Source organism: Benincasa hispida, chromosome 8 (assembly GCF_027475165.1).
Source record: "Benincasa hispida cultivar pf3 chromosome 8, pf3_genome.v1.1, whole genome shotgun sequence".
Lineage (NCBI taxonomy): Eukaryota > Viridiplantae > Streptophyta > Magnoliopsida > Cucurbitales > Cucurbitaceae > Benincasa > Benincasa hispida.
In genome coordinates, this window is record NC_143485.1 from 59162099 (window position 1) to 59234187 (window position 72089).

The 72089-nt window shown below is 38.2% G+C and overlaps 1 protein-coding gene across 1 annotated transcript; it reads left to right on the top strand.

Moving 5' to 3' along the window:
- The first annotated feature begins 1177 nt into the window (after positions 1 to 1177).
- On the top strand, positions 1178 to 31923 carry LOC120083082 (extra-large guanine nucleotide-binding protein 3-like). Its single transcript, XM_039038621.2, has 8 exons — positions 1178 to 2463; positions 2540 to 2677; positions 11314 to 11418; positions 11502 to 11678; positions 12105 to 12297; positions 30047 to 30291; positions 30807 to 30976; positions 31063 to 31923. The coding sequence occupies exons 1-8, from the start codon at positions 1450 to 1452 to the stop codon at positions 31646 to 31648; spliced, it is 2628 nt and encodes an 875-aa protein (XP_038894549.1). The 5' UTR covers positions 1178 to 1449; the 3' UTR covers positions 31649 to 31923.
- The last annotated feature ends 40166 nt before the right edge of the window (positions 31924 to 72089 follow it).

Sequence of the window (72089 nt, forward strand, 5' to 3'; positions counted from 1 at the left end):
TTTTTATTTTTGAAAATTAAGTCTGTTTCCTTCCCATTTCTTACAATGACTTGCATCTTTCTTAAGTACAATGGTTGAATTATTAGTCAAAATTTGACTTGGTTTTTTAGACCATTGGTAACAGGTAGGTAACAAAAAAAAAAAAAAAAAGAAATTTGGAGGTACAAGTTGTGTCTATAGACTTAATTTAAAAAAAAAAAAATCAAATGGTTACAAAATAGGGCCTAAGTAATTTCTGATTATCATTTGATTGTCATCTGATTATCATCGGATTACTTTCCAGTTTTTTATCATCTGTTAATTACTTTCTTTTTGATAGAGTACTTTTTTTTTTATTGTCATCGGATTTCTATCTGATACTAAGTAGTTTGCGATCGATATCTAATACTTATTGCTATTTTTTTTTTCCATTTTACTGCAATGAAATGAGAAAAATAGGAAGAATAAGGAAAAGGCAAAAAGTAAAAAAGAGAACGATAAATTTCAAGGCAAAAGGAAAAAAACAAAAAGAAAAGAAAACAAAAGGAACAAGGAAAGCATGGAGTAAGTAGTACTGCTAGATTGATTGCTGTTTCACTCATATTTTAGTTTATGTATGTAGTGATTCATGGTGTGATACACTCATTACTTCAAAAATAATTGAGGTATTGTACATGTTGATTACTGTTAGATAGACCCTTGATTCACTCATGTTTTACTTTATGTATTTAGGCATTGATATTTGATACACTTGTTTCTTAAATCTAACATAGTATTGATATACTTTAACAGAATATTTAACAAAAATCATATGACAATCACAGAATACAAGAGTAATCATATGACAATTATAAATCAAATAACAATCGGATGACAATCACAAAGTAAGTTACACTCCTCATCTTCAGCCAAGATATGAATTAAACAAAGCCCAAATCATATCCATATTGACAAATCTATACTCCTCAATCTCTTCGGATCTCAAATAGAATGATTGGTCATGGCCTAAACCAAATTGAACGAGGAAAACTTTTAGTTATAACAAAAAGTTTGCCGATGGAATCGATACAAGGGCAATTCAGAAATAGAGAGGAAACAGAATTTGATATTTGAAAAGTTTGCCGCATCTACAAAATGACTATACGGAAGGCAGGCCTATGAAATTATATTTTAAAATTACCACCTACTGCAAATTCCCAAACAAAAAGGTTATAAAACAGACTGTAAATTTTACTTCTCCAATCAACGGTGGGGGCGCGACCAATTTAAGGCCAGGGAAAAGCGGTGGCGCTCGTGCCAGCCAGTCTGCGTTAACGAATTCCGTTAATTCTCTCTCGTCTACTTCTTCTGCCAACTACCACGAGCTCAACTCCTTCTGTCCTCGAAGATTATCCCCCCAGTCTGCTTCTTCCCCTTTTCCCTCGGTTGTCTGGAGTACAAGCTTACTTTTCTACTCGTTGAAATCCTCTCATGGCTTCAGATGCCGATGAGGAGAATGCTTGGCAAGAGGCTCTACGGAGGATGCTGCCTGCTGGTGCACCGTTACCAGACGAAGAACACCTTGATTACTCAATCGCAGTTGAGTATCGAGGCCCTCCCGTGGCTCACGAGCTACCGAAGATCGATCCACTGGATTTGGAGTCACTTTCTATCCTCTCTCCTTCCGTTGTTCCGATCTCCGACATCTCTTCGATTCCGATTGTTTATCCTATTGCTCCCAGGGTTTCCAGGTTCAATCAGTTAAGAAATGGAGCAGTTCCCCGTAGTCCTGTGGAGAGTCAGAGATCGTCTTCAGTTCCAAAAGTTCAGCTGGAATCACATAATGGCGAACACTCAAAGTTTGGAAATGGTACAGACGAGGCGTTCAGTTCAGAATTGTCTGTTCAGCACTTAAATTCAGAGTCTGCACCTGCTATTGTTGAAGGTAAGCGTGCAAACACTGTTGTAACGTTTGTTACACCGAGAGATTCGGAAGACGACGACGAAGATGTATTTTCCTCTCCCAGGTCGTGTACGACCGATGTGATGACATCCCCGGCCTTATCCCATTCCCGAGAAAAACAATCAAAAAAGAAAGGAATTTGTAGTAGATGTGGGAGAGGGAATCGGTTGAAAGAGAGGGAAGCTTGTTTGGTCTGTGATGCTCAATACTGCAGTAATTGTTTACTTAAGGCAATGGGATCAATGCCAGAGGGTCGGAAGTGCGTGGGCTGTATTGGACGACCGATTGACGAGTTGAAGAGGGCTATATTGGGCAAGTGTTCCAGGATTTTATCAAGAGTGTGTAGCCCTTTGGAGATTAAGCAGATAATGAAAGCTGAGAAGGAATGCCCGGCGAATCAGCTTCGGCCCGAGCAGCTAATTGTGAATGGAAGGCAATTACGTCCGGATGAGTTGGCCGAGATTTTGGGCTGCGCGATCCCTCCGCACAAGTTGAAACCGGGAAGGTATTGGTACGACAAGGACTCGGGGCTTTGGGGAAAGGTGAAAAAAAAACCAATCCATGTTCACCAATTGTCTATCTTCTATTCATCTTCTATTTACTTTTCGTTTGATTTAGGAAGGAGAGAAGCCTGACAGGATAATTAGTTCAAAACTGAATGTTGGAGGTAAGCTTCGGGCGGATGCAAGCAAAGGGAGCACAAAAGTTTTTATAAATGGGCGTGAAATCACAAAGGTTGAGCTTAGAGTACTGAAGGTATCAACTATCACGTGCACGTTAAATTTTCATCAATCACCGCAATAGGAGAGAAAAAAGAAGCAGAGAAAGCATTCCTTAATTTTTTGACTGACAGAGTGTTAAGAAACTAATGTGGGCATGATATACTATTACTCTCTTGTTAAATTTTTCCATAAAAAGAGGAAGAAAATAAGATAAAGGATATATTAGATGAATTAAGAATACTGTCAACCATATCGGCAGAGGATATCCGATCCATGTCATGATACTTGACTAATAATTTATGTTATAACACTGAGACAATATCACTATACTGCATTGGTAATAGAACCTTTAATGGTTTAAGATTTCTCATAGCCTATTGGAAAACCTTTTTGAAATCATCTAAATAGGTCTCATTTTGTAATTTCATTAAATCAATGAAATTTATTGTTTCTTCTCGAAAAGAAAAAAACCCTTTAATGTAAATCCATAAATATGTTATTAACCATTATCATTTGTTGTCAGATGAATTGTGTTTTAATGTTATATGCATATTTTGATTTGTTGTTCGACTATTTCCACAAGGTAATAGACAGGTAAACTAAAGATACAAAAGACAAAAGAAATTTCTTCAACAATAAACAAGATTACAATCAAGTAAAAGACCCAAAAAACCAAACGAAAGTCAAGGAACATCCAAGAATAGCTGAGGATGTCCCACATCAAAGGATTGGGTTGTAGACACCGTGAACAATCAACCCAAAAACCCTAAGTTGATGCTTATGATAAATTTAATTTTATCAATACTTCAACACTCTCCCTCACTTGGGAATTTGGACATTGTAGAAAGTCCAACAAGTAAAAATTAATGTTAATTGGGGAGGAAATAAGAGATTAAGCAAGTAAGAGACTTGGAAAATCACCTAGTCAACCTAAGTTGAAGTACCTTTTTGTTAATCCATTTGGGCTCTACTAAGTAAAAATTCTTATTTTCGGTTATTTGGCAGTTGTATTACATGGCTATTTTTACATTCTTGCATTAATGAATGACACAAATTTATTTACCCTCACTCTTTAACATGATATCAGATATAATTTTTTTCTCTTTGGAGTTTCCTATGCATCCCTCAATACAATTTCATGGCTTCTTCTGAAACTCCAAACCTTAGTAATTCTTCTTCATCTTCCACGATTCAACCTCTAAATCAATCCATTGAATATGGTTCTCGTTTTTTATTTACTCAGAGAGTTGAATTACACTAGTTGGAGTCGTGCGATGTAACGACCCGACTTTTCTAACCTTTACTAAAGGGTCACTACTACATGTATGCATAAACTTGAAAGCAAACCTTTGCAACTTATGCAATAGAATCAAACCTTTTTTTTCTTTTATAAAATAAAGAATTTCAACAAGATAAATGTTCAGAAACCTCAAAACCTTTGCTCGGGATACCCTAACACCAGTTCAAAATAAACAAAATAAATAAATGAATAAAAACAATCAAAGAGTTCAATCGTTTGACTGCTAAAACTAGAACATGAAAGACATGGGAAAAACATATGTGGAAGCGTTGGTCTAGTCCCTTAGGCACGGTCACAGATTCTTCTTGTCATTTGCCGATCTATCCTTGCCTTTACTTGAAAAACATAACATAGGAAAGGATGAGTATAAAATACTCAGTAAGTAACCTCACTACCATGGTCAGGCTATGCATGTATGTCTAATAGATGCAACATACTAGTGGGACTTGCATGCAATCAACTAATCCTGGGTGGCCATCCAGTGAGCGATTTAACCCATCCTAACACGATTAACAAGATGTAAACACAATATCATCACTAGTAAACACAATATCATCAACATATATGACTAACAAGATGGCACCATCCTCAGATATCTTAAAAAAGACTGAATGATCTAACATGCTCTTCCGCATTCCAAAGCTTTCAATCACATGACTAAATTTACCAAACCAAGCCCGTGGACTTTGCTTTAATCTATACAAAAATTTACGAAGGCGACACACCGTTCTATTCTCCCCTTGAGCAACAAATCCTGGTGGTTGCTCCATATACACTTCTTCTTAAAGATCACCATGAAGAAATGTATTTTTAATATCAAGCTGATGTTAAGGCCAACGATTGATTGAAGCTAATGAAATAAACAACCTCACAGATGCTATTTTTGCTATTGGAAAAAATGTATCATCATAGTCAACGCCATAAGTTTGTGCATAGCCTTTCGCTACAAGGAGTGCTTTTAACCGAGCAACAGAACTATTAGGATTGACTTTAACCGCAAATATCCATTTGCAACCGATAGCCTTCTTTCTTGCAGGAAGAGAAACTAAATCCCAAGTACAATTATTATCTAAGGCAGTCATCTCCTCCACCATTGTGGCACACCAACCAGGATGAGACAAAGCTTCATGAACAGTTCTAGGGATGGATACACCCTAAGGATGCAATGAATGAACATGTGGAAGACGACCAATGGACTCTAAAGATGCAATGAATGAACATGCGGAAGACGGCCAATGGTTATATGAAACAAAAGAGGAATGTTAAAAAACTGTGATATTAGGAGAGATGAGATATTTATTTAGACTAGGACAATAACACCGATACCCCTTTTGAACACGGGAATAACCATGGAAACTACATTTTAAGGACTTTGGATCTAGCTTGGTATGTTGAGGCCGAACATCCTGAACAAAGTAGTCACAACCAAAGATTGTGGAATGGGAAACAAATGTTGTTTGGGGCATAAAGTACGAAAAGGTATCTCACCCTTATAAATGGAAAAGGGCATGCAATTTATTAAGAAACAAGCTGTGGAAACAACATACATGCATTTGAAACATCAAAGCTCTGGCTGTCTTAAGGAGATGGCGATTCTTTCATTCTACAACCCCATTTTGAGATGGAGTATCGACACAGATGAAGAATGCCATGGGCATCTAAATAAGACTCGGGTGCATGAGAGAAATATTCCTTAACATTATCACTCCGTAAGATTTTAAGAGCACCACTAAACTGAGTTCGAATTTCAGCATGGAAGTTATGAAAATGAGAAAGTAACTCAGAACGATTTTTCATTAAATATAACCACGTCACACGAGAATAGTCATCGAAAAATGTAACAAAATACCGAAAATCTCTTTTGGACTCTATAGGACATGGACCCCAAACATCAGAATGGACTAATTCAAATGGAACACTAGTTCGTTTATTGACTTAAGGATACAAACTCAAATGATAAAGTTTTGCAAACTGACATGACTCACAATCTAAAGAAGACAAATGTTGAAGCTGGGGACGAAGACTCTTCAACATGGAGATAGACGGATGACCCAAACGACAATGTTCTTCAAAGGGAGACGACACATTGGAGCATGTGATGGCTATAGGTATTTGTGGTTCAAAGATGTAAAGACTTCCAAATTCACGCCCTTTACCAATAGTTTGCTTCATCGTATAATCATGAAATAAACAATAAACAGGAAAAAAGGAGACACAACAATGAAGATCACGAGTGAGTTTACTGACCGAAATTAAATTAAAAGAGAAATGTGGTAAATTTAAAATTGATGACAAAGAAATTGATTCAATAAGATGGACGGTTTCTGATCCTAAAATAGGAGTGGAGGTTCCATTAGCTATAGTAACATTAGGTGAAGAGGTAGATGTACAAAGGTTAGAGAATAAATTGGGGTTACTTGTTGTATGGTCTGTAGCGCCAGAGTCAATGACCCATTTCAAAGTGGAGGAAAGAAGATATGTTACTTGTTTTTGTGATGGCCATAATAGGAGTAGAAGGTGATGCTGTCAATGACTCTTGATACTGTTGAAATTTAGCAAACTTCTGTGTAGAAATTGTAATTGACTTGTCAAGATTATCAGGAGTAGAAGTGACAAGTGTAGATGGCACCCTCTGACCCTTATTCATTAATCTTTTGCATTCACATTTCATATGGCCAGGTTTATGATAGTAATAGCAAACAACACCTCCTAAATTTGATTGTTGGTTATTAGGATGACCTTTGGAGCTGCTATTTGATTCAACCCCTTATTACCTTTATAATTATTTGTGCACCCAATCAAAGCGTTGCTTGAATCAGATGACATAATTGCTCGTGGTTTCTATGTATGGAGTATTCAAGTATAAGCTTCTTCCAAAGATGAGATGTTTGAGCTTGACAACACTGGATCTTTGACCGTCTCATATTTAGGTGCAAGACCAACTAAAAAACTCATGATAAAAAACTTTTCACATTGAGCCATTAGAACTTTTGAACCCGTGCTAATTGGCATCAAGGCATTGAATTCCGCACATGTATTTTTGACCTCCATAAAGTAGCTTGTAAAGGATTTCTCTTCTTGATCAGATTGGTATAGAATCTTACAGACGTCAAATACCTTATTAATATTCCAATAGTTCCTTGACCGATTCGTAGTGTTTGACTAATTCAACGATTTCACTGTTTATAGAATTCTTGATTTGTAGAAGCATTCTTGAATCGTCCCAATACCAAATCTTTTTAGTAGCATTAGTTGGTGGCTCTTCCACGATGTGATCATCCATTTCAATGCTCTTAATAAAGTGACAAAGATTTGATCTCCATGAATAGTAATTATATCCATTCAACTTGTGTTCAGTTACTTTTGACACCATAGGAACCATCACATGATTATTGGTTTCTTATCATACATTACCTAAAAAAACAAAGAAACAATGGAGAGAAGTGAAGCAAACCCTAATTTACTGAAGAGATGTTTTTTTCCTTCAATGAACCACAAACAGTGAGTATGTAGCCCAAGCAAACACACCACCAAGGAGAGTCAACAAAACCGAGGAAACCCACAGAAGACGAACCGGGACTGGCGGGCACTTGTCTACACGCGTCGATGCATGGATCGATGGCAGAAGGAAAAGGCGATGTGTGAGGCCCACGTGCTGGTCAGATGGATGTTGGACTTTGGGGTTCAGTAAATCAGAGATTGGGCTCCTCGATGGACTGGGCGGACGACCCTCCCTCTATCCGACGGCGGTAACGACTGACTACGAACAAACCAAAGACGGTGGTGATAAGCAAAAGTATAAACTCACTTCTCCACAAAACCTTAGATGAACACAAATGGGTTCTAAATTCTCAAACCCTAAGGCTCACAAAACCTTATTTCTTTTTTTTTTTTCTTTTTTGTTTAGAACGCTCTGATACCATGTAAAACTCTTAGGTTTGAGAGAATTAGAATACATAATTCCATTCACTAAAGATATGAATATATAGAAGTGTACAAGAGTGACCAAAGAAGGAAAGCATAAAAAAGGAAAATATAACAAGATATTTACAATAATGGAAGACCCTAACAATAGAACTATAACGGTTTGGAATTAACTTGTTGCTGTAAAGGCATTCTATTGTCTTAGACACGTTATGTTCTTCAGCTTCTCGAGGATACCAGTCTTTTGTCTTTCAAGCCAGCTTCTCTACTAATGGATCCAAATCTCAAGCTTTAGTCTGATATAGGCTTTTATTAGAGAATCCTTCTGTTTATTGCGACTCATTGGGTGCCTTTTATACTTAACTATATCGAGGCCAGACATTCCTTTTGCAGTACACAAGTTAAGCCAGTTTGTTGCTAATTCTCAACAAACCCCATTTTTCTACTACTTAGTTTGCATTATCTAAATGGGACTTTTGGATAGGCTATTTTTCTGTCAACTTCCTCTTCTTTTCAGGCGAATGCCTTTGTTGATGCAAATTGGGCATCTTGTTTTAATACACGCAAGGGTACTTCAGGTTTTTGTATCTTTTTGGATGAGTCCCTTGTCTCATGAAAAGCCAAAAAGCAAACCACGGTAATAAGGACTCAAGTTCAGGAGGGGTACATGATTGAACGATATCACATCTGAATAAGAGGGATCCTGAAAACATGAAAGTGTAGTTAAGAAAGATTTAAAAGAACTAAAAGATACTACATATACCTATAAGATGCACCTTCCTTTTTGGTGGCTCAATTATAAGAACTGCAAAGTTAAACGTGCTTAGTTTGGAGCAATCCTATGTTGGGTACCCTCTTGAGATATTTCCTAGGATGCATGCGAGTGAAGACAAAGTATGCTGAAAGGACCAGTGTTGGTTTGGGGGGACAACTTTCACTTCTAAAAAGCATTCAAGGCAAGTGAGGATGACGTAGCTAGGTCGCAGGAGAATGTCGGGGCCATCAGGGACCAAATCTGGATTTCGAATCTTGGTATGAATCCTGGTCCTGGGGCATTACAGATAGTATCAGAGAGGAACCTCTCCCAGTAAGATGTGGTTCGAGAACGAACCAAGCGGAAGTTGGTGGGCATATAACGACCCGAGTTCAGGAGGGGTACATGATTAAACCGATATCACATCCAAATGAGAGGGATCCTGAGGACACGAAAGTATAGTTAAGAAAGGTTTAAAAGAATTAAAAGTTACTACCTATACCAATAAGATGCACCTTCCTTTTCGGTGACTCAATCATAAGAACTCCAAACTTAAGCGTGCTTAGTTTGGAGCAAGCCTATGTTGGCTGACCTCCTGGGATATTTCCTAGGATGCATGTGAGTGAGGACAAAGCATGCTGAAAAGACCATTGTTGGTTTGTGGGGACAACTTTCACTTCTAAAAAGCATCAAAGCAAGTGAGGATGACGTAGTCAGGTCGTAGGGGATGCAGGGGAATGTCGGGGTCATCAGGGGCCGAATTCGGATGCCAAATCCTGGGCCTGGGGCGTTACATCGATTTCGAGATCTTCATTAGAGGCTCAATACCGAGCTGGTGATTGGCTGCCATCATTGGTGAAATTATTTGGTGTCATGGGATTTGAATGTTGAAGTATTGTCACCTACTTTGATCTATTGTGACAATCAATTGGCTATTCACATTGCCTCTAATCCAGTTTTCCATAAATGGACAAAACATATTGAGCTCGGTAGTCACTTTGTTTGCGATCGCATTGTTTTTTTTTTTTTGGTCTTTTTTAACAAGAAACAAAACCTCTTCATTAAGATAATGAAATGAGGCTAATGTTCAAAGTACAAAAACTGAGGATCAGCAGATGCACTCAGACATTTCATCTCAACTAGGTTGACACCCTCTTAGCGCCTTTATCATTTCCAAAAAGAAACTAGTACAAATCCACTAGGCTCAAGGAACAGCTCAGCCAAAAGTGACACAAATATAAGGGAAAGTAAAACTTACGAGAGTTCTTGAAAGATCAATATAATAATAGACCCGAATCCTTTCCAGCACAACATAATACTCGAACAACCCATAACCAAAAACAAAACAAAATAAAATAAAGCAGTAGATCTGAGAAACTGATGCATTTGTCTTCAAACTCCTAGCTAGAGGTGTGGATGAAAGCAAGCCAATTCAAGCTAATCTTGTGCGAAGTACTTTGAGAGAGAGCACCACAATGAAGCATTAAGCCGTGTTGACTCAAAACGAACAAAACAAGGAGTTTCCTTGTCATGGAACACTCTTTGGTTTCTTTCAAACCATAATTCAACAATCCGACGAACTGGATCAATACGACACCAATGATGATATGGATTTTGTCAACAATGAGGAGGCGCTTTCACTCCATTATTCCACAAAAGATTTGGAATTTTCTTTAAATTTGGCCCTACTAGAATCTGCTGCACATTCTCTCTGAAGTCATTACCAAAAACCCAGCAAATATTAAAGCACTTGAAGAGGGATCTCCAACAGTTACTTGCATAGGTGCAGTCAAAGAATAAATGCTGAAGAACCTCCCCTTCAGCTTTGCATAAGGCACACCAATTAGGAGATAAACTGTGAGAAGGCAGTTTCTCTTGTAGAGCAGAAGAGCAATTGAGCAGCCCAAACAGCATGATCCAAACTATAATATTCACTCTCCGAGGACTCCTGGACTTCCATAAAGCTTTCTTTATACTATTTTCAAGAGGGGAAGCCAAAGAAAGGTGCTTAACTAGTGATTTAACTGAAAAATAACCATTAGCTTCAAGAGACAATGAACAAATATCTTGGCAATTCCCTTACCTTCTTCTTAGAGACAATGCTCAACACATTTTGAAACTCTATAATCTCTTCTTTCTTTTAAAAGTCCTGAAAGTGATGGACCAAGAGGAAGTGGAATGATGAAGTCAAGCTGTTGCCCATTTAGTTTCCATTGGAGACATTTTTGCAAGGCCTTACCCCTTTCTACTTTTAGTTCTCTTTTATCCTAGATGGGTGTTCTAAATGTGTTTGACCCATCTTGAGAGGTAGCATTAAGTAAAAATGTTATTGCTTTACTTTCTTACTTTCCATTGTTTGACAGTTGTATCACGTGGCTATTTATACAGCCTTGCATTAATGAATGAGTATGCAAGTTTATTAACTCTCACTCTTAACAGGCTCTCCTACTTTAACTTTAACAGGCTCTCAATCACAATTTCATTATCAATGAAATTATGATTGAAAATTTCTCACTAAAAAAAAAAAAAACTTAACAGGCTCTCCTACTTTAGCTTTTCATCCTTGGTAGTGAAAAAGAGATTGCATTTTTGTATTGGGTTTATCTGTGAGTATGGGGGAGGAGCGGACATTATTGTGCTTTTTCTGTTGAAAATGTCCGTTCTTTGCTCTTACTGTCTCTTTTTCTTTCAGTTGGCTAATGTGCAGTGTCCTCGAGATACTCATTTCTGGGTGTACGATGATGGATCTTATGAGGAAGAGGGTCAAAATAATATTAAAGGAAACATATGGGGAAAGGTTCTATCATTTGCATCGACCTTTTGGTTTTAATTGCAGTAAAGACTTATCATGCTGATTATATAATGACTATTGGTAGGCAGGCATCGACCCGCTTGCTGTGTTCGTTATTTTCACTTCCAGTACCTCCCGGCAATCTCCATGGAGCCAAAGAAGATCCAACCACCATATCTGGCAGGTCTGGTTTGGAGCATGGGAGAATTGATAAGCTTCTCTTGTTTGGGATTGAAGGATCTGGAACTAGCACTTTGTTTAAGCAGGCACGTGCCACATTATTTCTTTTTACCCTCAATTAAGCATTACTTTAGTTTCCAGAATTGCTCCCATTTCATTTCATTTCCGATTCTGATGCCATCTTCAGCGGCACAGAAACTTATTATGATTTGATCTTGATGTGAAGTGCATATAAGCTGACCCTAGACACATAAGGTTGTAGAAAATAGTACTAATAAAAAATATTGATGATTTGTTTGTTTTGCTTAATCATCGAGTCAACTTTTCATGGTAAATTTCATACATCAATAAAATTTGTTTCTTATCATAAAAAAAGAATTTTTCATGGTAAATTATGATTTGGACGTCCTCTAATTCAGTGAAAGTCCATTCTTTCTTGGTATTTTTTATTTGGAATTTCATAGCATCTTTTTAATACTCAAGGTATCTTCTGCCCCGTTTCTATGGAACAGGCCAAATTTTTATACGGGAACAAGTTCACTCCAGAAGAGCTTCAGAATATAAAGCTTATGATCCAAAGCAATATATATAAGTATCTTAGTACTTTGCTCGAAGGCCGGGAGCGGTTTGAAGAAGAAGCTATTATTGAGAAGGAAACTGGAGCGGCTGTAGAAGAGAAATTGGATGCTGAAAAGGATGCTGCAGGTCTGGGATTGCTTATAAATTTCCGTTTGTTAATTAGAAGCCTTTCAGTTTCCACATTGAAAAGAATTTAACTCCCTTTTCTGTCACTATAATAAAAAGAGACCCACAATTTTTTTTTTTTAATTAAAAAAAAGGAAACTGACACTTTTCATTAAGTAAATGAAAAGAGTCTAATGCTCAAGATACAATAAATTCTAAGCAAAAAGATAAATCAAACCTTAGAGACATAAAAGCTCCAAAAACATAGCCAAAACAACATAACAGAGAAAACAAACAACCACTTATAAGCAGGACCTAGCTAGATCAACCGTGATGCGTGACGGTACTAGACGATTGGCATTTATATTTTTTGGTTAGTGATAAACCATTTATAGCACGTTCCCTACAAATAAAATATGTTGAATGGATTTATTCATGATAGTGCTATTCGATGGTTTTATTTTTAATTAACCCCAGAATTGCAGAGTAGAATTTGTTGATTTATCTCTAAAATTTCTTGTGGGATGATACTTCATTATTCTGCAAAGACATCATGGATCCAGCAGTTTAGGTAAGCAAGCAAGGGGTCAAATTGTGGGGATGACATTTACATATTGTAGCAATCTTTAATAGTATGTGCGAAAGGTTCTTGCTGTACTATTTAACCTGTATTTAGATGAAATCATTAATCGATTTCACTCATGCAGTTGACTTGGATGGTGCCACATCATTGATTAGTCTGTATATTATTTTGGTTGTGGCATCTACTACATCTGTGCTGTGAGTGAACTAGTGGCTGAGCAGTTTCGATGGGTACTAATTTCTCTCGGAACATGCAGAATTGAAGGTTGCACAAAGCTGAATGATATGAAAAGGAATATTATAGTGATTCTGCACAAGGAATTAGATTGAGGGGTGTTGATACTCCAATGAAATTTGATCAGCACGTTGGTCACCTTGAGGCCCAACTGTCCAAGAAAGACAGTAAGAATTAGGAAAGATCATGAAGTTCGAGTTCGATGAACTATGGGTAATTTCAAGACTTATTGCACATAATGATTGGAAGAAAATAGCAGTGGTTTTGGAAGATCATTTCAAAACCAAAGTGTTAATCAATCCATTCCTTAGGCTTTGATTAAAGTTGTCAATGGAAACTTAGCCAATTTTATTAAATCTCCAGGAAAATGGACGGCTTTTGAGGATTTTCATTTGCATTTTGAAAAATGGAATAGCAGAATGTCATCCAAGATTTATAAAGGGATACAGGGGGTTGGATTTTAAATTTTTTTTGTAAAGGAAACGATACTTTTCATTGATAAAATGAAAAGAGACTAATGCTCAAAGGACAAGGAAACCAAACTAAATTACCAAAAATACCAAAAGGAATACAAGGAAAAGAGGACAAAGTAGGAGAGGAAATCAATCCAGAACACAACGTGAAGAGTCTTGAACCTGAGTTCAAACAAAGTGAGCAAGCCAAGGAAAAGACTTGTATAAACAGCTGAACTCTTTCAAACCCAAAGCTTTAGCAGAACTTAAATGCCAACTAATCTTGAGAACATGCACACAAAACAGAGATGCTGCCAAGACTATGTAATCAAACAAAAGAAGAGGGCAGGAAGCTAGAGAATGAAGAACCCGAAAGATATCACAATAGCCTTCACTATCTTCGAAAAGACATATTCCTTGAACGTGTAGCTTCAACCCAAAGGTCTGCAAACAAAACAATGTGCAAAGGAACATTCTAAAGGACCTTAACCCACTTTACACAATTGAAGACAATTTTAATCCTTTTGATCTCCTATCTCATCTGGAAGGCTTGCTCTCTCTTCTCTCCTCCCATCCTTTCCTCAGTTTCCTGATAGCCCTCCTCCGTCTCTGATCATTTTTCTGGCAGCATCTTCTTCATCTTGGCTCTCTTTGCAATCTTTTATAATCCTTGTAGCAATGGAAATCAAGAGTTGCAGTATTGATAAGAACCTCTTATGTTCTTGGTATAATGGTAATGGATTCTTTGTGGCAGACTTGAACAAGAATCAAAAAGCTTTCCTTTCTTTTTTTTTGGAAAGGAAAATGACCTTTATCATTCATTAAAAGAGAGTACAGGAGTTGTGTACTTGAAAATAAAGGCAAAATACAAAACCAAAACCAAAACCAAAGGATCAGCAGATGCACCCGGGCATCTCAACTAGGTTGACACCCCCATAGTGCCCTCATCATATCCAACGTTACAGAGGGAACCTTATAAAGCTACCAATAAGGTTAAGAACTATGAAACGAGAACATTCAGAAGCTTTACAAACTGAAGCTACAAAATTCCGAGAACAAAACAAAAAACAACAAATACAACAAAAGTGACAAAAATACTGAAAATTCGAACACACGAATTTGAAGAGCCGTCCATTGACTTTTGAAGCTAGTTTTCCAGTTGAATGAATGCCTGCCAGTTTAAACTTATATCTTGTAGGGAGTAAGCTTCAAAACACTTAGAAAGGGAGCACCAAAGAGAAGCATTAAGCTTTGCCGCCTCAAACCGAGCAAACCAAGGAATTTCCTTATCGTTGAACACTCTTTGGTTCCTTTCAAACCAAATCTCAGCCAGCACTGCTTTTGTTCCATTAATCCATAGGAAATTTGAGCTTTTCTTGAGGGCTGGCCCAGAAAGTGGCTGCTGTACGTTGCTTTTGAAGGAGCTGTCAAAGACCCAAGAAGTGGTGAAGCAATTGAAAAGTGCTCTCCAACAATTTGTGGCGAAAATATAATCGAAGAAAAGGTGTTGAAGGTCTTCCTTGGCTGATTTGCAGAGGGCACACCAATTGGGGGAGATATAAAGGGAGGGCAGCTTCTGTTGTAACACAGAGGAGCAATTAAGAGCTCCGAAAAGCATTATCCACACTGTTATATTAACTCGCCTAGGACTGTTGGACTTCCAAAGAGCTTTTTGAAGGTAAGGTGAGAGTGGTGAGGCCAATGAGAGGTGGTTTACCAGTGATTTAACTGAGAAGGAGCCATTAGCTTCTAGGGACCAAATGCGAGTATCTTGTCTAATATTAACTTCTTTCTTGACCACCAAGGTTAATAAATTTTGGAACTCTAAAATCTCTTCTTCCTTTAAGAATCTTTTGAAGTTGATGGATCATGAAGAAGTGTGAAAATCCCAATGGTTTGAGATTGAACCGTTTGGGTTGGTGGTTAAACCAAACAAGGTAGGGAATCTGTCTTTAAGAGGAGTATACTCCAGCCAAGGGTCTTGCCAAAACGAAATTCTGTTTCCATTTCCCAATTTAAAGGTTGCCAATACCTCAACTTTCATCTATGCTCTTGAAATGCTGATCCAAGGGCTGCGAAGGCTACAATGTACCTTACCGGAAGTGTGCCATCCAAAGAGGCTGCTGCCATGAATACTCGTGATAACTTGTCTCCACAAGGAGGTTTGTTCTTGCATAAACCGCCAGCCCCATTTGGCTAAAAGGGCCAAGTTCCTAGCCTTCAAACCTCCTAGCCCAAGTCCCCCATCTTCTTGTTTTTTAGATACAAACTCCCATTTCGAAAGGTGGTTTATCTTACCACCTTTGTGACCTTCCCAGAAGAAATTTCTTATGGTTCTTTCTAAGGCTGAAACCACTTTTTCAGGCATCAGAAAAGAGGACATATAGTAGATTGGTAGATTAGAGAGGACTGATTTGCAAAGAGTAACTCTTCCTCCCCTTGATAAATTATATCTTCTCCACTTGTCAAGTTTCTTATGCACCTTGTCTATAACCGACTGCCAAAACTCCACTTTTTTTGGATGTCCCCCAAGGGGGAGGCCCAAATATAAGAAAGGAAGGTGTGCTAGTTGACAATTCAGCCTTGAAGCTACTGCCCTCAACTTGAATTCTTCTATATTAATCCCACAAATGGCAGATTTTTCCCAATTAACCTTCTGCCGGGAACACCACTCAAAAATTGCAATGGATTTTCTAAGAATATCTAGCATGTCATCTTCATACTTACAAAATAGCAAAGTATCATTAGCAAATTGAAGAATGGAGATCTGAACTTTGTTTTTTCCAACCACAAAGCCTTCATACAAGCCTTTTTCCCGGGTTCTGTCAACCAACACGCTTAGCAAATCACTAACCAAAAGGAAAAGAAAGGGAGAGAGGTGTCTCCTTGTCTAATTCCCCTTGTGTCTTTAATTCTACCTCTTGGTCTTCCTTTTATGAAGATGGAGAACATTGGATTAGAAATACAACCCATAATCTAAGAAATCCTTTTGGGGTGGAAGTTTCTTCCATGAAGGATTTTTTCAAGAAACTCCCAATCTACTTTGTCAAAGGCTTTTTCAAGATCGAGTTTCAGAATCCAATCTTTCCTCTTCTTGCTTCTGTAGTCTTCTACTGCCTCATTTGTTATTAGAATCGGGTCAAGGATTTGCCTACCTTCAATGAATGCACTTTGAGTTGGGCCTATTAAGCTAGGCGTGATTTGTCTTTCCGCAAGAACTTTGGCTATAATCTTATAGACTATAGTAGATAAACTAATGGGTCTGAAGTCTTTCACTGAGACTGCCTCGCCTTCTTTTGGATTAGGCAAATGAAGTTTTCTTTAACACATGAATTGAGCTTTCCATTGTGATAAAACTCATAAAAAATGGCCTTAAGATTGTCTTTTAGTAAATTCCAGAATCTTATATAAATTCTATGGTAAAGCCATCCGGACCTGGTGCTTTGTTTCTTCCCAAACGTCTTTATTGCTTCCTTAATTTCTACTAGGTTAAATCTGGATACCAGCTGACCATTTTGTTCGGTAGAGACCCTTGTCCATTCCAAATTCTGAGGGAGTGATCGAGAGGCCGGGCATTTTGAGTAAAGACAGCCATAGAATCCCAAGATTAAAGCTTCTACTTCTCTGAAGGACTTTGTTGGATCTCCTTGATCATTAATCAACTCGGTAATTAAACTTCTTCTTTTTTTGGCTGCAAGGAACCGATGGAAGAAAGCTGTATTCTCATCCCCCAATTGTAGCCATTTCAGCTTGCTTTTTTGTATAAGATCTCTTTCCTCTGTTTGATAAAGAGATATTAAGTCTGCTTTTAAGGAGATTCTTATATCTTCCTCTATTGAGAAACCCTCTTGACTTTCCACAATCGTATCTCTTCTTCTTATTTCTTCCCGTGGTGCATCTTCATTAGCTTTCTGTCGTTTTACTTCTTCTGCTAACCATCTTTTTAGGGCCTGCTTCAGGCTTCTTAATCTAGCTGAGAAAACAAAACCAACCCACCCTTGTTGACTTTCTACATTTAAAGATCTTTCAATTATTCTACAACAATCCTTGTTAAGTAACCAACTATTACAAAGTCTAAATGGAGAAGGTCCCCATTTGAAAGCTCCAGCTTCAACAAGAGTGGAAAGTGGTCGGAAATTGGCCAAACTTGTCTTGATACTCTCGAGTTCTCAAAGAAATCATCCCATTTGTTTGAGATAAAGAATCTGTCTATAAGCGATCTTGATACTAATTCACCTTCTCGTGACCAAGTGTATCTTCCATTTGACATTGGAATTTCAAGTAAGTTTGAATTTCTAATGAAGTTGTTAAAATGTCTGATTTCTCTTGTTGTTCTCCCCAATGGATATCTTTCTTGTCTTCTTCGAATGTAGTTAAAATCTCCATCGAGACACCAAGAATCTTCACATTTTTCAGCTAGGGATGATAGTTCAGACCACAATCTCTCTTTCTATGTAGTTGTTTGGACCATAAACATTTGTTATCCAACACACTTTCTTGCAAATGGTATGGTATTTTATTGTTAACGAGAATTCTGCCTTAACAATCTCAGAGACTGATAACTTGCTTTCATCCCACAGTGTCAGAATGCCTCCTGATCTACCTTGCGATTCCACAAAAGCCCAACACATTTCCTTTGAGCTCCATAAGCTTTTTATGGATGGAAGGTCGAAACTATCCTTTTTCGATTCTTGAAGCAAAACAATGTTCGGATTTACTTTGTTCAGGATCTCTTTATAACCAACCTTTTTGTTTTATCACCAAGACCCCTAATATTCCATGAGATGATCTTCATTTGAGACTCTTATATCAAAATTTTCTGTAGGAGCGACAAAGTTCCAGTCCTGATTAAGCCAAGATAATGTCACAGATTCCCAAGAAGGAGTTGAGCTATTGAGGTAAGTTAGAAAAGGTTTGGGGGGGGGGGGCTGGAATAGAGACTTTTAATGCTTCTGTCTCCTGATCTTCATCACTGTGAAACAGAAGATTCAAATCCATGTCGGCTCCAACTAGATCTTCATCATCCTTGTGGTTGAAATCATGTTCCTCATTTTCTAAATCTTCACTGCTAACACTGACGATTGAAGCTTCATCAAAACCTTGTGAGAGTCTTCTTGGATTGAGAGACTCAATGGAGGAGCCTTGCACGAAAGGAAAAGTTGGGTTTGAATTTTTGAGAAGTTGAGGAGTAGATGAAGATTGTTTAGAAGTAAGTTTAACTAACCTTTCCATCTTGGCATATGGAATTTGAATCCTGGCACAACAATCCTCAAGAAGATCTGAGTTTGCGATTAAGGACCATGATTTAAAGGAGGACCTTCGTCTTCTTGCAAAGTGCTTGGGGAAGGGTTTGAAGAGGCGCGTACACTGCCTAGAGATTGAGGCTGATTCGTCTTCAAATTCTTTCAGAGGCTTTTGAGTTGTCGGGGAACTAAATTGGTCTGCAATGTAAAGCTGAATGCTAGAGGGCTGACTGGCTAATTTCTCCAAATGATTAACTGCGTCATTAATGTCTTGTGTTGAAGTGTTAATAATTAATTTGGACTTTTCACTGACCAAAGAGGGAGAGGGGGGCCGATTAGAATATGAATTGCCCGTTTTTTCCTCTCTCTTTAAAGCAGGTGACTCTTCAGCTTCCTCTGAGTGTCATGCGCCTCCCACATGAGGGTGATGCTTCGTATTCCGTGTTTCTTCAAAAGAGAACCGTTCAACTGCCGAAGGGGAATTCACTCCAACACAAAGTGGTTGATCTGACTTCTGCAGCCTCCTCTGGGAGGACTCTTCATCTTCCTGAGAGAATTGTGCACCAACTATTGAAGACGGACTTTTCATCTTCCTATGTGACTGTTGTGGAACTTTTTTCAGAAAAGCATAGGGATTCCTTGAGAATTCTGGTTTAGACTGCTTGGATTCAAGAAATGACCATTCATCTTTCAATTCATTGACTGTGATTCCTTCGTCCTTCATTACTTGATTTAATCGGACTAAATCAATCTGATTTGAAAATTTATGTACAAATAACTCATCTTTAACTCTTGCGGGAGGGTCTAAACATTCTATAACTCCAAAATTCAAAAAGATACTTCCTCTAGTCTCATCTTTTATTTCAGTCGTTACTAGCATGAAACCACACAAATTTCTAGCAACCTGAATTCTTGCCTCAGCACAATTGGTAAGATTGAGAGTGTCTAATGCAATATTCTCAAGCCCTCCAAAGTAGGCTCCAATAGTTTCAACGATGCTTCTGTTCCAATAGTCTAAAGGTAGATTTTTTATTGAGATCCACCCCCCAAAACCTTTCATAACCAAAGGCCTACCATGCTTATTTTTGTTCCATTTTTCAAAAAGTAAATGGTAGGGACCGATTGATTTCCATTTACCTAGTTCTTCGATCAACTTTTCAAGGGTTCCTTGATCGACTTTGATAATGGCTTTATCTACAAATAAAGGATTAATAATGACATCCGATTGAAGGGCTTGTTTCATCACTTTTGAAATCTCCTTCCAATCATTGAATACAAATAACCTCGAGATGATCCATAAGTTGTTGAAATCTTCCTTGAGCACTTCGGAGTTCTTTTGGACCCAAAAGGCCTTCTTGCTTGTTTAAATGAGGACGGAGCTGAGGGCTGCTTCTGTTTGTTGTCACTCTTGGTTGATGAATCTGGGGTATTGCACTTGAGATCTCCTTTTCCTTTTACCACATCCGCAAAACTTGTTCCATTTTTGACCTGAGAATTTGGCACTAATGTAGCTATGGTGGGATAAGCAGGGGCTGTTGGAATCTTCTTTGATAGCAGACGTGAATCCTCACTTTTTTTTAAGAAACTTTTAATCATACTGATGAAAGAATGCCAACCTTGTTGCTTAGGACCTTCTAGGACATGAATAAAAAACCGACCTCCGGTTGATGGCCACACAACAAATCTCAAAACCCAATCAGAAAAATCCCTGAACTTGGATAACCTTGTGACTCCATCGCAACCTCTGTCGTTGCTGAGAAAATAAAGTTTACTCGAATTTGCTAATAGCTTGGATGCTTGCTCCACAAATCATCTCAGTTGTGCCCTTGAGAGGGACAGCACCCTACAAGCTTCCATGTCCTGAATGTAGTACTGATTATACTTGGTCCAAATACAAAAGGAGTATCCATTCACGTTACAACTTTCTATTTCCATAAGGTAGTATCTTGAGTAGTATAACTCTGATGAAAGGAATGATGGTAGGGAAGAGAGAAAGTTGCCGGAGGATGATCGGAAAGGAAAGGAGGGAAGAGAGGAGAGAGGAGAGAACAGAGAGAACTGACCTCATTCCAAAAAGCTTTCCTTTCATTTGCAATGATCACTTGGTGGTTAGAAGCACGTTTGTCTGAATTACTTCTCCATCCAGTCTACACTTTCTTCTTGGAAAAAATTAAAATTTGACGAAGGGGTTAATTGCTTATCAAAATTCTGTGCTTCGGGAGTTTCGTTTGTGGAGTGCATTATATGGCCATCTTTGGGAGGTAGGAAAAATATCCAAGTTCCAGTTGGTGTTGATAAACAAGGATGGCAAGTGTTTAGGTCAATGATCTGTGATAGTAAAAGTTTATGTACTCCTTTAGGTTCTACTCAATTAGTCTCTTGGAAAATAGTTGTTGAAGTCGTCTTTGATCCAAGTGTCAATAAGAAGTCATATTCTCTTTTGTCAAAGTCTTATGCTGAGGTTCTTCGGTTGGCGTCTAAACCTCGTATTTTGAAAATTTCAGATTGTATCGAGGGTAAAAAAGATACTTTTGTTCAGTCTTCTTACTGGATAAGGAAAGAAACAGAGATGGACATCAATTTTGATTCTTGTTTGCTTGTGACTCACTTGATGGCACATTATTCATGGTTGGAAGTTAGAAATCTCTTGAGGAGTATTTTTCGTCTTCTGCCTTGATAAACCCTTCTACAACTTCTATGTATACTATTGAAATCACCACCAATGCACCAAGGTACAGTGTGCACTTCCAATATTAATACCAGAGGTTTGATTCAAATCAAGTTTCAATAGAGCTTTATCAGCCATGAACGGGTTGATTACCACTCTAGATTGGAGATGCTCCTCCAAGGCAGTCTTCACAACGGACCATGAATGGTGAGCAAACAGTCTAGAGACCACAAATAAGGAGTTCAAATTCAGGTTCAACATTTCAGATTCCATTTTTACCCAGAAGGATGAAGGACTAACTTGGGGATGCTTAAAATTTGAAACACCTTGTTTAAGTACTGCTGCATAAGAACTTTTTTTTGTCCAAAACAGCAGTTGATGCAGCAAGATTTCGATTACCCAACTTTTCAGATTGATCAGTGGAGGCTAGGGGTCTATTGATATTGAAACTAACCATTTCTTTAAACTCTTGCCAGCCAGAGTTGCCATCTCCATAAGGAATGTGAATGTTCTTCCTTCCACCTGTTGAAGGCCAGACCGCACACTCCACAAACCACCTGTCATTGATACGAAACTTTGAAAGACAGATTACGCTTTGATCTACTCTTTCTTTAAGTTAAAAGAACTCAAAAGTCGGACTGCTTAATAACCTTTTCAAGCTGAAGTCGAGCCACTTTGCATTGTCATTGAGAAGAATACTTTCTGGCCTCTTTTCAAATCCTCCACAAAGAAGCCATTGCCAACTTGCCACATACAGAAAAAATGATCCCTAATAGTACAACTTTTCACCTTCATAGCTCCTATGCCTATTCAGCTTACAACTAAAAGTGGCTTAAGGGATTGGCAAACCTAAATGGCCGGAGAAGTTTCAGAAGAAGCGAGGAAGGAGGCTAGGAGGGATGGGGGAGGGGGAGTTCCAAGAATTTCAGATATAAAATTATTTCCAACTTCGATAGCAGAATTGATCAATGACCATGGAATCCCAACTAGATCCTACCGAGAAATTGAAGATCTTATTTTGGGGTTTTATTCCTCTCTTTATTCCAAATGTGAAGGGATTCGATCAATACCATACAACCTTGAATGGCCAAGAGTAACAAGAAACCAAAATGAGCAGCTTGTGGCAAGATTCACCCTTACAGAAATCAGAGAGGCAGTGAATGAGTTGGAAAGGAACAAGGCCCCTGGTCTGGATGGCTTTACACCAGAATTTGTTCTTAAATTTTGGAATCAACTAGAGGATAACTTCTCTAGGCTGTTCGACGAATTTTACTGCGACGGAAAGTTAAACTCGTGTTAAAGAGAATTTCATATGTCTCATTCAAAAGAAGGAAGATACGGTTTTGGTAAAAGACTTTAGGCCCTTGTGTATAAAATAATTGCAAAACTGCTAGCTGAAAGACTCAAAGGGATCATGCCAAGCACTGTAGCTCCAACTTAAAGTGCGTTCATAGAGGAGAGGCAAATTCTTGACCCTATTCTCATAGCCAATGAAGCTGTAGAAGGCTATAGATCTAAAAGGAAAAAAGGATGGATTCTAAAGCTGGACTTAGAAAAAGAATTTGATAGAGTGGATTGGGACTTCCTCGAGAAGGTGCTTCATGGAAAAAACTTTGATATTAAATGGATTTCTTGGATAATGGGATGCATCTTCAATCAAAAGTTCTCCACTTTCATAAATGGAAGACCAAGAGGAAGAATTAAAGCTACTAGAGGAGTTAGGCAAGGAGATCCTTTTAGCAAGAAGTTTTGGCATACTCGTGAGACTTGTTGGAAAATACATGGCAAGCCTCCACAGTGTTTTAAAAAGCCCACTCGGGCGCGCGCCGAGGCCTAAGGCGCAGGTCTGGCGCCTCGCCTTGGAAAAGCGAGGCTCACAAAATAAGGCACGCCTTAGGCACATGTTTTTTGTGAAGCCCCAAGGATCAAAGCCTTGTGCCTTGGGGCTTTTCAATTATTTTTAAAAAATAGTAATAATTAGGGATTTTCCTTCTTTATTAACTAAAAGGATCAAGTTTACCAAACCTAAATGCAAAATTTCTTGTATTTTGGGTCCCTTTTTTTCCATATTTCAACTTCAATTATACTCTCTTTTTAATGTAATATTTTTATATATAGTGTGCCTCACAAAAAAAAAGCCCGCGCTTTTTCATGCGTCTTGCGCCTAGGCTCCAGAGGGCCATTGCACCTTAAGGCGCCTTGGGCATTTAAAAACACTGAGCCTCCAGGATGGAAACCAAAGGCCGAACGTACTCTCCATACTATGGTTGAAAATTCACAAGAACATCAGGTCAAATCAACTGCATCTCAGTTCACTTCAGAACAAGTAGAACAAATCCTAAAATTATTCAATCCTAACACTTCTCCATCACTTTCGTTTGCACAAAATGGTAAATTACATTACGTGTCTTCCTTCTCTCAACAACAAAATCTTACCTGGATGATAGATTCAGAGACACTGATCATATGACTAGTTCGTCTAGCCTTTTTTTCTTCTTATAAACCTTGTGCAGGAAATAAAAACGTGAGAATGGCCGATGGTTCTTATTCTACCATAGCTGGTGTTGGTAACATTTCAATATCATTGTCTTTGGTCTTATCTAATGTCTTGCATATTCCCAAGTTGACTTATAGTCTTATATCTATAAGAAAAATCAGAAAAGACCTAGCATGCCCTTCCAATTTTTCATCTTCACTCTGTAAATTTCAGGACCTAGCCTTGGGGAAGATGATTGGCAGTGCTAGGGAAAGTGGTGGTCTCTATTTTCTGGATGAGGAGTCCAACTCAAATAAAGAAGCTCAAAGAAGTTCATGCCTCCAAACAATGTTTGTTTGTAGTAATGATGAAATTTATTTATGGCTTTAGACTAGGTCATCCAAATTTCTTTTATTTAAAAAGATTGTTTCCAAACTTATTTCGTAATAAAGAACCGTCACTTTTCCAATGCGAAATTTGTGCATGTGCAAAACATCATTGAAGCTCATATACTCCACATCCATATCAAGCATCTAGGCCATTTACATTAATTCACTCTGATATATGGGGCCCTTCACGAGTTAGAACATGTCATGATAAAAGATGGTTTATAACTTTCATAGATAACCATACTAGAGTTTGTTGGGTTTATTTGCTAAAGGGGAAATTGGAGGTAGAGAGCATTTTCAAACAGTTTTACCATATGGTTTACACTTAGTTTAATACTAAAATTCAAATTCTTCGTAGTGATAACGGTAGAGAATATTTTGCTCAAGTTCTTGGAAGTTTTTTATGGAGAACGGGATAATCCAATAGAGTTCTTGCAATGATACACCACAACATAATGGTAGGGCTGAAAGGAAAAATAGACACTTGTTAGAAGTAGCTAGAACTCTCATATTTTTATGAATATACCTAAATATCTTTGAGGTGAAGCTGTGTTACACTCCACATATTTGGTTAATAAAATACCATCTAGAGTTTTAATTTTTAAAACTCCGATTCAAGTTCTCCAAAAAAGAGTTTCCAAAAACCAAAATTAATAAATTCAATGGATCTAAAAATATTTGGATGCACAATTTTTATTAAAAATGCTGATAAGGGTACTAGTAAATTAGATCCAAAAGCAAGAAAATGAGTTTTTGTAGGTATTGCTCCAAACCAAAAAGGATACAAATGTTATGATCCTACAACTAGGAAATTTTTTGTTTCTATGGATGTACAACTTTTTGAAAAACAACATTTTTTTTCCAATTCAGATTCAGGGGGAGAATACACAAAATCAAATTTGGAAATGAAAACACTCAGAATAATCTAGAATCCATAGAAATACTAAGTTTACCACCCATACCACCACAAGATCTAGAAGTTATTGCCAAAACTCCTAATAGTTCTTCAGGAAAGAATACTCTAGAATTCCTTAGTTGTGGAAAAGATGATTTCGTTGAGGTAGTATAAGATATAAATTCGAATTTAAAACATGGAAGTCAGAATCTAGGAGTAAGTCCTGAGTCACAAATAAATTGTAAAGATACTCCATCCAAAACTCTCGAATTTGACTTAGAAAATGTGCATACTCAAAATTTTTCTAAAAAAAAAAAAACAGCATCATTATTCTGAAAACAGATCACGCTTGGAGTCAATGAAACTCTTTGGGCAAGCATATGAGAGAAGGATAAGCCATCAAGAACCTGAAATTGTCACTCCCCGGATCTGTCAAGAGTCGGAACCAAGATCAGAAAATCCAATAGGTGAAACTTCCATCTCAGATCTTGACATTTCTATAGCCTTACGGAAAGGGAAACGCTCATGTGCCAAATATCCCATGTTAAATCATGTGTCACACTCAAAACTGTCCAAATCTTTTGCTTTCTTTACTTCTAATGTCACAAACATTCAAATTCCCAATAGTATTGTTAAAAGGAAATTAGGGTTTATTCCTAATTATTTTATTTTCCATTATTATTTTTTTTGGTATTTTTCCATTTATGTATTTTCCTTTATTGGTTTATTGGTGTCTATTTATTCATCTAGTAGAAGGTTGATTATGTACTCTGAATTGCTCTGAATTATTCAATAATGTACAAATTTAACATGGTATTAGAGCTCTAGGGTTTTGTATTATTGAACTCTAGTCGCCGCCGCTCTAATCTTTGCTGTATTATTGAACTCTAGTTTCCATGATTGATTAGAATTAGGATTAGTTTCCTTGGTTTATTTGGATTAGGATTAGTTTCTTTGACTAATTAATATTAGGATTAGTTTCTTTTATTAATTAGGATTAGGATTAGTTTGCTTTCCAATTCTCTATAAATAGAGAGATTGTCTTCTTATATTGACAACTTTCGATTCATAATAAAAACTTTGATTTTATATTGGAGATTCCTCTTCTTTCATCTCCTAGGCTACATCAAAATTTGAAGGATTCATGGGACCATCTATCAATGGGGAGATTTTTTATTTTTATCCATTCTCCATAAGAGGGCACCATCTGAATCTTGTAATAGGCTTTAATGCTCCAAGGCTCAAATTTCACCTTAAATGATCCAACCCTATACCAATCACATATGTTGCTTAAAATTAACCATTGTTCCCTATTTTCGACTGCCAAGATGGCCTTGTTGGGTTGTAGTGGGCTAATGGAGCCAAAATCCGACCCTTTTGTAAAGCGCTAAGTATTTATGCCAATTTTCGTGTAAGTTTTTTCGATAGATGATGATGGATTTTTCTGGGTAGAAAGCTGCAAGTTCATTCGAATCTGATTGTGAAGAAGGTTGTTGCTGATGGGGATTTTTGGCTGATCACTAGTCTTTGTTGTTGTCTGATGGGGATTTTTGGCTGATCACTAGTCTTTGGCAGAACATGGAGAGCTTCTTTGTTGGAGGTAGCTGATGATACATAGCTGGGTTTCTGTTTGTTGTTGGACTGTGTTTGGTTGGTGCACTGAGAAGAGGGAGGAAACTATTCCACCCAACTTTGTTGTTGCCTCCTGGTAAGATAATTTTATTTAACCCTCTATTTACACCAAGCTTGACTATCTTGGCAAAAAGGGCCTTCCGGTTAGATATTTTTTCCACCCATAGATCATACTCCATTAGTCTAGACTTAATGAAGAATTTTGGTTCAATGGTGCTTCAACCAACGAAGAAAAAGTGTTGTGGAGCCATGTGAGGGATTCTCAGTGAAGGATTTCTCCCTAGAAGCTTCAGTGATCTTGATGCCAATAGATGTCTCAATGGTAAAAGTTTGGGGGAGGGGGTGAAGATGTCGAGCCGTCTCTCCGAGCATCTGATTAGTTGGTTGGAGAACTACCGAGGTTGGCAGTGAGAAGGGAAAGGAAAGGGGAGAGAGGAGAGAGGAGAGAAGGGAGAGCCATCTTTTTTTTGAAAGACAATATCCCCCAGCTATTTGAGAGAGTTGGTTCTCTCCAAATTCAGAAACCAAACAGTACTAATGAAAAGCATAAAAGAAACATAAGGCAAGGATAAACCCCATATAACTCTACAGCCAAAAAGCTCCCTCACAATGTACAACGTGCGCCCACTCTGAAAAATAACCATGTGAAATTCTTTCTTGCCCCTTCTTTGGTATGTCTTGCTTATGGAAAGCCTAACGGACTATTGGTGTTGTGAGAATTTTCAAGCTATTGGGGCATATTTTTGTAGTCTTGTTAGCATAGCAGCTGATACTTTCAATATGATCTTTTGCTCGATGGCTCAAATTCAAGTCCAACATAATGTTTGTGGTTTAATGCCAGCAACAATTGAAATTAAGAATAAAATCATAGGAAATATTTATCTTCATTTTGTTGACATTGAAGTTTTAGACACTCCAAATATAGTTTATGACACTTTATTTGTGAGTGATTTTCTCAATCCAGTTGATCTTTTTTTATTTAAAGCAAGTTATGGAAGATGAAGATATAATCCTATTAAGTCCTGAAGCAGACTTTTTTGAATCTTTTCAAAATTTTCCATTATATATATTTAGACACATGCGCACACACACAATCTTAATAGCCAACCATTGCTTGCCATCTTTTCTGTTTGTTTGTTTTTTCGTTTTTGGGTGTAGTGGGGTATAGCCCCTGTTGGAGGAAAATTAGGGATGGGGTTGCACACGCAATCATACGTTAGACATGGCTTAAGCTGTGCGTTTACGCCCATGCGTCAGAGGTCATGCGTTGGAATGAAAATGCATTAATCTAGTATGCAATGACCACGCATTCCTATCACAAGTTTTCTTACGCTCGCGCCATGTATAACGCAAACGCAAGTTTCTCGGGGAATCCAAGGTCGAACACAGGGACTTGTCACTCAATAATGCTTGTGAAGCAATGCATTTGAGGCGAAGAATAAAAATAAAAAGAAGTTTAATTGATTTACACACTACTCCTACTCCTATCTAAACAGATTGAGCAATAGAAGACTTGCGATGAGAATAGGTAGATACACAACAACCATCAACGCATAGTAATATTTATTATCTTAAATCGCTCGAGTAATCCCAGCTCGTCACACTAATGCATCGCACACCTCTCGGTGATCAGCCGCATGACTATATCTCTATAGTGCATGGTTGCGTCGAACATAAGATTGTACCTATCTCTAGGAACAATGCATACTTTGCTTTAGTACGTTCCATCTCTTACCTTCTCAGGCAGTTAGACGCGACTATTTAACTTATAGACAAGCAATGCAACAACCCATAGACAAGTGTTGCTACAGCCTTTCACCAAGCAAAGAGGATTAATTCACTATACTCGCACAATGCACACCTCTCGGTAGGTTGCTACATGCGTCCTATCTCTAGGCTACACGATTAAATATGCGATCACCTTTGATAAATAAACGATGAAGGTAAATGTTGATAAAGATAAAGATGATGAAGAAGATGGCATTGAAGGAATCAAGAGATGCATTGATTACATAATGTCTTAATATCTTAAGCTAAAATGTAATACAATACAGAGGTTAGAAGAGAAATGGACTCTGCGTCAAGGCTGCCGGTGGTGCCATGGATGAATGGTGGAGATGTCTCTCTCGAGCTCTATCTTCGGTGAAAGCTCCGGTCGTCACTCGGTCTGGTTTGTGGAGGTGAAGAATTCTCACTGAAAATCTTGCTCAAGCTTTTATCTGTGATCGCAAACCTTTGCCTTGAGGCAGAAGTTCGGATGCTTTGAAATGAAGGTCGAAGGGGCTATTTATAGGGTTTAAACGCCGATAGCTATCATGATTGCGTTATGTCTCACTGCTGCCTTTGTCGCGGTATGGGCAATGTCACATTGTCTTATCTTGTTGATACTCCCAAGGTATGAATCCGAGCTTGATTCAGCTAAAGTATCAACGCATTCTACCCATCTTGCGATCATCCTTCTATTATGGTTGTCACACCGTGGCCGCAATTTCCAATTGATTACCGCATTCGTTCGATCACCGCAACTTCCATGCGATGGACGCATTCGATCACCGCAACTTCCATGCGATGGACGCATGCGATCACCGCATGCATTCGTCTATGCGATAGCTCGGTTTTCAGCGCATGCGTTTGTCTTTGTGGTCACCTAGCTTCAGTGCATGCGTTTGTCTGCGATTGCTTATTTCTAACGCATGTGTTTGATTCCTGCGATAGCTACAAAAATAGACACTTTGGCACGGAGTAATGCATAATATTGGGGTCAGTGAGGATTTAGGTGCTAATCGACGCAAAACTCAATTCTTCACAAATTCTAAGTATTATCACCGCATTTCCTACTTATTAGCCCTCATAATTCTAAATAAAAGGCTTATAATAACTGACATTTCTGCCAGTTATCAGCCTCCTTTTCTTTAAAAAAAAATATCTAATGAAAGTTTAGTTTCTCATTAAGAACAATATGAATTCCAATCAGCCCCTCTGTTGATTCAATATTGAAGTTGAGAAATGATACTGTTGATTTGTGAATTTTGGGGTTCTGGCCTTTACCATTTTAATTTTAGCTGCAGAGCACCTTAAGAACATTCTGAAATTTATATGGTAGAGACTTGAGGGTAGAAACGGGAAGCAATATAGAAATTAACCAGCCAATCTTTGGTGAGTACGTTATGTGTTGACTGATTTGTGTAATATATGCAGCTGAAACAGGAGTAACAGAAAGTAAGCAATGTATATATTCAATCAACCAGAGATTTAAGCACTTTTCTGATTGGTTATTGAATATTATGGCTACTGGTGACTTGGATGCTTTCTTTCCTGCTGCCACTCGTGAATATGCTCCAATTGTGGATGAAATGTGGAAAGATTCTGCACTTCAGGAAACATACAGGAGAAGAGATGAATTGCACAGCCTTCCTGATGTTACAAAATATTTTCTTGATCGGGTATGCATCTTTTTTCAAAAATTATATTGTAACTTTTCAATTATGCACCAACACCTTGACAGTTCTTTTCCCCATTCTGAAGGGAGAAAACAGGATGGAAAACTGCTCTGTATCCTTGTAATATTCACGATAACCACCATAAAACTAATTGCTTGACACACAGTGAACAAATCTTTAAATACAGGCAAAAGTAATGAGATTGTATTACGTCAAGTGCAGGATACTAGATTTCTGCATTAAATTACAAGAAATCCTTGTTCTATAATCAATAATAGTCGACTACTTTCTACTATCGAATTCTATAAACTGCTCTTGGTGGAGGATGGAAATTCTCACATTCCTTGCTTTGTTGTTATCACCATAGTTTATTGGATTATGTGAATTGTGGTTTATCACAATGAGTATTGTCTAAAGGTGACTCTCGAACTTTATTTCCACCCTCCCCCAACCTTCAAAAGTATATAATTATAATTTGTGGGTATCCAATTCATTATCTTCAATGGATGTTTCTGCAGGTGATAGAGATATCAAGCAATGAATACGAGCCTTCTGATAAGGATATTTTGTATGCTGAAGGAGTCGGTCAAAGCAATGGCCTCGCTTTTATGGAGTTCTATTTTGATGATAGGAGCCCCATGTCTGAATTATATGGTGAAAATCTAGAACTGCCCCCTCCATTAACGAAGTAAAAAAGTTTCTTTTTCCCCTGGTGTTCTTTTCTTCACTCATTTTTCTTTTTCTCACATTTATGTTTCTTTTTTCTTGCCACAGATATCAACTAATTCAAATAAATTCCAAAGGACTGGTTGATGGTTGCAAATGGTTAGATATGTTTGAAGACGTGAGGGCCATGATATTTTGTGTTTCCTTGAGTGACTATGACCAGATGTGGTGCCATAGTAATGGTCCTCTGCAGAATAAAATGCTGGCTAGTAGAAACTTGTTTGAGCATTTGGTGAGGCATCCTTGTTTTGGGAATACTCCTTTCCTGCTGCTGTTAAACAAGTATGATGCGTTTGAGGAAAAGATAAATCAGGTTCCATTGTCGACTTGTGAGTGGTTCCAGGACTTCTGCCCTGTAAAACCACACAACAATAATCAGACATTGGCACAACAAGCATACTATTACATTGCAGTGAAATTCAAGGAGCTATATTTCTCCATTAGTGGCCAAAAGTTGTTTGTTTGGCACACACGAGCTCGAGAACGTGCTTCAGTGGATGATGCATTTAGATATATTCGAGAGGTTCTCAAATGGGAAGAAGAGAAAGACGATAATATGTACAATATCATTGGAGACGAATCATTTTATAGCACTGAAATAAGTTCCTCACCAGGCATGAATCCAGTTACTTGAGACAGCTGGGCAGTTGTGGTTCTTCTGCAAGGTGGAACGAGCAGTGGAATTGGTTTAGTTCTCAATTGAAAACTTTATGATAGGGTTTTCCAATTTTCACTTTTGGTTTGAATTCTAAATGAATATCATGGTTTATAGATTGAGGAAAAATGGGAATGTCTTTGATACGGCAGGTTTTTTTTTTTTGGGTGGATTTTGGGATGATTTGTTGTCTGTATAGCAAGCGTACCTTGTTTAAATTAAGCAATAAAAAGCAAGCTCTTATTGATTGATTATGTACCAGGTACTAAATTATGAGAAACCAAGTCAAGCTTCAGCTGCTAGGGTTATTGTTATCTCCTTTATTTCATTTTTATCTTTATCATCATATCCATGCTGAATGATAGACTTAACTTTAAGGTTTAAATAATTAAATTGAAATTACAGTCTCGGGGATATGAGAAAACGAAATAACTTCAAATGAGCTCCAGATGTCCCAGATTGCTACGGACTAATATGAGATCTCGCTGACAGAGCAGAATTTTCCTTTTAACAAATGAATTCATTCAAACAGTCGGATTCAATACCAATTTGACAGCAATTGACTATTTTAGCCAATTGAAGACTTTCAAGGGTGGCTCGAACTTCCGCAAAAGGGGTATCAAATACAATGTCAAAAAAGTGAGCGGACACAGAAATCATGGCCCCAGAATGGTCCGAATAACGATGCTTAAGCCAATTAATTGCAAAGCCAACCCATTTTAAAGGCCAAAATGGAAAATGACATGGCTTTGAAAAAATACCAAGTAATCTTCTCTGATGTCATGGACAAGTGAAGTTACACATGTCTTTTTCTCCTCTTTCGTTCACACGATTTTCTTCACCTCCTCAGCATGATTTCGTTTTCCAATGGGTTTTCTTTTTCTCTGGCATAGCTCTGACTAATGATGTGCAGCCAACGGTTGAATCTCGACTCTATTCTTTGAAGCTAGATTTCGTACTTTGAATGATTTGGGAAACTTGGAGAAGATTAGAGATTATGGGCATTTCAGAGTTAAGGAGTTGAAGCCATGGGTGTCGATTCCAATTCAAACAATGATGTGTGAGAGTGAGAGTGAGACCAAGAGAGAAAGTGATCTAACGGAGAGAAAGCGAGAGTGAGAGCGAGAGAAAGGGCAAGAACGAGACGGGTAAAGAGCGAGAGATATAGTGTAACGACCCAGATTTGTACGCATACAGGAAATTAAAATTAAATGTCAAATATTAAGCAGGACAAAATTTTATTTTAAGGGGTGGTAAATGTAATACCCTAGCCCTAATTTAGAAAGCATGAAAACAAATAAAATATATAATTAAGAATGAAAAATATATAAATTTAATAGGAAAATCGGGTGAAAATTTAGAATGGGTATTCATTATCCAAAAATAATGAATAAGGGAGTAGAATTAGGGAGGATTAATTAGAAGTTGGACGCTAGCTAACGGGCAGTAGATAACTTTTTGTTTGGCACTACTCATTGGAAGAATTGGAGGTGAATTAATTGCCCATATACTTTTAAAATTTGAAAGAGTTAAAAAGAAGAAGTGGAATTCACAAGCAGTGAAGGCAACCACGCGTGAAAACTACCGAGATTGGAGAGAAAATTGGAGAGAGCGAGAGTAAAGAGAGCGAGATTCTCAGCGAGACAGTGGGAGAGAGCGGGAGCAAGAGCGAGAGCAAGAGCAAGAGCGAGAGTGGGAATGAGATTGAGAGCGAGAGCGAGAGCGAGACAAGTGAAAGCGAGAGAGAGGGTCGCGAGAGCCAAACCTGCGAGAAAGCTGGAGAGAGCGAGATTCTGAGAATAAAGAGAGCGAGATTTGGACAGAAGCGTGGATTATGCGTTGAATTTGGCCACGATCTTATAGATTATACATGGAGAACCCTAAAATTGAATACAAACAAATGTTGAAGACGTAAGGGCAAACGTTAGCCAAAATTAGGTGTCTTATTAAGAGAAATTCTTAAACCTAAGTAATTTTAAAGAAGCCATTTGTAGGATGAGTTATCACATTGAGAAGAGCCGAAAACCACTATAAATAGGACCCATTGCCGGAAGATTTAACCCATTCTCAAACAAATCTCAGTAACAAAGAATCGTGTGAAAGTAAGTATGAGTGAGGAAGTTCTGTGAGGTTAGAAGAGATAAAAGCTTGGTGAGGTGCTGCCCAAATTTCCTTCTAGTTTAAGAGGGAAAGCTCTATTGATCAAACCATAGGGAATAATAAGAAATAACTAGAATCGCAGTCAAGGTAGTTATCTCACCAGTGTTTCATGGTAGTGTACCTTTAATATGTTGCATAATTATGTGATTGTTATGTTGCATTACATGTTTAAAATATATTTGTCGACAAGATTAAATTTTATGTTGCATTACATGTTATGTTGCATTACATGCATTATGTTTGTTCATAAGATTAAATTTTAATTAGATAAAGGTTATGCTTCAAGGGCTAGCAAGGCATGTATGGTTGCACCCCTCTAGACCCAATTCTATGTCAAGATTATTTTAGGGCTAGCAGGACATGTATGGTTGCACCCCTCTAGACCCAATTCTATGTCACGATTATGATAGGGACTAACAGGGTATGTATGGTTACACCCCTCTAGTCCAATCTTACGTTTATGTTAATGGTTGATGTTGGATTCGACTCTGGCCCTACTGACTGCATAACCCACTAATCATCAGATGGGCTAGTTTCCGCCTAAGTCCTCATCTTCCTATCATGACGGAGAAATTTACGTTAGAAGCATAACCGACCACCACATGTTATTATACGTTTTCGGTCCCAATCATATGTTTTCAGAACATATTGCATGTGATTGTACATTTGGTCACTACCCTATGTGAGAACTACTTACTGGGTATATTATATACTTATCCTATTTTTACAGACTTTGTAGGTAAGGACACAGCGTAGGTGGCAGAACTGGACGTCGCTCAAATTGCCAACCATCAAACTCACTATTATAGGCATATGCATTTTTGTATGACTACGCTAGTGTTTTATGGATTCTGGCTTTTTGTAAAATAACTTTTTATATAGTTTTCTACCTAATTAATAAAATCTTAGATATGTTCTTTTGAGATTTTTACCAAAACTCATCTCATAATAGAAAAGTCTAAGCATGCATATCGTAGCGGTCGGACCATAGTATGTAAAGATCCTGTCGTTACATATAGAGAGCGAGATAGAGCGAGAGATATAGAGAGCGAGATAGAGCGAGAGAGACAAAGAGAGCAAGAGATATATAGAGAGAGTGAGCGGGAGATATAGAGAGAAAGAGAGTGAGAGATATATATAGAGTAAGAGATATACAGAGAGCGAGAGAGAAGAGAGAGAGCTAGTGATATAAAGATAGAATGAAAGCGAGATACTTTCCACATGTGCATGAGTATATCTTGATAATTTCACCTGAATTTGACATTAACAAAGGATCATTCAACATTTTCTTTTTTAAAATTTGGGTCATTTGACATTTTTTTATCCAATTTTGAGTCATCCGTACAAGAATCCTGAGTTAATTGGATATAAAAAAATTGTTGTTAATTTTTAGGACTATTTTGTAATATAAGAAAATGAACCAAAATATTTTTTAAAAAATAGCAAAATTTCACTGTCTATCTATCATAGACCGCAATAGACTACTGTTTGTATCTATCTGTGTCATGATGGACACAAATAGTACTTTATTGCGATCCATCGCAAATAGATTGTGATGTTTTGCTATTATTTGTAAATATTTTTAGCGTTTTTTCATTTAGAATATTTTCCCTAATTTTTATATAATTACATTGTTTTTCCCTTAAATGACATAAGCGATAATTGCTATAGCTGTAGGACGTGTCGTATTTTGCCTCTTAGTCCAAGCCCCATTGTTCAAATCCACACTTATGTACCTCTTTTTTCTTTTATTAGTTTGATACTATGTACATTCTACGTGTTGCATAAAGTTTAAAAAGAGAACTTAATTATAAAATTTTCATAGTATAACTTTAATTTATGGATAAGAGAATTTTATTCTTTGAATACATTACGAATAAACATTTATAAAATTTTGGATGTTTGGTGAAAAAAATAATAGGCCTTTTAATTAAGTTTAAAATTTATTATTAAAAATATATAAATTAAACAGGTTTAAAATAACATATAAACTAAAATATTTTGTACTATTTTTTTTTTTAAAATGTGTGATAATCATCTTAGTAAAAAAAATATTTTTTGTTTTATGAGATGATTTGATTATTTTCATTATTTCAAACTTTAATATGAACAAAATAATGATATTTTTTATTTGAATGATTTGATTATCTTTTCAATTTTAAATTTTAATTTAAAATAAAAAGAAAAAAATTGAAAACTAAAAGATACCTATGGTAGTAAAATTGAAGGTGGGAAAAAAATTCGGATGATGTAATATGGGCATAGAGTTAAAATATATATATATATATATATATATATATAAAACATTCAAGCAAAATAATTCAAAATTATTAAAATTAGTTAAAAAAAAAAAAGAATAAAAGGAAGATAAGATAGCGGAGGAAAAACTGAAGGTTTAATTTAGCCAATTTAGATTTCAAATACTAATTTGATTTTATTTTGAATTAGTTGATGTGATAAGACGAATCCTTTGAATTGGTTAATGTAGTAGTTGATAAATTTTTTTAATAAAAAATTAATGTGAAAGATTCAAAACTAAATCTAAAAGTAATTTTAAAATAATAAATAGAGGGCGTTAAAGAATGATTTAATCTTTATAATTAAAATAAAAATATTTCATATATCAATGGGCAAATTTTTTTATTATATCTTTCTCATTTTTATTTTTTTAAAATTTTAATTTAAACGAAATATTATTTTTTTAATCAAAATCCTAAAAACTGAAATCTCTCAAAAGATTATGAAAATAGAAAAAAAGTATAAAAGAATGTAGAAGATAATAAAAATTATTATTAACCCCTAAATTAATTGTACATTTACAAAAATTAAAAAGTGAAAAAAATTACAAAAAAATAAAAATAGTCAATCACTCTCTTCTATATCACTTTATTATGTCAACCTCTAAATTGTTTGAATTTTGTTGAACCTCAAAAGCAAGGTCTTCTTCATCCTCTTCAATATTTGAGAAAGTCTATATATATAGGTAAAAAAAACTATAAAAGCATATAAAAATACATTAAAGAACCCTATATGATTGAAAAGTGAACAAATTGAAAAAGAGGACATACATTAAAAGAGAGAGATGATATTTCATCTAGACGTAGAAAAAATATCTGAAACAGAACAATTAACTCTTCTGGATGATGGAAAAGAAACATTGAAAAAGATGTTATTATAAACTTTTTTTTTTTTTTTTTTAAAAAAACCTGAATGCTACAACAAAATTTCTTAAAAAAAAATAAAAAAATGAAAGCAGAAAAGTGGAGAGAGCAGGTTAACAAATTTTTAATTTTTCTTATAAAGAGAGGAGATACATAAGAAATGAGAGGTTGAATGAAGAGAGACCTGAAGCCAAAAAAGTAACTCTTCTCAATTATCTTCCATTCCTTTAACGTGAATTTGAGATTAAGGGATAAAATGTGACTTTTAAAAAAAATAGTTGCCTACTTTAAACGTGTATGCATAAAAATAGGGAGAATTTTTTTTTTTTTAATGATTTTATTATATAACTCTATGATCATCAACAAAAAGGGGCAAAAGGAGAAATAAAAAATTTCTCTCCCATAGCTCATTTTAGATTTTAGTTAGTACTAGTTGGAACTATATACGTTGCACATGTTTCATAACATTAAAAATAAAATGTATATGTATAAATTGAAATAAAAGTCTAATACTTGATAATCTTTTTTTTATATATATATTGTAAAAATATTAATCAAAACAAATTTAAATTAGTATGTTTTTCTCACTACAAGAATAACAGATACGATAGTTAACAGAAAAAGCTATAAGAGACATTTTATAGCCTTATTTGAAGGTCTTGACAGTATGTGATGGAACAAACACATGTACAGCGGAAGGAAAAACGGATTTAAAGTACTCTAATTAGGTTAATTTCTGAAAATAAGCATGCAAGTAAAATAAGTAAATAAGGATAGAAGAAATACAACCTTTGTAGACTTGAATCTTCTCCAAAATAGCTCCAATCTCCTCACGAACGGTTTGTGATAACTTGTAAAAATACAAGTTATTATATCTCTTTTATTTAAAGTAATAAGGCAAAGGTATGCAATTAGATAATTTGTATCAATAGATCTATACAAAAAGTAAAACATGCGATCACATACTTCTAACGCATAACATCTTTAAATTCTAGACTAATTTCACTACTTCTGTGCAGTATACCCTTCAGCAGTTTGATGATCGCATGATCACATGCCCATTAATGCGTTCAAAGAAAGAAGCAGCCTGAGAAGAAAATGAATACAATCGCATAAGCTACAAGCGATGAGGCATGACATGACATGGGCGGTGGCTGTCACATCGCAAGTTGCGTTGGTGGCTAACAGGAAAGCTGTGCTGAAGATTCAATGAACCACTGACACGTTGCAGTCGGCGCAATAGGATATGGAATTTAATGCGGCCCATTAACGCAATCATGAGCTTAAGAAAAGAAGTGCCCGCAAACACCTATAAATACCCATGCAAATGTGATGCAGAAAAAAGTTTGAGTTCTTAGTTCTAACTTTTTCAATAGACATCGTGACATATATCAGGGGATACATTGTGGGAGACGAGAAGAACACACTAAGAAGGGATTCTACTTGAAACCCCTATCATTCTTCCATAGAAACTCCTTGTGAGAGCTTAGGATTTTAGGGAAAGAAGAAGATAACACTGTTCGATTATCTAAGGTAGTAGCTGTAAAACAAGCCAGAGGAAGCAAGACATTGCAAACCACGGCTTGACTCTCTGACCCTTTCTCTTTGTGTATTTATATTGTATTTCTTGTATTGACAAATTTAGAATTGCAGTATGAATACATGTTTATCTTTTTCACCAATATCATGCATAGCTAAATCGGTTCATGGGTTAAGAAGGTTGTAGCTAACACGACTAAATAACTGAAGGAATCATGCGATTAACTTGTTTTATGCATGCTTATATATATTGCTTGAATTAATTGAGAAATTGTTCTAAGTAAAACTAATCTAAGTTTGAAAGAATTTTGATTGAGACCTCATAAAACGAGAAAAAAATGTTACTTAGAAATAAGTACATTCTTTGCATATTACACCTATCGCATGCATCTTAGAGATACGATAATGTGGCAAAAGACACTGAGAAGTGTTGGTTGTAACATTGAGTGTATAGCTTGATCGCATATTTTATCTAGTTGTTTAGAAAATGTTAGTAAAAATTCTTCTCAACCCTACTATCGCATAACTATTATCCAATTTACACTGCTTCATTTTAAACACAGTCCTCATCACATATTTAGGTTTAAGTTCGCTTATTCAACCACTCCTTTGAACATTTTAAACTCGCGCTAAGATCATATTTTCGGTTTCATTGCATACTTACAAGAACTCCATGCGTTCGACCCTGGACTCACCAGGAACTTAGGTCTTGCACTTGGGTTTGACTAAATAAAACTAAGCATTAAATCTCATAAGCATTATTATTTCATCGCATAAATAGAATGTATCAATTCGTAGACCACCACGGGAGTCTTCCCAACTATTCTCCGACCTTAGAACGGGATGGTGGGATACGATGAGTGACTAATTTGGAGAGAAAAAGGTTAAGCCTTAGAGAGAAAAATATTATGAGATTATCGTATAGTCTCATCAAATTCCACTATGGCGAAGAGTTCTTAAAATTCATTAAAGACTCCCTTTTAAAGACTATTACATGTAAAACATGCAGGTTTAAGTTTGAGGAGAATTTGACAATAAAAAATCCACTAACTCAAAGTAGGATTTAGTGGGATAAGTGTCTTTAAATGAAGACAACACTTAGTCAGGCAAAGTTGGCATTTCCTACCCACAAATGTTGGATCTTTCTACTAACTTGGCTAAAGTTTGACTCTCAAAATCCAAAGTCAACAAATTTGACTTTTTGACTTTTAAAAATCAAAAGTCAACAATTTGACTTCCATTGCATTTTTGACTTAGTCAACAATTTGACTTTTAATGCAATTTTGACAAATTTCATTTAATTTCAAAAATTAATTCTAATAAAAAATTTAAAATTAAATTAATATTAAATAATTAATTAAACAATTTAATTAATTTAATTTAATATTAAATCCATCCCTAATCCAAATCAATATAAATCACTATTCATAATCTTGATATTTAAATCTTATTTAAATATCTTCTATTTTTTTTTAACATTAGGTTAAATATATAGTATATATGTAACGACCCTAGTTTCTTACAACATTCTAGAATGCTACTTCATACATGCATAGACTCAATCGTACAATGTCTTTTAAATCACCAACTTAAAGAGCCAAAATTTTTATTTAATAATGCTCAAACGAGCAAGGATGGAAAAATATAATTAAATAATAATAAATAAATGAAGCAAAATAAAATAAAATAATTTACCAGTCGGGGTACCCCTAATTTCTACTAAAAAATGTTTAAAATTAAATAGTCAAATAATAAAATTGAGATATTTTGCATAATAGTGAAAGATGCCTAACTCCTAACTCAGATCTCAAAACATAATGCTATATGCGGAAGCAGTGAAACGTCCTAATGGCCAGGTCATGAATCTCTCTTGTCATGCACCAGTCTGTCATTACTCTTACCTGAAAAATAGGGAGAGAAAAGGGTGAGTATAAAAATATACTCAGTAAGTGGCCCACTACTGGGCCCACTCAGTGACCTATTAGTTTATCCATTGGACCAAAAATGCACAAAGGCGTCATGAACATAGGCATAGGCATAGGCATAAGAGGCGAACCCGAAGGCACACTTTCATAAGTAATGACACAAAAGTCACAACATAATTACAAGTGGTGATCCCAAAAAGAACACCATACATAAGCATAAGGCGTGGCCTGAAGGCTCACACATGCGATGTGCATGGCCCAATGGTACATTAGCAGTCACTAAAATCTCATATGGACATAAGCTCACAAACATCCAGTACATAATTAAACATAAGCATACAATCAAGGCCATGACTCAACATCAAACTTTAGCACCATTACCCTTACGTCAATCAACTATTTCACAGACTACTCATAACTCATACATCAGTACTTACTCATAACCCATACATCAGTACTTACTCATAACTCATACTCATATATCAGTACTTACTCATAACTCAAATATCAGGCCTTAACACATTATATCCATGCTTCAACCTTATCACATTATCCCTTTAATTCTTAAACCCAATTCATCACAATAAGAATACTTCAAATTCAACACATCAAACTCAGCACAAAACCCATAGTAGATTTCATCACAGTTTCACATATGATATAAAAATATTCCTCAGTAGGCCTAACAATATCCTAGGTCAACCAGCAGTAAACCACTTACCTCAAGATAACTCATTGTCCAAAACAAGACCCTACTCTGCTCGAGGACTTCCTTTACTGACACACGCTCCTGAAACCAATTGCAAAATCCATGGGTGAACGTTAGCTTAGGCCCAAGAATCCCCAAATGACAATGGGCTACCAACAAAACAAAGAAAACAACTTACCCCCAACAGACCGCTCGGCCGGACTGTCGCGAATTGACCGCTACCAGTGCTGATGATAAATGGCGAACAGAGAACGACGCTGGAAGGGAAAAATCCGGCTAGACGGCATGGAAGAGAAGCAGGCCGCATCTGAGACTCGCGTGGATGGAGCGAAACGAAAACGGACGACGTGCGGTCTACGACAGAGAGGCGAAGGGACTCAGTTGACGGCGAGTGGCAGCGTCTGGAAGGCTCACAACGATTGAAGAAAATAAAATAAAAAGAAGATGGGGGGGGGGGGGGGAGCTGGGAGGAAGAAGAAGAAAAGAAAAAGAAATTCTCTCTCTCTCTCTCTCTCTGTTTTTTTTTTTTTTCTTACCCACAACCTAAGACCCCCCTTTTTAAAACCCTAACTCTTTATTCTCAAAATAGCCAACCCTTTTTTTTGTTCTTTCTTTTTCCTTTTTTTTTTAAAAAAAAACTTTGGAGCGTTATAATAATAGCCATGGATCTTTAGTTATTGGATATAGACTTTACAAGTGCAACTTACATATTCAACAACGATTTTATTTAATAAATGTCAATAACATCTTTATTGAAAATAGATTATGTTTAACAATACAAACTGCGAGCTTTAGGACATACAACCCAACAACCTCTCGCAATGTAGTATGTGACCATCAGTCAATCCATTGATACCGTCTTATCATGCGTTGTGAGGATCGGTCTCTTCCTAACCAAATACACCCACAGTCTTCCTTCCAGATGTAGCCTACCCAAGATCTTCCTTTCGAGGTGGGGAGATCTTCCATACAAAGTCTGGTAGGGCGAAAAGCCTCATCACATCCTCCATGTGTTCGACATTTGGCGCCGTTATCAATTTATTGCTAGGCGCAGCAGGGTTGCTTTTTAACTTGAAAAGTTCATTAATGTCCTCGATGCTGAATGGCATAGTGTGGCAAGATACCATCACCACATATTTCTCCTTGTGCAAGTTGCTCTAGTAGAAGGCATGCACACCATTAGGCATTACGATGGAGGGGCTCTAGCAAAAGTCCTCCCATCCCAGTTCTGCAATGATGCTGGTGATGTAATCTGGTAAAGGCGATGGCACTGGGAAGAACCCCATTTCCAGTAGCATATCATCCCCTTCCTTCTTCTTCCCTTTCTTGGCGGCTCTATTTCCAGGAGATGTCTCATCCATCTTCTCTCTGCCCTTTTCCTGAGCCTTTGCCTTTTTTGAGCACATAGTCATTTCACGCTCAATTTTTTGTTTGTTCTTCTCCTCTTCCTTCTTTTTTTTTTTCTCCAACTATTATTTTTCAATTCTCTTCAACTCTTTGTGGCACTTAATTCTTTCCTACCTCTATGCTTCTTCCTTTTTTTTTCTTTTCCTCTCTTCTTCTTCTTCTTCTTCTTCCGTTTCTCGCACAAAATTCTCAGTGGCTACTTCAATGCGCTTATCTGCTTCAATGCTTTCTTCAATCAAACATGCTTTAATATAACACTTATATTAAAACTAAGCATGCATAGTATATATTTTATAACACTTATAACATATAACAAATGCATGTCACATGCTTTTCCTATGGTGGGGTTTTAAAACTATATGGCATACTATATGCACACATAATCAAACAACATTATACATCACATGCATAATAGGTAAACAACACTAAAGTTGACCGATTTTGGTATTAAAACAAACAAATAACTAACTTATTACACAAATCAGCAACTAGCTTCCTGAAACCTACTTCAAACACTTTGAACCATTTGAAACTGCTTAGAAACCACTCGAACCAGCCCAAAAACAACAAAAACCAAGTTGAACCGGTCAAATAGATCGGTCTAGACCGTCTGGACCGGCTGGTCAATGCAAGCGCGGGCGGGTTGGGTCGAACGAAAAATGCGGGTGCGAGTAGGCGGGCGGCGAATCGGGTCGACGCATGGGTGCGTGGGTGGCGGTCGAACGTCGCATGTATCTACTTCAAACTGGGTCGGACGGGCGGGTCGTCGGGTCTGGTGGCTGAAACGGGTCTGGGACAAAAAATTTCCTTCATTTTGAAGCGGTCCTCTCTCCCGGAACCAAGAAGTTGTCCATAAAAATTTCTTAGTATCTTTCTTAGAAGTTCTCCTAGTTCTCCTTGTTCTCCCAGTATAAAAACTTCTTAGTATAAAAATTTCCCAATTCTCTCATAAAAATTTCTTAGTATAAAAAATTCTTAGAAGTTCTCCCAGTTCAGCACAAGTTTTGTCTCTTCACATCTTCTTAGTATCTTTTCCAAATTTTTTAGACAGACTTCATAGTTTGCCCATACACCGAGAAGTTGTCCATAAAAATTTCCACTAAATGTTCAAGATACTCAAAGAAGATGACCATCATACACCTCTGGAACGTGCTCGGTGATGGAATACGAGACATACGCAGTGGAATAAGAAACTAATTACATTCTAATTGCTTCTAGTTAAAAGGAAAAAAACATGCAACCCTAAATTAATTAATTAGGATTTTTTGAAAAAAATATCTTTGAAGCTCCCGATACGCTTTTATCTCCACCCGAACACGAACCGGACAACCACTAGAGCTGACCTACTATCCTCTGGACTTAGAACCGAATTATGGGACCCGATGGATGAAGAAATCGAGAGAGAGAAAGAGATGGAAATAGGAGATGGATTTTTTTGGGTTGGGTTTTTATTTTTTCAGCCCAATTTTAGAAACTAAATTTAACAAAAATTGCAAAAGTTTTTCATCCCATTTGGAATCCCAAATTTACAGAAAAAAGCCATGCAACAATTGCATCAAACAAATTCATAAAAACCCAACACCTCAAAATCCACTATCTAAGTGGGCTCATGTCTCCACTATAAGCCAACACCTAGCCCACTATCTTGTTAGTGGAATTATCCAACAAAAGTTTGGATTTTCCCACTAACTTTAGTCAAAGGGCAAAATAGTCATTTTGTCAAAGTAAAACTTTGACCGAAATGTTAACATTTTGACTTTTTATGATTTTTTCAGTGTTGACTAATTTTGACCTCCCGAGTATGAATTCGTATTCATTTTCTCGAAATTCAAATCACATTTGAATATAAGGTCGGTCAAAGTTTGACTTTTCCAAGTCAAAATTAACTCTTTGACTTTTTACATCTTTGACCATTTTCATTATTTCCAAGCTTCTGAATATGATCGTATTCATATTCTTGATATTTAAATCACATTTAAATATTAAAGTTGTATCCCTAAACCTGAAAACTGACCACTATATCACATATACTTGTCAGTTTCTCTCTCTTCACCTAATTCAAATAATTCGAATTATTCTATCATACTGTTCTAAGTTTATTTCATATGAGCTAGTAGGGGAACCTAATAGACCTATAGATCATGGGCTCCAAAGATCCAAAATTAACTGGCTAAAATTCTTTTAGACGGAGCGCATTCCACTATAGTTGCACTCCCCTCACTATCGATATATTTGTGTACATTTGATATAACCATGATTAGTAAGCTAATCCTTCACAGGTTGTTCGTAATATCGGCTAGGTCATAAAAACCGTTTTACCCCCAAGACTACATCTTGTCCTTAAGTTCCACTAGTTCTCTAATGAACAATTGGTTTAAGGTCCAACCTATAAACCGAACCCCTCTCGGGTCAAGGAGAGGATGGGGCCCCTTGTTTAAGACCTGGATTCAGTACTAAAGGGAATAACCTATCTACTATCCCTATAACGGGTAGGAGTGAATTCCGTCTTGCACCCTATGTTCCCAGCTATCCACCTGATCTTACCCTGAAATACGAGACTTATTGGGCCAGCGATAATGAGTTGCCCTTACCTATGCAGATCTAAGGATAATTCCAAGTGAATAGGAGTTCATAGTTATCTCAGGATTAAGATTAAGTTACCTAGGTCATCAATTAATGAAATAGTCAATTTTATACATAAAACGGCGTTTAGAATGTAAAAAGTGACTATTTCATGGTTCAGTCTTATGTAAACTCTTTACATAGGATGCCCCCACTTTCATGTCTCCACATGAACGGTTTAGGATCACATCATTTGTACTAACTACAAAATGGGCCACATCCATAGTGTCCCTAGAATAAGGCGCCCAACCTCATTCATATACTATAGACCATTTTGGCTATATATTTGAACTTGATCCACATTTATGTCACTACATAAAGTTCAAACTACATTAAATAGCCTTAGGACCTTAGTTTATTGGATTCAAGATTACAATTTCAATAACAATTTTATCGAAAAAGAAAACAGAATATGTTTATCAATTTACAAACTACGAGTTTTAGGACATAAAATCCAACACTTGGCGCATTGCATAATCTGAACGGTATGCGTCGAAAAACGAATGTTCCGTAGGGACAGGTGATTGTGGTTTTCTCTTGGTCTTCAGGAGCAATCATGAAGCAGAAGTACTCATTCCCTGCTAGGCGGTCTAACATCTGGTCAATGAAAGGCAAGGGGAAATGACCCTTCTTTGTCGTCGCATTTATTTTGCGGTAGTCCATGTAGATATGCCAACCAGTGGCGGTCCTCATTGGTATCAATTCATTATTTTCATTTGAGACTACCGTCATCCCTCCTTTCTTAGGCACACATTGCACGGGGCTGACCCACGTGCTATTGGCGATTGGATAAATAATGCTTGCGTCCAACCATTTGATTATTTCCTTTTTCACGGCCTCTTTCATCGCAGGGTTTAGTCTGCATTTATGTTCGATCGACCCTTTTTGGTTTTCCTTGAGACGTATCCTGTGCATGCAATATGCAACGCTGATTCCTCTAATGTCTGCTAGCATCCATCTTATTGCTTTTATGTACTTTTTCAGGATGCTTAGCAGCTCATGCTCTTGTTCTTCTTGAAGTGCAAAGGAAATTATTACTAGTAGAGTTTCATTTTGCCCCAGAAAAGCATACTTCAGGTGGTTTGGCAAGGTTTTCAATTCCACGGTGGGTGGTTGTTCCAAGGAAGGTTGTTATGCTTTTCTCTCTTCATTCAATGTCAATTTTTCTCCTTTGGTTGTTGTTTCCACGATCGCATTGCAGGTTACCACAGATGCGGTCGCATCCTTTCTTTCATCTTCATCTTCAAACTTTTCTTCTTCATGACAACTGGGTTCTTCATCGAAATCTGTTAAGTCTTCTTCTTTCGAATACTTCATGGCTCTAATAATGTCAAACCTGAGCTTCCTTCCGTTCATGCTCAGTGTGATCTCTCCCTTGTGTTTGGGTTGATGTCCTAAAGTCTCGTGTCCTATAGTTTGTAAACAGTATATACGAACACCTGTGGTTGTTAATATATGATATTTACTTCACCTCTTATTGTTTTGCTCATTTACTTGTTTTATTTGCTTTACCACAAACCAATAAACATAAAATCCCTGGTTATCTATATATGACTCAAGCATGTATGTGGTGACATACAAGTGGATCATGTCTTGAGTGATGACCAAAATGGTTTGTAGTATATGGATATAGGAGGGAAACCTTATCCTGGTAATGCTACAGACGCGGCCCGCTTTGTGGAATGGTCATTGGTGTTGTAACTTGCCACAGATGGTCTGATCCTGATCATTCGTGTTGGGGACATGCGAGCGGGGGCGTCCTATACAAAAAGTTTGTATAAGACCTGATCAAGAAGTGTTAATGTGTCGTTATATAACACCGTTCATGACAGAGACTTCACTTGACTAGGATGACCATAGGTAACATGACCTGAATCTTGAGTGAGTTGGGAACTCCTGCCATTGAGGGCGGTCCTTTGATTTGTATGGGTGCAAGTGGCCAAGTCGCCGATTCAAACCTACCATTCTGGGGATACATCTTATTTAGGAGCTAGGAACTTAACTACACAAGATGGAATTCACTCCTTCCCTGAGGCAGGGGTAAGTAGATAGATGGTTCCCTTAAGGGTTGATTCCGGGGCTTGAACGATGTGGAGCCACACATCTTCTCTTGGCCCGAGAGGTGTTCACGCATAGTTAGACTATGTTGTATTGTTCATTAGAGGAATCAGTGGTACTTCAGGAGTAAGATGTAACTATAGGGGCAAAACGATAAATTGGCCTAGCTGTACTTACGAGCATCTGTGAAGGGTCATCGTACTCATGATTGGTTATATCCAATGGACACAGAAATATATCTGTGGTAAGAAGAGTTTAGCTATTGGTATTTAGTGGAATCACTAACAGTTAACGGATGGTGAATCTCGTGGCTAAAGAGTTTAGTAAGCTATTCACGTACCGTTGGAGCTTCGAGCCACAGGTCCATTAGGTCACCTGGGTAGCTTGGATAAATTTGAGAACTAGTATTTGGGTTAATTTGAAATGTTCAAATTGACAAGAGAAAGTTCAATTATATATGATATAATTGGACTGGTTAATTATATTTGATATAATTTGCTAAATGTATGAGATACATTATTTTGGAGGAAATTAGATATAAATATGATTTATATCAAGTAGAGGAAAAATACTAAAGTAGATATATGATATCAATATAAATATAATATGATTATATTTATTAATTAAATTAATTAATTATTTAATAATTAACCAATTAATTCACGTTTGAATGTGAGAACATGGGGCTGCGAAGGTTAAGGTAACCGGTAGGTTAAAGTATGAAAATCGTTTTCATTTTAAGGAATTAATCCAGTTGTGCTTTTAATATCCCGTGCCTAAAAGAAACCGTGAAAGAGCGAACGCGAGAGCCTATATGATAGAATCTCATTCGTCTAAATGATCGTCTAGTTCACGCGTTCTCTTAACGATCGTATACCTCTTTCCTAAACGATCGTCCAGTTTTTCCTAAACGATCGTGTAGCTCTACTATACGATAAGCGTCTCCACTATACGATAGCAGAGTTCTTCTCGCGCGCGCTTATCGTCTACACGAAATCTTTTCCTCTGTCCTCTACCAAACTCACCAGAGTCCACTCTTTGGGTTTTTGACGCCAAGGATACCCGGGTTTCCCTTGTGGTGGTGCTGTCCTCGCGACCTTTTTTGTGTACGTTCAAATTATGAGTAACAGTCGTCAGACTCGCCGGATGCTGGTAGATTGGTAGGAGTTTTCCGCTGCTGTGGGTTCATACATACGAAGACTGTCTTCCTTTGGTATGAACCTCTTTTCTCTATGTTTTAATGTATTCTAAGCATGCCGTTGATGAGTTTAATATGCATAACTGTTAATATGGAATGTATATTGTTTATGTTTCGATCATTGTGAAATCGGAGCGATCTAAGCTCGCTCATGGAACTCTCGGTATGAGATCCTTCAATTGGTATCAGAGCCAGGTTCTGATACTCCGATTTCATTTGTTGCAACGAAGTAACGTTTACATTCATGGTGGGTGCATTTCTATGCTGTTTTTAAGTCTTAATACTGTTGTGGACGTGCCGGATTAATGGATGTTTTCGGGATGAATTGCCTCGGTCTGTTTAAATTCTTTTTACATTTACGATTGTATGTAAAGGCCCCTGCGTTTTTGGGCATATATAATCGTAATCGAGTCTGTATCCAAAGTGTTTTTAGTCTTGAGTCGTTCGTCGAAGTTCTGGGCAAAGGTTGTGGCTCTTCGAGGAAGAAGATGATATAGGGTTGATCATATCGTGTAGAAAAGGTTCTATGCGATTGCTATCCATCGCATCGTGAAGATGAAGGACTAAATGATCGTGGTTGAACGCATCGGTTGAACGATGGGGTATACGATCAAAAGTTGGTCGTATCGAAAAGACGATTGGGCATGCGATCACTGAGTATCGTTTAATGCACGCGTGAGCTAGACGATCGTTTAGGTCAGCCAGCTTCATCGCTTAGTAACTGACTAAACGATCACTTAGCATCGTAAGGTAAATCGTTTACCAAGTTGCACGCATCGGTTAAACGATCAGATGCTTGCGTATCCTTTAAAGTGCGCTAGACGATCGTTTAAGTTAGCAAGCTTCATCGCTTAGTAACTGACTAAACGATCGCTTAGTAACTCAAGGTAAATCGTTTCCTATTGTTGCGCTACATGATCGCATGGACGATCAGGCTTTGTAGCCTCGTCATCGTCTACACGATCATTTGCAAATGTTCCTATCGTCTAGTGCACGCTGAATGGTTATCTACCTGCTAAAGATTGCTACACGATGGAGATCTCCTGGCGGTTCAAGACTCGGTTCGCCTGTGAACCGGTTTGCTCGATGAAAAATGTAATAGATAGGGTTTTTCATTTCGATTCTTTTTGGTTTAAAGGCTCATCTCGGTCCATTAATCTATTTATTTAATACATGTGATTTATGTTTGTTATGTCATATGGTATGCACATATATTAAATCCCACCTTAGGTTATGCATTGATCATGCATCATCTCTTTACTGTAGTTGTTATAATTTAGAGAAGCATGATTTTATTATGTAAGAGCATGCTCATGCATCATTAATATAAGAGTTATATTTATGCATGCATAAAAACATTGACATGCATCATCTTTATATTATAATTATTATAGTATAAGGGTGAATGATAGCATGTTTGCTTGGTTATTACGTGTTATATAAAAGTTATATAGTAATGACCAGACATTGCATGAAGCATGACACATAGGTTACTTTATAATTGTTATAAATACCTCGTTATGCGCAATGTTTTTTTAGTTGTTTCTTTTTAAGAGTTAAAGAGAAATTAGAACTAAAAGAAATAAGAAAGACATGCATGCTAACTTAGGTTTAATTCATGTTTTAAAATGTTTAAATCTTGGATCACATAGACCTAAGTTCATAGTTCTAATATGATTAGCAACCCTAAAGCTTTAATCTTTTAATCAGTTTAATAGGATTAAATTGGCTAATAAAAGGTTAAAGTGTAGCAAATCTATCTATAAGGGACCTTTTGTCTAAAATGGGTTCTGTCTAGGCTGGGATATTTAAGTTGACGGAAACATAACACCCCTACCTGGGAACTTACCTGGAAAGGTGAATTAGATAGATTTGATGCATGCATGCAAGTTAAGGATAGTCCATTAAAGTGTTTAAACGTGACTACTTGTACTTGTTTATATTTCATAAACAAACGTTGTTTATGAGCAGACTTTAAAAAGACCACTTAGACTAAAGGTAGTAGCCGGATTGTCTATGTTAATGAATCCCTAGGTAGAACATTCAGTGGGAGGTACTTGGGGCATAAGATGCTTCACTTAAACCTTTCACTTTTCTTCTAAAGTCCACACCGTGAGATCTATCCTCGGCCTCGCGGCACCTATGGCGTGTCCCCCCCAACGGATGGTGTTTGGGTAGGTCAATATCAAGGTGGATGGAGAGAATGTTCATAGTAAGTGGGAGCGGGAAGTGCGACAGCATATCCCTCGGTCTCCCTCGTTAGGTTGAATAAAGTTATAGCACATTGCCTCGATACACCCTGGGAATGTCCCCCTAAAGGATTTCAGTTTTGCGCGTTTCTTTATTTGATCTCCTATAAGAGGATAAGGTAACTTAGTCTCTTATCCTAATCTGTCTTTTCTCTACGGTAAGTGCATTAGGGCGGGACTTTGGCACCGAAAATGAGGGATTACACTTACACAGAATAATTAAATGTTAACGATTCTGGACCGAAAAAATGGTGGCTGTTAGGTTCAGTTCCAAGAGTTGGTTCTGCCTAATGGTTGAGAATGTCTCATCCCAGTGAAGGGGTAACTGATCACCCCACCAGTGACATTTTTCCTAACTCATTGGGGCATCATTGCAAAATAGAAGTGTATAACTTAGGGTACTTGAAACTGTTTTGCAAAACTAATGTGTTTTAAAAGTGGTTTAGCAAAAAACTAATCAAGATTTGTTCGTATTTTCAGCAACTTTTTCAAATGGCTACAACTACGTTATCTTTGTTAAGCGCTGAAAAATTAACTGTTGACAAATTTTCAACATGGAAATACATGATCATGATGATCCTAATTATCGAGGATCTCATGTTCGCTCTCACGGAGGCTTGTCCTCCTATTTCAGCTTCAAATGCCGCTTGAAATGTTCGGGAGGCATACGAGCGATGGACAAGGGCGAATGAGAAGGCCCGAGCCTATATCTTGGCAAGTCTTTCTGACGTCTTGGCCAAGAAGCATGAGCCTATGGTCTCAGCCCGTGAGATCATGGAGTCCCTGCGGGGGATGTTTGGACAACCATCTGAACAGCTTATGCATGAGGCTCTTAAATACATATTCAACTCCAAAATGCAAGAAGGCACCTCTGTTCGTGAGGGCAGCCAGGTTAGCATGGTTGAATGTGTTCGTGAACATGATGGTCCACTTCAATGTGGCGAAGTTGAATGTGTCTACCATCGATGAGGGCAGCCAGGTTAGCATAATCCTGCATTCTTTGCCGGAGAGCTTCCTACACTTTGTTAGTAATGTGATTCTTAACAAAGTGAAGTATAGCCTTATAGCTCTCCTCAACGAGTTGCAGACATACCAATCTTTACTGAAAAGTAAGAAGAGGCAGAAGGGTGAGGCAAATGTTGCTTCATCCTCAAGGACGTTCCATAGAGGTTCGACCTCAGGAACGAAGTTTTCACCTTCTACTTCTAACTCTGCAAAGGGGAAGAAGAAGAAGGGTGGTAAGGGAAAAGGGAAGGCACCTGCTAACCCACCGCCTGTCGCCCCGAGGAGGTGTCCACCAGTTGCTAAGGGAAGTGTTTCCATTGCAATCAAGATGGACATTGGAAGAGGAACTGTCCTCGATATCTGAAGGAGAAGAAAGCAACCAAGGCTAAGGCCAAGGCGGATAGAGGTAAATATGATTTACTTGTGCTTGAAACTTATTTAGTGGAGAATGATGATTCGTCCTGGATAATTGATTCAGGCACCACTAACCATGTTTGTTATTCTTTTCAGGGGATTAGATCTTGGTGACAGCTGAAGGCTAGTGAGATGACGATAAGAGTAGGCACCAAGCACGTCGTTTCAGCTGTGGCAGTGGGAGGGCTCCAATTGACTTTACAGAATAGGTTTCTTGTAAGACCCTAACACTAAATCTAAAGTGGAAGATTAAATAGAAAATATCCTAAGTAAGGATAGTGGGGCAAAGGGAGAAAAACATAAAAAATTATCCAAAAAGTTGACTAAAAATCTAAACGCCTATGAAGGGCTTAAAACATGTTGGACGCAAGAAGGCATGGAGGATGGAAGCAAGAAGAATTGAAAAATGGCTAAGGGTTGCATACAACCAACGCAAAGGCATACATGAGCCATGCAGACACGGGCAGCAAGCATGCATCGAAGTTAGCATGCAAGGTGCGCAAGCCATGTGTTGAAGTCAAGCGCATAGGCCATGCGCCAAGCACACAGCCATGCATCAAGGACGAGCGCGCAACCCATGCGTCGATGGTGTATGCTGAGCGCTTTACCTATGCGTTGAATGAGCAAGTGGGCAAGCCACCCTATCATCGAAGCACTGCTGAGTCTATCGAGCACCCATGCGTCGATGCGCTATACGGCGAGACAAGGCCACGCGACCGAGAGTGCCTATGTGACCGAGCATGCCTATGCGGCCAAGCGCGCAAGCGCCTAGGCAGCACACCGTGCGTCGATGGTCAGCACCATGCGCCCATGTTTAATAGGCCGAGCGAGCACCACCTAGCAAGCCATGCGTCGAGGCATCCTATGCGTTGGTGATGGCCAACTCATGCATTGGCTAAGTGGGACTTTGATGAAGGAAGGGTGAATTGCTATTTGTTAAGGATAAAAGGTAAGGCTAATTGATGGAAAAATTCAAAGGAGAATGCCAAGAGTATATGAGTATAAGTCTTAAACAATTTAAGAAGAGAAATATGTGAAGTATTTAAGTAATTTAGGTGGCAAGAGGAGGATCACATAAAATTCTAGTAGGAGGTGGCTAAAAGAAATTTCATGCAATTGAAGTCTTATCACCCCAAGTAGGAGGTGGGTGAAGGAGATTTCATGCAAAAAAGGAGATTTTGGCTGGCAAGCTGAAATGAGAACGACTCAAGGCTAGGTTAAGGCTAGGCTGGGTAGACTAAGTGTTGACAGCTTCAAAGTGAGACAAATGGGAGTTGTGTTGTCAACATGGGGTGATTTTGAAATGGCTATAAATAGAGGGGTTGGGCAAGGGGAATTCATTCATACCATCACTTAAATCGTGTGGTGAGAGCATATTTAGAGAGTTACGTTTGAGTTATTAGGCTGTCAAGTTGATTGGAGATCAAAAGAAGCAAGGTTGCGTTGGTGAGGCATTGAGTTAGCCAGATGCACAACCAGCCCACACCCTGCGTGCACGCAGCGCTGCGTTCGTCCGTCCACGTGCTCCTCGCGCGATGCATCTTGCACATCAGCCCAGCGCAGCAGCCTCCCCCGTGCGGCGCATCACGCCTAGCGCACGCCCAAACGAGCCAGTCCCCTTGTGCAGCACAGCACGCCCACCCTGCCTACTGCCCAACGCCCAGCTGCCTACCACAGTCCAAATAACCTTTAAAGAGGCTAATTTTGGTATTTTGGCTAAATTGGAGTATGGTAAGTTGGTGTTTTCATTATATAATAGTATTTTGGCTAGTTTGACATTATTTATTGATATAACAAATATTAATTGAGGATTTCCATGAAAATGGAGGAATTCTCAGGAAGGTATTCTCAAGATGATTTTAGTGAAAAAACTTGCTAACGGTGAGTGTTTACTTAGTTTTATACGTTGATATATGGATAAATGCATATGTAAAGTGCCAAATGCATGCTTATGATGTTATGTTGTTGCCATGATATTATTTGTGAAATTGGTATGGAAATTGAGATTATACCCAGATTACATAAGTTAGCATACTTAATAAAAGTTGCTTGGCGAGAAAATATAGTCGGCCTCGGTTGGCGGGAAATAATAGTCGGTGACGACCGACGGGAAATATAGTCGAGTACTTAAGCATGACTAGCGGGAAAAGAATTGTCGATGTGCACATTGGCTGGAGAAGTGGGTTATAGGAAAGTTTCCATAAAAAGTTATATGTGATTGATAATGTGTCCATGATATGAGCATGCCACGTATAGCATGGAACTAGAGGATGATAATTGAATGAATGTACACATGATCATGTATAGATTATATTGGAATTGTGATTATGTGATTGCTTTCCCAAAAATATGTTTTGCAAAGTGATTATTATTCTAAAAGAACCACTCACTGGGCTTAGTAGCTCACACTCTTCCAAATGTTTTCTTATATTTCCCTGCCCCCCCACCCCCCACAGGTAGCAAAGCGGAGTGTTCAGGAAGGAGTCTACTAACCACCAACACACCAAGACTTGGTAAATTCTCAGGACACAACTCGGATCATGTAATAAAGAATATAGGAAATTGAACTATGTGTATGAAATTTAGATAGAGTGTTGTAAACATGTTGAAGTCTTTAATAGATGGGGGGGGGGGGGGTGGGGAATGTTGAATTTAAATATTATCTTAGAATACTCCTGGTGTACCCTCACGCTCCCTTCCAGGTCTTGGGGATTTAAGGCTAGGGAGGGGGTGTGATATTTCTAAATTTAAATGATGTATATATTATTCCTGAACTAAAGAGGAACCTTATTTCTGTAAAGTGCTTATTGCAATGTAAATACACTGTTTCTTTTAATTTGAGTAAAGCATTTATTCATAAAGATGATGTTTTTATTTGCACAGCAAATATGAAATCAAATTTATATGTGCTAAGGCTATTAGCCATTAATTCCCTTCATAATACTAAACTATTCAGAACTGTCGTAACTCAATCAAACGTCAACGAATTTCGCCAAAAGAAAATGTCCAACTTTGGCATCTACGTTTAGGGCACATCAATCTTAATAGGATTGAGAGATTGGTGAAGAATGGACTTCTAAGTGAGTTAGAAGAAAATTCTTTACCTATGTACGAATCTTGCCTTGAGGGTAAGATGACTAAACGACCTTTTATCGAAAAAGGTTTTAGAGGCAAAGAGCCTCTTGAGTTAGTACATTCTGACCTTTGTGGTCCTATGAATGTGTGAGCCCGGGGTGGCTATGAGTATTTTATCAGTTTTACTGATGATTACTCCAGGTAGGGGTATGTTTATCTTTTGCAACGAAAGTTTGAATCCTTTGAAAAGTTCAAAGAGTTCAAGGCTGAAGTTGAAAACGCATTAGATAAATGGATTAAAACACTTTGATCAGATTGAGGCGAAAAGTTTTTGGACTCCGCATTCCAGGACTATTATATAGAATATGCAATCGTTTCCCAACTCTCAGCGCTGGGTACACCTCAGCAGAATGGTGTAGCGGAGAGGAGAAATAGGACCTTGATAGACATGGTTCGTTCGATGATGAGTTACGCTTCCTTACTGGACTCGTTTTGGGGTTTCGCAATGGAGTCTACGGTGTACATACTCAACTTTGTTCCCTCCAAGAGTGTTACAAGAACACCTTTAGAGTTGTAGAATGAGCGTAAAGCTAGTTTACGTCATTTCCGCATTTGGGGTTGCCCTGCACATGTGCTTGAGGCTAATCCCGAGAAGTTGGAACCACGGTCGAGGTTATGCCTCTTTGTAGGCTACCCCAAAGGTACACGAGGAGGTTATTTTTATGATCCGACGAAAAATAGGGTGTTTGTTTCAACAAGTTTTACTTTCCTGGAGAAGGATCATATAAGGGAGCACAGTCCACGAAACAAAGTTGTGTTACGTGAGCTTTCCAATGAAACTACTGAAACTTCAACAAGAGTTGTTGAAGAGCTACATCAAGAAGAGTTGTTGATGGGAGTTCATCTAGTAGGTCGATTCCACCTCAAGAGTTGAGGGAAGCTCGACGTAGTGGGAGGGTTGCAAACCCACCCGTTCGCTATTTGGGTTTCACGGAAATCTTTGCTATGGTAGCAGATGGCGACGTTAAGGATCCATTGTCTTATAAGAAGGCAATGGAGGATGTTGAGCGGGATGAATGGGTCAAGGCCATGGATCTTGAGATGGAGTCGATGTACTTCAACTTAGTATGGGATCTTGTAGATCAGCCTGATGGGGTTCTGATGCGTTATTTTATGATGTAGAATTATGGATGAAATGTGATGATGAAAATGCGTTGAGCACTCAAGTTTTCTCAGCGGAATCCAAGTGTAAACGCCACTGAGTTTCTGGTAAGTCCAGGGTCGAACTCAGGGACTTGGAAAACAATATGCAGTGGTAATTTCTCAGAAGAATTTGCGGTAACTGGTAACTCAAATAGTAGTTGGTTTTGTTGTTGCGGTAATGAAAATAAATGAATACGGCGAAGTTCAAAAAGAGTTGAATAAATGGAAGATGCGATGAGTATGCGGTGAAAGGGTTGAGAAGGGTTTCGACTAACACTTCCTAGGATGCGTTCATGCTATGCGATCATGCAACACACATAAAATAGTAAACCATCTCTCGATGTGAATGCTACGACTTCTAATGTTAGAACGCATGCGATATATGCGATAAGTCTATAGAACCTACACATAAGCCTCTATTCTTATTTATGCAATGACAAAATGACACACACACAAATTAGGCGACCACATAATATCATTTTTATATCTTGGATGCATGCGATGTAGGTTGGCAAACAGAGCTTATCTCTAAGTCCCTATCTCTTGTTTATGGAGTTCAAATCTTGCACTCTCGAGTCTAGATTCTAACCTAGCTCTCTCAAGTCTTAGGTTCTTTCTTTAGACTCTCTCTCGAGTAGCTCTAAAGGGATGTTTGGCACAGTATAACACAAGATAATCGCAAGCAATGAACTTCCTAGGTCATGTTAGCTTAGTTCTTCTCAACCCATTCGACAAGTTTAGCTACTCATGCGTGCTAAGAGAGTGAATAGATGTAGAATAAGAACTTCCATTGTATAAATATAAAGTTGAAGTACAAAATAAAAATGCAAGAAGAGAATAAAGAGCCTGGTAGCAATCTCTTGCTGTCCAGGCTTTTACACTGTCTTTCTACTTTTGTTTAAAAGATAATCTGGCTCTCACGAGAGTCGACCCGCTCTCTGCTTTTACGACTCCGAGTTCTCTCTCGAGTTGCCCTGAGCAACCTTCTGGCATCTCTACTCTTCCATTGCCCCACTTTAAAAATAAAAGAAAACTATGAATAGGGCTAAAGCTCCTAAATCGGTGAACAGGTGAAATTGTTAACCCTTTTTCTGAAGGAAGCCTTTGGTATTTATAGAGCTCCAGGGTGAAAGGTGACTTCTCTCTTATGATTGCACAGATGGGATGACTTTAATTCCTCGACTGATGCACCGAATATTTGTCACCGAAAAGCTGAATGTACTTGTTATCATTAGCAGCTGTGAACTTAATTCGGATTTGACCGTCATCAGCTTTCTGTCCCGTCTGATTAATTATGCCTTTCACCCAGATGAACCCACCAAGTTGCGGCGGCTCTATGCGGAAATCCTTCTTGAGCAGATGTTTGCAAACATAAATCACCGCAAAGCCTTGCAGTAATGCTACGCATGTCCGTTGATATGTTGTGATTGCTCTTTTTGCCTTATGTCAATGCATATTCTGAAAAAAATATAAAAATTAACTGTTCCTATGTGGTGAACACATGAAACAGCAATGTTATAAACTTAATGCTTTTTTGGACGCAATCTAACATATTTTATCAACGCAAGGCAGCATTGTTTATTAACTTAGCAATGTTATAACGTGCATTTCTGCCCGTTATCACACCCCCAAATTTAAACAATGCTTGTCCTCAAGCATAAGCTAAAGATTTCCTTTAGTAAGTCGACCGCAATTCTCTTTTTCTAGATTTCTCAAGGACACTTCATTCCAATCCTATACATCAAAATTTCCTCAAGTCTTATTCAAATCTCCTCTGAAAATATTTCTAAGACCTAGGGACCGCAAGATTAACCTTCAAAAGGACTTTACTAACTTCTGGGACATCGCATGATTTATTTCAAAAAGAAGATTTTTCGATCGGGGTGTCAAATGATTTTTATCCTTGCATATTTCTTGACATTATTATTTTTTCTGACCTTGTGCTGATCCAAGTGCCTTGCCTTCGTTTTGCTTGCCCCCACGTGTGTCATGCGAACATCCAACTTCGAGCAATGCGCTCTTTCTCAGACTAAACTCATACCTTTTTGGTAGCGGAGTTATGGTCATTGTATTTATATGTTGATCCTGACGACTTATTTTCGTTTTGGCTTGCCCCCACGTGTGTCATGCGGACATCCAACGAGGGGTAAGTTCCTTTCACAACTTAACTCTTATCAACATGGGTTTCCCCATTGCGTTGACAGTAGAGTTGTTATTCTAAAAAATATTATTATTTTTTTATTTTTTCAAAATAGCAAGGTCGAGAATAAATACCCCACCCCCAAATTTAAATTGCCGCAATGTCCTCATTGCCAAAAGTTGAAAGAACTCATGCGATGTTCTTAGGAGGTTTGGTAAAGGGTCAGTTTGAAAGAAAACTATCAGACCCCTAACTTCTAGAAATATTTCATGAGGTGACTTTTCTAAGATTAAGTTGACTCTAGTATATACGAAAAAAATAGAAACATGTGATTCATCATTGAAATCATAATTGGCAAAGAGACATCATGCGATGACTAACTAAATTTATCAATATTAAATGATTGCGGTAGTCAAAGAGAATACGGTGATAAAACTTTTAAAATCAAAATGCGATGCGATAGTGCAAAATTTGAAATATAGTTAAGGAAGAATACAACCCCCAAATTTGCACTGTCGCCCGCATTGTGTGTTGATGCATCCTTCTTTACGGAAATCTATCTTCTTTGGATTGTGGTGATGGAATAAGATGAGTTTCTTTTTCGTGTAACACCTTCGTAATCTTGCGCCTCGAGCGTTTGCAAGAAAAACAGTGAGAGGGTCAAATGATTTTAAATAAAACAAAATTCTTTTACTGCAATCGTTCAACACGATCGCTTTTTTTTATTTTATATATATATATATATATATGTATATGTATATAATATAAAACAATAGATATGTGATAATAGACAAAATTAAGATGCTAAAAGTTCATGAAGTATTGATGTAGATAAAGGATATTCAAAAGGTTTGCGTCCCTAGTGAGGTTGAGTTATATAGTAACTCAGGGACTGAACATTCTCGAGCTAGTCTTTTCATGTCCATGGTGGCTTCTCCCTTTTTTCTTTGTCCTTTGGGATCTTAACTGCCTTAATCCGGAGCTTTTCCCCTTGAGTGTTTATTATGATCTCCCCCTTGCGCACATCAATTTGAGCGCAACCGGTAGAAAGGAATGGTCCTCCCAATATGATGGGCGGATCTTCGTCTGCTTTATAATCCAAAATGAGGAAGCCTGCCGCAAGATGAATTTATCAATTGAGATTGCGACATTTTTCAGCTCTTCTTCAGGATATATTCGGGATCTGTCTGCAAGTAGGAGAGTTTCTATTGTGGGTGTGAGTGTACCAATACTCAATCGTTTGAGGATTGATAGTGGCATTATGTTTACACTCGCCCCAAGATCACATAGTGCTTGGCCACTGTAGATCCTTCCCATGGAGCATGGTATCGTGAAGATTCCTGGGTCGCCCATTTTTGGTGGGATCATAGCATTTTGTGTTGTGGCCACCAATTTGATATTTTCTTCATCATTTTGTTTTTCTTTCAATCTTTGCGGAGCTGGTGGTAGCTGGACTTCTTCTGTCTCATGTTCTGAAGGCTTGAAGGTGGATGTAACTTTGGGGTTCATTTTCTTGGGCTTTTCTAAATTATAAGTCAACGGGTCCTCGGATGTTACTGCACTCAAGTTGGTCACAATGGGCTCCTCCTCTACTTCTGCAGTCATGTTTTCGCTTAGCAAGGAGACTGCTAAGCATTGTTCCTTCTCGGTACCCCCAACATTGCGAGGGAGCTTAGTTCAGCTCGGCAACGCTCCTTGTGGTCTATTTTTCAGCTCGCCTGCAATTTGTCTTAGTTGAATTTCTAGATTTCGAATGGATGTTGCTTGATTCTGAAGCACTGATTTGTTTTTCTCAATGTACTGCTTCGACAAGTTCTCTATGGACGAAGATTGTGGTGTTTGCGAGCTGCTAGCTTGACTATGCGTTGGACCGTTGTTTTGCGGAAAAAATCCAGGTGGCCCTCCTTTTTGCGCCACTGGTTGGAAACTTTGTTTTTGATTTTTCCACGCAAAATTTGGGTGGTTTCTCCACCCGGGGTTATATGTAATGGAATAGCGATTGTTCTTTATGAAGCATACCGACTGCGGGTTTGCTGGGCATTCTTCCATCAAATGAGCATCTCCGTAAATGATATAACTTGCGGTCATTTGAGCAATTGCGTTGATCTGCCCTTTCTTCGCTCCCGTGTTATTAATTGCGATGCCTTGTATCAAACTCATCATCTCATTCATTTGATTTTGCAGGGATGCGATGGCCCCGTTGTTTGCGTCATTATCTTTTATTCTTAATCTCTGACCGATTTTCCACCAATCCTCGTGATTTTTGGAAATGCGATCAAGTATACTCTTTGCCTCTTCATATGTTTTGTTTAGCAGACCAATAGCGGCTACCGCATTAACAGCGGTCTGTGAAGAGGGATTCAGCCCTTGGTAAAAAATCTCCATTTGTAGGCACTCTGGTAAGCCATTATGTGGACAATCTCTTACCAGCCGATTGAACCTCGTCCAGGCATCGCTGAGCGATTCGTCATCTTCTTGTTCAAAATTTGTTATTAATTTCCTTCTCCTAGCATTCTTGGTTGGTGGGAAATACTTCTTCATAAGCTTTTCGACGACTTGTTTCCACGAGGTTATCTCCCCCGGTTCGAGAGAATATGCCCATTTTCTTGCTTGATCGCATAAAGAAAATGGGAACAGAGTGAGTCAAACTTTCTCGGTGGAGATATTCGAGAACACAAAAGTGTTGTGTATTTCTATGAAGCTCCGAAGGTGGCCGTGCGGGTCTTCGCCACGCCTCCCTCCAAACTGCCCAGCAGCCTGGATCATCTGCAACATTACTGGCTTCATTTCAAACCTCGATCCATCTAACGCTGGTCTCATGATTCTTGGAGAGAAATCATAGAGGTTGGGCGACGCATAGTCCTGAATGGGTCTATGTCAGTCATTCACCAGAAGGATGGGGTTGGCCATTATATTGTTCGCATTTGCGACCCTTGCTTCCGGTTGTTCCGCCATTCTTGGTGTTCTCTCTTATTGTTGGTGGTTGTCTCTTAGTCTGCGTTGAAATGTTCTCTCAATCTCCGGGTTGTAATTCACCAGAGATTCAGAATCTGCAAAGAAATAAAAAAAAAATTACCATTAGCACACTATTTTGCCGAAGTCCCCGACAACGGCGCCAAAACCTTGATGCGTTATTTTATGATGTGAAATTATGGATGAAATGCGATGATGAAAATGCGTTGAGCACTCAAGTTTTCTCAGCAGAATCCAAGTGTAAACCCCACTGAATTTCCTGGTAAGTTCAGGGTCGAACTTAGAGACTTGGAAAACAATATGCAGTGGTAATTTCTCGAAAGACTTTGCGGTAACCAGTAACTCAAATAGTTGTTGGTTTTTTTGTTGTGGTAATGAAAATAAACAAATGTGGTGGAGTTCGAAAAGAGTTGAATAAATGAAAGATGCGATGAGTATGCGGTGAACAGGTTGAGAAGGGTTTCGACTAACACTTCCTAGGATGCATTCATGTATGCGATCATGCAACACACATACAATAGTAAACCATCTCTCGATGCGAATGCTACGGCTTGTAATGTTAGAATGCATGCGATATATGCGATAAGTCTATAGGACCTACACATAAGCCTCTATTCTTATTTATGCGATGACAAAGTGACATATACACACACAAATAAGACGACCACATAATATCATTCCTATCTCTAGGATGCATGCGATGCAGGTTGGCAAATAGAGCTTATCTCTAAGTCCCTATCTCTTGTTTATGTAGTTCAAATCTTGCTCTCTCGAGTCTAGATTCTAACCTATCTCTCTCAAGTCTTAAGTTCTTTCTTTAGACTCTCTCTCGAGTAGCTCTAAAGGGATGTTTGGCACAGCATAACACAAGATAATCACAAGCAATGAACTTCCTAGGTCATGTTAGCTTAGTTCTTCTGTACCCATTCGACAAGTTTAGCTACTCATGCGTGCTAAGAGGTTGAATAGATGTAGAATAAGAACTTTCATTGTATAAATATAAAGTTGTTGTATAAATATAAAGTGTAAGTAAAAAATAACAATGCAAGAAGAGAATAAAGAGCATGGTAGCAATCTCTTGTTGCCCAGGCTTTTACACTGTCTTTCTACTCGTCTTCAAAAGATAATCTCGCTCTCGCGAGAGTCGGCCCGCTCTTTGCTTTTATGCCTCCGGGTTCTCTCTTGAGTTGCCCTGAGTGATCTTCTGGCGTCTCTACTCTTCCCTTGCTTCGCTTTAAAAATAAAAGAAAACTATGAACATAGCTAAAGCTCCTAAATCGGTGAACAGGTGAACTTGTTAACCCCTTTTCTGAAGGATGCCTTTAGTATTTATAGAGCTCGGGGGTGAAAGGCGGTTTCTCTCTTATGATTGCACAGATGGGATGGCTTTAGATCCCCGACTGATGCACCGAATATTTGTCACCGAAAAGCTGAATGTACTTGTTATCGTTAGCGGCTGTCAATTTAATTCGGATTTGACTGTCATCAGCTTTCTGTCCCATCGTGATTAATTATGCCTTTCACCCAGATGCGCCTACCAAGTTGCGCCGGCTCTATGTGGCAATCCTTCTTGAGCAGATGTTTGCGAACATAAATCACCGCAAAGCCTTGCGTAATGCTACGCTCATCCATTGATATCTTATGATCGCTCTTTTCGCCTTGCGTCAACGCATATTCTGCATAAAAATACAAAAATTAACTGTTCCTATGCGATGAACGCATGTGACCGCAATGTTATAAACTTAATGCTTTTCGGATGCAATCTAACATATTTTATCAACGCAAGCCAACATTGTTTTCGTTATCAGGTTCGCCTTATAGGTTGTAAATGGATCTACAAGCGCAAACGGGGTGCTGATGGGAAGGTACAGACCTTCAAGGCTCGACTTGTGGCAAAGGGTTATACCCAGGGAGAGCGAGTTGACTATGAGGAGACTTTCTCGCCTGTTGCTATGTTAAAGTCGATCTGCATCCTCCTGTCCATTGCAGCTTATTATAATTATGAGATCTGGCAAATGGACGTCAAGACGACCTTTCTGAATGGAAATCTTGAGGAGACCATTTACATGGTGCAGCCCGAGGGATTCATTGTCACACTCCGCCCCACCTTCTTAGCCTAGGAAAGGGCGTGACTGCAGTAGTTATCAACCCTTTGGCTGACACTTACTGCCTAATAACTCTTGCAAAAATAACTATGATACCAATGTACAAATTGAACAATCAATTGATTAAGTAGGCCCATTTTATATTACAAGAATGTAACATTTATACAACTCAAAGACTTAACAACAAAGTTTACAATAACAACTGTAAAACTCTCCGGAAGTGTAACTGTGGCATATGGCAGACCTTGACCTTAGCAGCACCCTGGAACTCCTCAATCGCATGCGGTAATAAAAAATAGCACTACATGCAGGCAAACGATCGAAGATGCAAAAGAGCAACACAATTGCGGAGGATCCAGACACGTGTACAGTTGACCGTTGTGCATTTTTTACGGGATTGATTGCGTAACAGAAGGAATATTCACTCCACAATTTTTGGAATTGCCATAACAATAAAGTGGGGTCCACAAGTCAGAGAATCAAAGCTAAGCCTATAAATAGCCTCTTAAATTCTATTTGGAAGATATACTTGATACAGACATATTTTGATATTTGTATATTGAGAGAGAGACTGGTTTGAAGAGCCTGATTGAAGAAGATCTGAGAAGATTTAAGAGACAAGGCCGAAAGGTGAGTCTCAAGGCAAATTCTCAGGCTTGCTCAACCGGTAGCAGGGATCTAAGCACAGAACTTCACGGTGGGGATCTGGTAGAATCGCACTGAGACTCACCTCTCGGCCTTGTCTCTTCTCTTCCCGAATTTCTTTCGATCAATACTCAACTCAGCCTCTCTCTCAATGATCTAGCACCAATTAGCCCTCGTATCCAGTATATCTTCTCTGAATTCTATAGGTGAAAAGCTTTGACTCTTGGCTTGTGGACCCCACTTTTTGTTATGAAAATTCCGAAGATGGAGGAATAAATATTCCTTCTGTTATGCAATCAGATCGTCAAATCTGCACAACAATTGTTGTACACGTGTCACAATCCTCCGCATTTGCGTTGCTCAGCTGCATCTTCCGATTGGTTACTCGCATGCAATGTTGTTTTTATTACCGCATGCAGTTGAAATTCAGCTCGGGATCGACTGTCGCATTGCGCAGTCATTGCGTTAATCGTCTCTTCATTGTTGATTGATGGGCACAATCTAACAGAGATGCGTTGTTTAGTTTCTCGTTGAGCCTTGATCGCAAGCACTGACTTGGTTTCCTACAAAACAGTAGTCGAAATATCCTCTTCTACCATCTTAATGATGTTAGTGGGTGTAATTGCGATAATTTATATTTATTGTATTTCTGAGCTAATTTTCATACAATCGACGCATATTCCTTCTCTTTTGGCCGCAATATCTAAATAAGGCAGCATAAATAACTTGTATTTCTACAAGTTATCACACCCCCAAATTTAGATATATGCTTGTCCTCAAGCATATCTTCTATTAAGGCAATAATGCTCAATTCCTATCCTATATTTTTGCGTTGATTGGTTGCTCCGAATGTTACACTTAGGCACCTTTCTTAACAACGCAATTTCCTTCTTTATTCTTCTAAATAATAAATTTTTGCTCAAAGATGCTTTTCTAATTTATAGAATGTTTATCTCTTCTTTATCAAAACAACTTGATATGTCTATATGCGGTGGTTAAACTTTGCGTCATTTATTAGAGACTATTGGTCATGGTTACACCCTTCGTTTTGGTTTGTTCCCACGGGTGTCATGCGAACATCCAACTACGATTGTGTGCCAATTTCAACTTTAACTCATGATATTCAGAGGAGTTATCTCTTGCATTCTTTTATTTTTCTTTTGCAATTTTCTCTTTCAATACTATGTTGTTCTTGGAAACCCACCTTCATTTTGGCTTGCTCCTACGGGTGTCATACGAACATCCAACTACGAGTAGGCTCCTTTCACAACTAAACTCTTATCAGGTTGGGAACATTTTTTAGGTTTCCCCTTGCACTGACATTGGAGTTTTGTATAAAAAAGAAAATCTTTTTTTTTTAAATGAAAATGAATGCATTTTCTTGAAGATCGAATATTCTTGATATTATCTGCTCAGACCTTCCCCACCCCCAAATTTAAAGATGAGCAAGGTCCTCATTGCGTTGTTTGGATAGACTAGACAAACACTTAGAATAAAAATTTCAAAAAGAAGGTTTGAGCAGAACTTTAAAAGATAAAAGGTAAAGTACTGCTAACTAAAGAATTAACTAAGTGTTAGTCAGAATATACAAGGTATGGGAAATGTTTCTAAGTATAAACATATTATACATCATGGCAACACAATGAATAATGCAAAAAAATAAAAGGTCAGAACATCGCAAATATTGTCAAAGGATGATAAAGAAAAAGGCACAGGCAAAAAGGAGTGAATATGTACTCATTTGTATTGAATATTAAAAAAGTATACAAATAATTAAAAATTAACGCAATACATAATTGTTGCCTGTACAATGAATCAAAGAATAGAGTTGTTAGTTTTTTGAATTTGATTCAGATGGGTGCATGCTAAAAATTAACACCACGCTTCTATTAATGCAAAGACATTTTTTCTGAGGGCGGGCAACACCGCATGTACTCCCGCAACACACCCCTTAATTTAATGCATTTCTGGAGGATCGGGCACACGGTATTTCGACCAGCGCATCACTACCTCAACATAGTGCCTTTTCACTAAGGACAGGCAAAGAACACATACGTGTGCAACACACCCCTCAATGCAATGCATTTGGGTGTAATGGACGCAAGGTGTCTCTTGTTAACTCATAATCCACCCATCATCGCATTACATACCAAATTTTTTTTTTTTTAGTCATAAAAAACGCAAGTCGAAAAGACTTTGTGGTGTCTAATGTTTCATCCAATCATTCACAACATTAAAGAATGACGTTACTAATGTATACAAATTAAAGGAATTAACGTGACATGAAAAATCAAATTGAAGAGAATTACATAAAGCATTAAATGCTACTTCTAAAAATAGTAAATAACGAGATTTAGGAATCAGTAAAAGAACACTGTAAAGAAAACAAGTAAACATAGATAGGGATGCTGATTGAAAGAAGTTCTCAGAATTATCGCAATCGCTTCCCCCCCAAGCGGTTTAATCCTGCTTGCCCAAGTCAATGGTGTCCATGCGTCGCTCGAAGTCACCTCCATAGTAAGGCTTAATCCGTTGACCATTGACTTTAAACGCGTTGGTCCCATCTAAAGTTGTTAGTTCCACTGTGTCGTGAGGAAAGATAGTCTTGATTTTGAATGGCCCAGACCAGCGAGACTTCAACTTTCCTGGGAAAAATCGCAAAAGCGTTAAATAATAATACCTGTTGACCTTTGGTGAATGTCCGATCATTTATGCGGTCATCATGCCACTTCCTGGTTTTCTCCTTATAGATCTTGGCATTTTCATAGGCGTCCTTCGCCATTCGACCAACTGATTCAATTGTAGCTTCTGAACTTTCCCTGTACTTGCTAAATCAAACTTCAACTTCTTGCATGCCCACATCGCCTTATGCTCCAACTCAAGCGGTAGATGGTAAGCTTTTCCAAAGACCAGGGCATACAGGGACATGCCAATTGGTGTTTTATAGGAAATCCTGTATGCCCACAGTGCTTCCTCAAGCTTGGGTGACCAATCCGTTCTAGAAGTATTGACTACCTTCTCCAAGATAGTTTTGATCTCTCGGTTAGAAATCTCTGGCTGCCCATTAGTCTGTGGGTGATAACCAGTTGCAACTCGATGGCTGACGTTAAATTTAGTCAATAGGTTGGCAATTATGCGGTTGATAAAGTGAGAGCCCTCATCGCTGATTAAGGCCCGTGGCGTCCCATATCGAGCAAAAATATTCTTCTTAAGAAACTTCACCACTGTGGTCACATCATTCTTGGCACATGCGATAGCCTCAACCCATTTTGATACATAATCAACCACGACCAGGATATAGTGATGACCTTCTGATGGTGGAAATGGGCCCATGAAGTCAATTCCCCAAACGTCAAATAGTTCCACTTCTAAGATTGATGTCAATGTCATTTCATTTCTCTTGGACATATTCCTTGTTCTCTGACATCTGTCGCATTGCACAACGTGGGCTTGGGCATCCTTGAACAGTGTTGGCCAGAAATAGCCACACTGTAGAACCTTTGCGGCAGTCCGCTGCCCCCTAAAGTGTCCTCCGTAAGAGGACTCATAACACATCTCCAGAATGTGCTTGACTTCTTGCTCAGAAACGCATCGACATAATATATGATCAGGACCAAGTTGATATAGGAATGGGTCGTCCCAGAAATAAAATTTGACATCATGTCTTAGCTTCTTCTTCTGCTGGTAAGTATAGTCATCTGGTATTTGATCGCAAACAATGAAATTCATGATGTCCGCATACCAAGGAACATTAATGCCTACTGTCATCAGCAGTTCATCAGGGAATCTTTCTTCAATATCTTTTTCTTTACCTTGAACCTTGCAATTCTCCAATCTTGAAAAATGATCTGGGACTTGGTTCTCGATGCCCTTCCGATATTTGATCTCTAGGTCAAACTCTTGCAGTAGCAACACCCATCGTATAAGCCTTGGTTTTGCATCCTTCTTTTTCATCAAATACTTGATCGCAAAGTGATCCATATACACCACAACGTTTGTTCCGATTAAGTATTGTCGGAATTTTTCCAGTGCAAATACCACTGCAAGCATTTCCTTCTCTGTGGTTGCATAGTTCTCCTGCGCATCATTCAATGTTTTACTCGCATAATAAATAGAATGCAATACCTTGTCCTTGCGCTAACTTAATACGGTGCCCACAACATATCCACTCGCGTCACACATCAACGCAAATAGTTGCGTTCAGTTCGATGCTACCAGAATGGGTGCGGTGATGAGCGCATCTTTCATTGTGTTGAATGCTTTGGTACACGCATCATCAAAATTATATTCTTGGTCAGCTTCAAGGAGCGCACTTAGAAGCTTGCGATCTGGGAGAAGTTGCGAATAAATCTTCTATAAAACCCAGCGTATCCCAGAAAGCTCCTAAGTGTTTTCACGTTCACTGGTGGGGGTAACTTGGAAATTACGTCAATTTTTGCCTGACCAACTTCCAATCTTGCTTTAGAGATTTTGTGACCCAGAACCATTCCTTCTTCCACCATAAAGTGGCATTTTTCCCAATTCAAAACAAGATTTTTTGCCACGCATCTCTTCAAGACCTTTTCAAGGTTAGATAGACAGGAGCCGTAATTATTGCCGAAGACTGAAAAATCATCCATGAATACCTCGACTGACTCCTCCAAGTAATCTGAGAATATTGCCATCATGCATCGTTGGAAAGTGCCTAGTGCATGAGTCCAAATGGCATGCGTTGAAATGCAAACGTACCAAATGGACACGTGAATGTTGTCTTATCTTGATCTTCCGGCACAATTTCTATTTGATTGTATCCTGAATAGCCGTCAAGAAAACAGAAAAATTCATTCCCCGCAAGTCTGTCTAGCATCTGATCAATGAACGGGAGTGCAAAGTGGTCCTTTTTAGTGGCCAAGTTTAACTTGCGATAATCCATGAAAATTCTCCACCCCGTAGTCGTTCTTGTGGGAATTATTTCATTCTTGTCATTAGTGACAACTGTCATCCCCCCTTTCTTTGGAACACATTGCACTGGGCTCACCCAGCTACTATCAGATATCGAGTAGATGACTCCTGTGTCTAGCCACTTCACTATTTCCTTCTTTACGACCTCCCTCATAGCCGGGTTCAAGCGGCTTTGCCTTTCTATCGATCCTGTCTTTCCTTTTTCTAGACGAATCTTGTGCATACAATACGAGGGACTGATTCCTCGAATGTCCACCAAGGTCCATCCTAAGGCCTTTGCGTTATTTCTTAGGATCCGTATGAGCACATCTTCTTTCTCCATTACTCAGCGATGCAGAAATGATAACTGGTAACGTGTTATTACTTCCTAAGTAAGCATACTTAAGGTGCACGGGCAACGACTTTAACTCTAGCACAAATGGCTCTTCCAAAGATGGCTTAATGCATTGTGAGGTCCGTTCAGATAACTTAAGCGGTTCAAAATTTGATTCAATATGAATTTCGGCGTAGTCCTCCTCCAATATTGCACCGATTCCAAGATCTTCTTCCTTCAGCTCCTTCAGGGGTTCGTGCCAATGTTCTTCCCGTAGTTCCTTAATATATTGGTAGTTTTCCATGTCACCTGGGTACTTCAACGCATTGATCGTCGACCCTGATGGTCAATTCCCCTTTTTGCAAATCGATTAGTGCTCGCCCTATTGCGAGAAATGGGCGACCCAAGATGATAGGGACTTCTCTGTCAGCTTCGTAATCCAATATGACAAAATCTGCCAGAAAGATAAACTTGTCCACTTGCACGAGTACATCTTCTATCTTACCCTCAGGATGCTTTATTGATCTATCGGCCAACTGTAATGTGATCGTAGTTGGTCTTTCGTTGCCGATATCCAGCTTCTTAAAAATCGACAAGGGCATTAGATTTATGCTTGACCCTAAATCGCACAGCGCATTCCCGACCATCTTCCCTCCTATTGTGCAGGGCAACGTAAAACTCCCAGGGTTCTTCATTTGATTGGGGATATTATTTTGAAACAGTGCGCTGCATTCATATGTTAGGGCAACTATTTCATTTTGCCCAATCCTTTTTTTATTGGCAAGGATATCTTTGAGAAATTTTACATCACTCGACATCTGCTCTAGTGCTTCTATTAAGGGAATGTTAATGTGTAGTTGTCGAACGTCCAAGAACCTCTGAAATTGCTTACTATCGTCTTTCTTCTTCATCCTAGATGGGAAAGGTGGAGGATCCCGCCTTACTTCTTGGTGTGTTGGCTGTCTATTTAGGTCCTGTTCTTGCTATGTTTCATTAGCTGGAGGTTACATTGATTGAGAATTCAAGTCTTGAGGAGCTTTATCTTTTGTAGGTGAACTTGCTTCTGAACTTGTACTTTTTTCACTATTGATTGACTGGTCATCTTCAACAGTCGAATTTACTGGTGTTGTTGTTGCATCTGGTATTGATGGCATAAGGGTTGTTGTTTTGCCACTTCTCAATGTCACTACATGACACTGTTCTTTACCTCACTGCCCCGATGCTCCTGAGTTGCTGTACCGCGTACCAGGCGCTTTCTTCTTTAATTCCCTCATAAGCTAATCTATCTACTCTTCTAATTCTTTAAGGGAGTCAGCTTGCGATTGTCTCATTGCCTCACTCTTTTCAATGTAATGTTTTAACGATGTCTCCAGAGTCGAGATGCTACAAGAGGTATCATATAAGAACAGTTGGTCACAGGGTGGTATACCTCGAGAATTACCTAGGTTACAGTTCGGAGTAATAAAAACCGAAGGGTTGCCTCTATCTCCTTGATAACTGTTCTGATAGAAACTATGGCTCCCCTGGTTGTGATTCCCGTCCCAACTTGAAGTTGGGTGATCCCACCAACCAGGGTTATGGATGTTGCCAAATGATTCATCATAAACAAAATATACAGGTTGTTGATTCCATGGGCAGACTTCTACTGGATGTCCTCTCCACATTGGACGCAATTCATTACGGCCACGTGAGTCACCACATTAACTTACGCTGATCCTTGAGAGAGAGTTCTCTGTTGGTTAGCCACCGTCTGGAGAAGTGAGGTCATTGTGGTCATTTGATCGACCAGTGTGCTCATCTCATCAGTTAACACATCGGCACTTTCTACTCTTTCTTGCTCTAGACCTCTTACCTCAAGCCCGGTATCAATCCACTCATCAGAATGTCGCGATATGCGATCTAAGATATTCTTTGCTTCCGTATATGATCTGTTCATTAATCCTCCTTCTGCGGAGGCATCAAAAACTGCTTGCGTTGATTGGTCTAAGCCATTGTAAAAGGTTTCCATCAGAATACTATCAGGAATCCCTATATACAGAAAACTCTTCACTAGCTGTCGGAATCGCACCCATGCAGTGCTCAAGGTTTCATAACCCTTTGCTCAAAATTTAGCACATCCCTCCGTCTCCTTGCATTGACGGCTAGAGGGAAGAATCTGTTCATGAACCTATCAACCAACTATTCCCATGCTTTAATCTCATTCGGCTCTAATGACTAAGCCCACCTCTTTGCTTCATCCTGCAGTGTGTACGGGAAAAGATATAACCTAAGTCTTTCTTGATTCACATCAGGCATGGAGAATGTGCTTCACATGTCTACAAAATTCGTCAAATGCGCATGTGGGTCTTCTCCTTGTAAACCTCCAAATTGACCCATATTCTGAATCATTTGCAGCATAATTGGTTTTAATTCAACGCATGCATTCTCCTCATCCGTTTGTCTTGCAATTCTTGGTGAGAAGTTATAGAAATCCGGCACCGCATAGTCTCTCATTGGGACATCATGATCAGTAGCAAGAATTATGGAGCCTTGCGCTGGCCCATTTTCCTTTTGATTCCCTGCGGGAGACTCGTTATTA

What these genes read in the sequence shown, in the direction of transcription:
- LOC120083082 (XM_039038621.2), top strand. Translation starts at nt 1,450, where the DNA reads ATGGCTTCAGATGCCGATGAGGAGAATGCTTGGCAAGAGGCTCTACGG. An exon ending in ACTCGGGGCTTTGGGGAAAG is followed by an intron (nt 2,464 to 2,539) that starts GTGAAAAAAAAA and finishes CGTTTGATTTAG; the next exon opens with GAAGGAGAGAAGCCTGACAG. An exon ending in TTGAGCTTAGAGTACTGAAG is followed by an intron (nt 2,678 to 11,313) that starts GTATCAACTATC and finishes TTTTTCTTTCAG; the next exon opens with TTGGCTAATGTGCAGTGTCC.